Consider the following 72,089-nt stretch of genomic DNA (forward strand, 5'->3'; position numbering starts at 1 on the left):
AATACAGCGCAAACATCATTTCCAAAAGATAAAATCAGTAAAAAGGTATATTGCATTTATAAATATGTTAATTTTATTTTATCTATTTATTATTGTCATAACCAATTATTGTTAATGTGTTAGTGCTAATAAAGTTATTGTATAAAAACTGTTTTAAGTGTAAAACAATCTTTGGATGTTTGGGTGGTGATAAGTAACGTACATTTTATTTGTCTTTTTAATTCTATTGACTGTTTGACTTTACAACTCTTTACACTACATTTCAAAGTAGTCTTATCGAACAAAAGTTTTCCTATTTAGTATAATGGTCGTTTGATAAATCAAAATGCTGCAACTCATTTTAAGTTTTCTTCTCTAATTAAAAAAGGCATATATGCTAGATATACATACTATAGGTTACACTTTGTAAATATAGATTTTTGAACTACTTTTGTTTGAAGGTATTGCTTACCAATGGACTTAAACTATTATGTTTTACAAGTCAATTTCCTAACGATGTAAGCACAAAGGTAAAAATTTGATACACAACTTCTTGATATACGAAATAAACACAATTCTAACACGTATTGTCAACATCGCGTCTTCTAGTTTGTTTATAGAGAGGTGTTTCAAAATGTGGATTGTAAGTCCTGTGTTATATTATTTCGATGATGCAAAATTGCATAGAAATGTTGAATGATCAGGCTTGTTAAAAGTCTGATACGGAATGTCACATCTTTTGTTGATGTCTGATCTATTGTCGTACGTATTGTAGCCTTCATTTCGTTTCACCGGCTTATTCCATTTGTCAATTTACAATTCAGATCATCGTTACTGCAGGAGATGATGTATAATTGCCAATGAAACAACTATTCACTAAAGTTCAAATATAGTTGATGACAGCAATTAAAGGCAACCGTATGGCCTTTATAATGACAGGGGAAAAAGTACCGTATAGTCGGCCTTCAAAAGTCCCGAGATTGAGCAATATGAACAATCCAATTGAACAAATTAACAAACTTATCTATAACAAAACTATAAACGAAAATAAATTATGGTTGACTGAACTACACGCTCCTTTTAAGGGACAAGCACAATAAGAATGTGGCGTGATTTGATGTGTTTGTCAGTGCTCAATCTTAACCCTAACCTTAGACGGTCATGTACAAACACAGTAAAACAACAAACAATACACATATGTCAAAAAAACGTACAGTTAAATACAGAGTAAAAAAACATAAAACATAAAAAGGGACTGGATGCGGCAGAATTTTTATCAATCCCTCACCCCTTATCAACAAAAAGAGCACAAAAAACAGATCTGAGAGTACTCGCAGTTACTGACAGATAGATAAATGTCATTAACAACTAAGAAAAAAAGCATGTATCTTAGACTGAAATATCAACCAGCACAGATCTTACACTCTATGTATTTTAGTTTACTGATAATGAAATCAATATGTATACGAATTAAAATAATAATCGAAGATCGAATTACAGTGTTGAAATATGAAACTTTTCGGATAAGTTTATTTTATGGATTAAGTGAACCTTGATCGTATATAATGTCCGAGGAATCAAGAATGTGCTATTACGAGGTGCAGTCAAACTTGAAGACAAACTTCTGTATCTTTGAAAGAATTTAGTAAAGGAAACATCGGAGACTTTTTTTAATTTTTACAATTAACTTTTGATGACCAAATCACTATGGTGATAATTTGTCAACATTCATGTATGGAGTGTGAAATGTTGGATATAAATGATCTTTGTATGGAATCAGAAAAATATGTTTTGAAATGGTTATAAAAAATTATCAGTTTAATAAACTATTTCAATTATTAAAGTTTCACTCTGTTTTGAAAGTTATTTATTCATATTTATCATATCAATAGATACATATACACATTTAATGGTTATGTCTCACAGTAAAACAAGCGTCAGTCTTAAAACCTGTCGAGAACGTTAAAAACTCGTTTACATTCCATAATGACGATATAAATAATACAGCTGCCAACAACGTCCACAAACACTATCACGAATATCACAAGTCCAACGATTCCAAGAGTCTGGCCCTTGTCTTGTCCTTTGAGTCCTATATATAAATATGGTTTATTTAAGTATTGTACAATGTACATGTATTACTGATATGTATCATGTTTATCATACATTCTAATGCAACAACGTTTGTAACGTTCATTTTGATTGAATAACGTCACTGATTTACATGGCATCAATTGACAATTGATGCTATGGTTACGTACGCGCAAGCGTAGACGGCACATGACAGATAAACTAATTCGCCAGTAAACTTAATTTGCGACATCAAATCCCCAACTGATTCCGTCGGAGCTTTAAATACAATACAGTTATCTCCTTAATCTTCTTAACCTTCATTCTTTTAGTACATGTTTGACTAACAATGCTATGACAGCACTATGTTCTGGTAATTGTTACATCAGCCAGTGAAACGTCAACCTATATAAAGTTTTATAATTATGATAAAACCAGAAGACCACATATTAAACAGAACGTAGAACAGGGCGTTATTATATCACTGAAAGGCATGCGTAAAACATGATTAAGATTTAATCTGAGCAATAAACAGCTATATAAGAGAGGGACGAAAGATACCAACGGGACAGTCAAACTCATAAATCGAAAATAAACTGACAACGCCATGGCTAAAAATTAAAAAGACAAACAGACAAACAATAGTACACATGACACAACATAGAAAACTAAAGAATAAACAACACGAACCCCACCAAAAACTAGGGGGGGTCTCAGGTGCTCCGGAAGGGTAAGCAGATCCTGCTCCACATGTGGCACCCGTAGTGTTGCTTATGTGATAACAAATCAGGTAAATAGTCTAATTAGGTATGTCACATTCATGAAAGGGAAAGGGATTGTAGTTACGACGTAAGGAACATATCCGATATCACTTGTGAAACAGTTATTCCATAACGGTCAACCAACTCGTGATGGCGTCCCTAAAATTTACGAAGGGATGATTTCAATTTCACCATTTGGATCTCTTCGTTTAATAGCTTCCTTGTGATCAGCAACCCTCTATCAAGAAAATCATGATAGGAAATGCAAGCATGGGAATATCGTATCAATTGGGAGATATATACCCCGTATGCAGGTGCTGCTGGAATATTGCTACTTAGTTCACGATTGGGAAGCTGAAATCATCTCTTTTGTCATACAGTTTTGTTTTCAAACGACCCTCATTGTCAATTTCTAGATGTAAGTCAAGATATGAGGCTGACTTAACTGTATCTGTAGTATCATTTATCTCTAGTTTGATGGGATAGATGCGTTCCACATAGTCACCAAATTTTGAATTATTTAGTGAAAGAATTTCATCGATATAGCGGAAAGTAGAGTTAAAGGATATCGCTAACTTCTTATCTTTCTTCCTAAGAAGTTCCTGCATGAAGTCAGCCTCATATTAATAAATAAACAAGTCGGCAAGTAGAGGGCACACTTTGTTCCTGTTGGAATGCCGACAGTCTGTTGAAAAACACGTCCTCCGAACGTAACAAATATGTTGTCAATCAAGAAATCAATCATCTTCATAATATCAGTTTCAGCGAATTTTTTGTTTGAATCAGAGGGATCCTTTACAAAGTCGGATTTATTTTCCCACGAACGTAAATATCCTCTGCAACACTTTCGTTGAGAATATTGAGGAGAAAACATGAAGGCCGCATATATTTGTAAAAAATCACTAAACATGATATAAAAACAAAAGTATTCCTGTATTAATGAATGTTGGAATAAACAAGGAATGAACCTTATTGTTAAACGTTTTCTTCCTAAAAATTCTGAAATGCTTAGGCGGCTACGGCTTGCACTGACGACAACCCTAGATACTATCGGTAAAACGTGACATCGTAACTTCCCGCTGTTCTTTTCAAAATCCTCCAATTCCGTAGTTGCTTTTATAAATTCGGCGTATAATAATGACGCTTGCGGTAAATTAGTTTGTTCAAGGCTCATTTTTATAAATTTCCTGTTTATAAAACTTTGAATTTTACGAAAAACTAAGGATTTTCTTATCCCAGGCATAGATTACCTTAGCCGTATTTGGCACCACTTTTTGGAATTTTGGATCCTCAATGCTCTTCAACTTTGTTCTTGTTTGGCTTTATAAATATTTTGATATGAGCGTCACTGATGAGTCTGATGTAGACGAAACGCACGTCTGGCGTACTAAATTATAATCCTGGTACCTTTGATAACTATTTACACCACTGGGTCGATGCCACTGCTGGTGGACGTTTCGTCCCCGAGGGTATCACCAGCCCAGTAGTCAACATTTCGGTGTTGACATGAATATCAATAATGTGGTCATTTTTATAAATTTCCTGTTTACAAAACTTTAAATTTTACGAAAAACTAAGGATTTTCTTATCCCAGGCATAGATTACCTTAGCCGTATTTGGCACCACTTTTTGGAATTTTGGATCCTCAATGCTCTTCAGCTTTGTTCTTGTTTGGCTTTATAAATATTTTGATATGAGCGTCACTGATGAGTCTGGTGTAGAAGAAACGCGCGTCTGGCGTACTAAATTATAGTCCTGGTACCTATAACTATCAATAGTTGGAAATAATTGACCGGTCAAATAGTCCAACGCTTGTAATTGAAAAAAAAAATATTGTGTACTTTTATATATACTAGTCAACAAAAGAAACGATACACGACTTTTTTTGCAAATTTAGGATGAAGTATTCCGTTTATAGGACCAATATTGAAGGTAGTAATACTTAATAACCATGGAAATAAATCCGTTTGAAAAAAACTTTGATTTAAGGACGTCATTTTTCGAAATAATATTTGTTTTGACAAAATTAACATAAAACGACAATTTTAAAAACAGAAGTTCCAACTAATGTTGCCAACCTCTCATTTAAAGGTAAAGACAATGTTTGCCATCAATTCTTTTTTTTTTTTATCATTCAGTTGTTTGGTTTATTTGTAAAGCAAAGTCCGGCCCCACAAGAAATTTGTTAAAATGTATACATTATCAATTGATTTACTATAGACAGTATGTGTAAAGTGACATTCAAAAGACACGGTAACAATCTAAAAACTAATCAGAAAGGTTCCAAATTCTAAGTGTGTTCTTTTCATATCTAAAGCATTGATTTGAGACTAAAACTGTTTTTTTTGCATTTGTTGAGATTTTAAAAAACACTTTTTTTTACCAAAAATTTAAAAAAAAAACAGTATTTTAACCCATTGGTTACATTATGAACATAACTTGATTATCATATTGAATATTTTAAAACAAATTTGAAAATTCATTTAGTACTTAGAAAATTGTGTGTCAATTTTTTATCCAACTTTCCGCAAAAACATTATTCGCAGCTATGATCGTTTACACGGAATTTAGTAACTTTCCGACAGGTTTTGATTTTCATTGTCATATGTGCATATATTGCAAATGAAAGCTTTTAAAATAGTGTTTCTCATTTTGTTTTATGTTTAATACTTTTTGATAAATTTTATTCTGAAGTCGTGTATCGTTTCGTTTGTTGACTAGTAAAGAATATGATAATTGAGTGATGATAATGATCTATATTGGAAATCATCGAAAAGGTCATTTTGCGTCACGTTTGAAGTATTTTAATGACTAATTAATTATCAACCTTTGTTAACAATTTACATCCCCTTTATGTTTTTCATTGTTTTTGTTGTTGCATGTTTTTGATACATAACATGTACATGGATTACCTTGAGTGTGTTTTAATGTGTAATGCAGACAATCTGCATAAGCTGGTTTCAGGGTGTTGACTATTATTCTTGTTCCCATATTACACTTGACTTTGAGTGTTTTATGACACTTTGATTTGATAGCTGTTACTGGAAGATACATTCTGAAAGCTTGATTCCGTGAATCGGATGTTGATTGAAGTTCTTTTGAATAGTCTGCTTGCTGAAAAAGTTAAGATAGTGTATAGCATATATCAGCTGATGTACAATTACACAGACATATTTGCGTTCAGATTCTGTTCGAATCATGAGTTTTTAATGTTTCCTAAGTATCTAGTTCCTGTTAGGTTTTTTTACAAAATATCAAAAAAGAATGGATTGACTGAAACCTTACATGTGTATTTATTTGGACTGAACTCCTGTCACGTTATGTTGTCAGCTTCACATTCCTAACATGGTCAGTTACCCGGTAGATTGGGCTAGCCATTAAACCAGGTTGAACCAAGCATTCCTCTTAAAATGTCCTGTAACAAGTTAGGACGATGGCAGAAATAACATGGTGTTTTTTTTCTGATAACAATTTATCGGTTCATAGATAAGTATGACGGCTAAACCCAATATCAAACAAACAAGAACAGTGCCTTTTAATTCAATGGAAACATTCGTTTAGCCTGCTGAAGTGTTATAATCATGTATCTCTCATAAACCTTGTATATGGGCGTCTTTTGTCATTTGTTTCTAGAAGCATTTGATATTAATCGTTGGTTGGGAATCTCCGAAGGTTTCTGTTTAACTATTTTTTGTATACACTTGGCACAATTGTCAGAGCGTTACTTACAAATGATTGCATCGACATATGAATAGAGTTTAAGTTCGTATCTGGTTTTTGTTGTTTGTGACTTTGAATTCATGGCTGTTCATTAAGGTAAACAAATGTTTTTGGAGTCGTCCGTTTTTTTGGATTATTAAATACTAGTAGCAGAACGCAATAGGCAAATACTTTTAACTAATAAATCAATTTTGATATAGGAGTGCAATTGACTACTAACAATTTTGATTTTAATGAGCAAATTTATTTTATTAATTTCATCGTTACTTAGGGTTTTACAGAAGGGGATTATTTTTTCTTAGTTTCATTATGTTAATCTATATACAATGTGTAGCTTTGCAGAATGGTTTTGGTGACCTATGATTATCATTTTATTACAAAAATATCTCATTTTAAAAAGTTATGAAAATTGTATACAATATTTATGTATACTAGTACTTCAATACCTCCTTAACGAAGTAATTCTAAAAATGTTTCATTTATCAAAAAACGTTTAAAGGCATTGCAATCTGTTTGCAGAAAAAAATGTAAAATGATACAAATAAAAAACAATATTGAATCTTTACCCCATAAACTACTGAACACTGTGGAATCTGTGTATAATTTCTAAATGTAATCGAAAACAGATCTTCTTCATGGTTGACTAACTGGTGGACTTTATTGGCATTGTCGATATCTGAAAGAGATGCAGATAAAGGTTTGATATAAATGAGCAAACATAACGAAAACTATATAAATTTCCATAAATGAAAAATTAACAATAAACAAAAGTAACTACCTCCGAAGAAATTATCGAGCCACGTCCAATGGATATCGCCAAAATTAAACTAAGCAGTAAAATTATGTTTTACCAAGACAGATGAAAGAATACTATCACACATTATTTTGTTTATGTATTTATTTTGGTTTGTTTAAATTTAATGAATTTTATCATTTAACGAAGCTTAAGAAAAACTAAAATTATAGCTGATACTGTAATACATTTATTTGTTCTATTTTTTGTTAACTTACACTCATATGATTCAATTGTCATATTCAGTACATGCCCATATTTTGTGTTACCATGGCCACACTCGTACTGGACATTGTCTCCATCGTTATTGTAAACAGAAGTAGTTAATTTATACATGCGCTGAAATGTATGCCTAATTGATTTATATCGTTTACAGGTTCACCGTCTACAACATTAATGTTTGTACTACCATCTATGTTTGATTGGTTGTTCTCTTCCCTCCCCGTGGAAGAAATTAAACAAGTCAGATGAAAAAAATTACCGAAAAAAAATGGATTTGAAGAAAACCTCCATGCTGGTAAACCTGAAAGTAAATAGTACGCTTTAATACATGTAAATGGAACATATTCACTTAAATCTTTGTCAATATTTTGCTTATTATATCATTGTTAATAAATGTGACATCTCTCAACGCGATTAATATGTATCAATCGGTAATCCTCGACAGATTCCAGTATGCTACATCAAAGTTATTTTGTATAATGTGTCGAAGTGTGCCAAATGGCAAACGGAATACTAGTTGCAAAATACAACAAATTCAACACATTCACTGATGTATAATGACAGTGTAGTTCTTTCTTATGATGGTATATGTGCATTTTGTGTTATTTGTCATTCGATATGAAGTAGGTTTTTTTTCTCTGCGATTGTATTGTTTTCTTTTTTTTTCTTCAAAGGTTCTGACAAATGTATTTACTTTATGTAAAAGAGTACATTTCATATTAAAACATGAAGAAATCGATCTATTACATTTTTAAAATTGCCAAAACAGAAAGTAAGCTGGTAACCATGTGACCTTTATGTGAATTATTTTGCACTCCAAAACCTACGCAGTCGTCATTCCTATATATCCAATTAATTGGAAGTACTATGAATGTTTTTATTTCTAAGTAGATTTATCATTTGATTCTCCCTAGTCTTTTTCATTGCATGAGTGTATCTATGCTTTAACTACCCTTCTAGCTCACGCTTTTACTAAGTAAGGCCAGAGAAACGTTCTTATGAAAGGGGACTGAAGCAAACAGTACAGCCGCAGGAAATATTTTCTTTCTCATCATTAATAATACAAATACTACTTTCACAATCCAAGGATTTCTGCCAGGTTGTCATGGATACTCGTGTTCCCATTCTTTCAATTCAATTTTTGTCAACACACCAACATGCTCTAACGTGACACTGAATTTCTTCGTATTCACCATCATCTGTATAGCTTGGTTTAGATGCTCCTAATAAACTGCTGCTGATCTTTAATAGCTCAAATTTATTTCTTGAAAAGAAAATGCAATTCAAAATTTTAAATCATGTTACAAATAATAAACACATGCACATGTTCAGCATGAAACTAGGAATTTTGATGTTTTCTGTCATTGGTTATTGTTGTAGTTTTGATAAAGATAAGGTTACAGATACGGAAACATATTTTCTGATTCTTTTTGACGATCTAAAAAGGAAACTATTCATCAAAAATGCAGCAAATCAATTTTATTTATCGGATGTTTCATTGACAGTAAAAAGAAGGTAATATTAATAAATCTTTCTCGGCTATCATAATTGAATTTTATGAGTTTTCTCTACAAAAACTAAAAACCCACACAATGAGTCAAAAATTGAATAGAGACAGGTTCACTGCATATCACACGAACCGTTTCTTTAAAACGAAACAAAAAAACACTAGTATGTATGCATCAAATCTGTCACAAACATAATAATAGTGTACATGGTATAGCGCTCAAATTCTAAAAACAATGACAGATCTCCCACCTGCATCACAATCTGGAACTTCAGGTTCCATCATTTGTGAACTTTGTATTTCTCTTCCCTTTGGATCAACACACCAACATCTTTTAGACCCTACTTTCCCTACACACTGTCGTTTTTCATATTCACCAGTTATCGTACACTCAGGAATATAGAAATCGGAAAAGAAAGTTTTCGTTGATGATCGTAGTTTTTGACAGGCTGTCATCTTCGTTTTTGATGGTTCTTTTGTTGTGAAGACATCGAATATGAAAAATATACCCGTGTTTCATGAAAAAGTAAATTTGTTAAGCAAAATTTAGGAATTTTAAATCAGTGAAATATGTTACACTTTGAAGATGTTTCCTTCTAATGAATATATATTGTTCGAATATATGGACTGTTGCTCACCTTTAACATAACAGGTTTTATCACTGTAGTGATTTATAGTGTGTTTAAACAATTTTTTGGATAAATGACTATGTATATCAAAAGACTCCAGCTTTGCAAATGATTATATGAAATTGAAGAAAAGTATTTGCACTGTTCCTCAAATTAAGGACAATATTATGTGGAGTGGGTGTATAATATAGTCTGACAGCTTCAGGTCCAGACATATTATATTTTGACCTTTTTCAAACTGGACAAGATCACTTATTTCCATGCACATAAAGATTGTTATAAACTCGTTATACATGAAGTTCACCTCCATATTACTATATTATGCATAAAATTTCAGGTAATAAATTTGAAAGGTGTATGAAAAAAATGTTGCAAATGTCGTGTTCCTCGTGTTATTACAAACCAAGTGAATAGTTAAGTTCTGCAGGCTACATACGTGAAAACGGGACGGGATTGTAATTACATTACATTAGGAACATATCCGATATCATCTGTGAGACGGAATATCAAAACGGTCAATCCTTGTGATGAAAATGCCTGACAAATATATTTTCTGCTTCTTTGTTAACATATCTGTTTGTTTTTCAGTGATTAAGGATCATAACACAATATTGTCTGATGTTCCCCTATTTTTTACATTTTACCTTTGATGTTTGTTTTGTTCAAACATCATTTTCAATCTAATGGTAATTAATATACACCTGGCATATAAGTAATAGCTAGCTATACAATAAGGTTTAATGCACCATTTTCTACATACATGAATTACTGTTAGTGCTAAGTCAGGAATTTGCAATTATTATCTAATAGTTTGATGTGTTTGACCTTTTTATTTTGCCATTTGATTGGGGACTTCCGGCTTTGAATTTTTTACAGAGTTGTTTTTTTTTTGTTACTGTGAAATAATTGTTTTTCGTGGGTATCAATTGTCGTGCACTGAGAAAAACTTTTGTGAATATTTGATTTGATGGGTTTGTCAATCTCTTCATACAAAGCCTAATAAAATATGTTCTTTGTTAAACATTTGAATTCATGGTTCACTACTAAACCCATGAAAAATTTCATCCAACGAATGATAATGAGTCCACAGTAATTTACTTTTTGCAATTGTCTTCAGCTTTTTTTCTTTGTTTCTGGTATTGCATGTTTGCTACATAGATTGTTTATGCTTAACTTAAGTAGCCAATTTAAGTTTGTAAAATGAAAAATGTATAACTTCTTTTTTTTTTTTAACAATTTCAAGCGGTTTATCATTGTTCATATTGTACTTGTTGTTGCATGTTTATGATTAATAGATCATGCAATATGTAGCGGCCAATCAGTCAGACAATTGACGTACCAATATTCCACTGTTTCTTGCCAATCGATTGGATATACGAATTTGTAGTTGGTTCAAATATTGTTGCATGGTGTGTTTTTTTTGGGTTTCTTTTTGTATATAATTTGTGCAAATATTACCTTGAGTGTGTTTTAATGCTGACAATCCACATTAACTAGTCATAGATTGTTTACTATTCTTCTTTCTCCTATATCACACGTGACTTTCAGCGCTTTCGGGCACTCGGATTTGATTAATGTTACTGGACGATGTATTCTGTAAGTTTGACTTGTTCAATCTGATGTTGAATTTAGTTGTTTTGAATGGTCTGCTTATTTCAGATATAACATATATCAGCTGACTTAGCATTACGCGTCGAAATGATATCAGTTTTTCGTATTACTCATTGAATGTCTCCTACTTATATTTTTCACAAAATAACAAAAATGAAGGATTTGACTGAAACCTTACCAGTGCATTAAAAATATCATAGACAAATAAGAAAAAAAAATTAACCTGGATTTTTTTTTAATTTAAAATTATTGTTTGATTGATAAGTATTACTACAAGCAATGTCAATGTATAAGAATGAACATACAGTAAAAATAGGCACCTTTACAAAAGAATAAGAGTAATTACAAAAATGTTTCATTGTAAACAGAAAAACGTTTTAAGACATTGCAATCTGTTTGCAGAAGAAAAAAAATAGTGAATCGTTACCCCATAAACCACTGTACAATTTGGAATCTGTGTATAATCTCTAAATGTTATCGAAAACAGATCTTCTTTATTGTTGACTTTTTATAAATAAATGCGGTTCCTTCAACCAACATACGTAATAAATCTCAAGACTTTACACCGTTTTTTTAAATTTCATTTAATGAAAGCTAGTTGCCTATAATTAAAATAATAACTAACAGTGTTTCGGGATTTTTTGCTTATACTATTAAAGCATGGGTCCCTTTTCAAAAGTCTCCCGACTATTTTCTTGATTTAGCAAGGTATTCATTGATATTTTTGTTACGTTTATACGCTATGATAGGCACCTGGGTGAAGATTTCACTACATTGTTTGTCTTTTTGTAGAGTGCTCCAATGTTTTCTTATAACCTTACTAAAGTTTTTTACCATTGGATTATATTTAGTAATGAGAGTGAGTGGGACATTCTTTGTCCTATCGGCCTTCAATAAGGTTGTTTTTCTGCTTGTGGTATCTTTAACGTTTCTAATAACATTCTCTGTTTTATTTTTACAATATCCTCTTTCAACTAACTTATCTTGTAAGTTAGTTAAATGTCTATCTAACTCATTGATGTCACTATTATTTCTAATATGACGTATAGATTCACACACTGTAATACTTGTGAATGTGTGTTTCGGATGTGCACTAGTGATTGGTAAATATTGATACGTTTCAGTTTTTTTAATATGTGATTTAACATCAAGGATGTTATTATTATGGAATCTTTCACCTTCGTACACTTCGGTATCTAAATAGGTCATACTAGAACTAGACACCTCAAATGTGAATTTAAGTAGAGGGTCAATTTTGTTCGCTTTGTTAAAGAAATCTTCAACCTGTTTTAATGTGCCTGTAAAGACCATAAAACCGTCATCTCTGTATTGACAGTGTAATTTTATGTTTTCTCTCCATTGGAACTTATCTAAAATATTTATTAATAGTACAGACAGATGTAAATCTGTGCATGTCGGAGAAAATATGCCACCCATAGGCGCTCCTATAATTTGTGTGTATAATTGTCCATTGAATTCAAATTCATTGTTTCTTAGTACTAATTTAACAAATGCCGTTAAATCGTTTTTGTTGGGAATTTTTAAAGTATATTATTGTGCGTCAATTGATTCTAATGCATTGATAATTGTTTCTTATAAGTTATCAATGTTCATATTTGTGTACATGGACGTTACATCATAGGCAATAAGAATGCAATCTTTCTTGACCTCATGTGAGTCAATTCTATTAATGAAGTCTTTTGTATCTTGAATGTAAAAGTTATGCCTCTTCAATAATGGTTTTAAAATTAGATCCAGTAATCTTTCAATGCCTCTCGTGGGAGAGTTACACTTATTGATGATTGGTCGGTAAGGAATGTTTATGTTTCCAACTATTTGACCATTTCGAAATGCCTCATTAATTTATTTCCAGATTGATTTTATGTATTTTTGGAAGAAGGTACATGTGTCCATGTTTTATTCGTTATTACTCTTCAAGAAATTATAAGTTTGTGAATCTATTTTTTTTTTCCTATATAGATTTTCAACAATATCTTTTATAGATTTTACAACAACGTTAGTAGTTGGTTCATTTATTTTCAAGTAATGATTACTGTTAAGGTGACTTGTTCCTGCTTTGATGTAATCGATCTTATTTACAATCACTGTTGTGTTATTTTTATCGGCTTTAGATATATAAATGATATCATTATGTTTAAGTTCTACTAGAGCTTTGCGTTCTAATTTTGACAAATTGTCTCTAAACCGTTTTACCTCCAGTTTTGATATATCTAGTTTTGTGTCAATTAAGTAATTTTCTAGGGCAACATTTCCTCTGGGTGGTATATGCCCCGATTGTAAATATAATGGATGAATATGTTTGTTGTTGTTTTTTCCTGAGTAATGGAATTTACATCTCATTTTTCTAGTTAGCTCGTTAAAATCCATTAATATTTGTTTTCGTATATTATTACGTTTTGGATTAGGGATAAATTTCATTCCCTTTCTTAATAGGAGGATTTCATTATTCGTCAATGACTTTGTTGACAAGTTTAGAACGAATTTTCTACAAGACTCAGCTCGAGTCGCTTTTTTGTTTTTTATTTGGGATCTTAATTTGTCCCGTTTTCTGCATTTTTTCTTTTTATCAGATTTTTTAAACGATCTGTTCGCCATGCTCTCACCAAGAAAATGAGAACATGTCGACCAGACAGATTAAGGGAGGAGTTACCTGTAATGTACATGCGCAAAAGATTACACCTTACCAATAGAAAAAAGGAGAACACACCTAGTAGCTAAATGATTTAATAAATCCAAGATAGTATAAGAAAATGTTCCATAACGATAAAAAATATACACAAAAAGATATTAAAGTTTTGGAAAAAACAGTAAAGCTTGCATTTAACGTTCACTAAAACTAAGTTAAATGTATGTGTCTCACTCACGTAGATATAGACTAATCCAGTAGTGGATAACAAGAAGACGGACGGGTATTAGAGCTAAAAGCTGGTAAATAAATCTCACTACTGGAATAATACTAAACTTAAATTTCCTTTTGAATTTGTCCTTAGGTTTGTATGCACTTTGAGCTGGTTTTCGGTTTAATGTTTCTTTGTAGCGTCTGAGCTTCTCTTTATATTCTTCAATCAGCTCCTCGACAATCTTAAAAAATTCTCGGCGCTCTGTGTAACGCTCTGCCTTCACTAATTCCTCGTCTAACTCTCGCATCTTTGAGTCCAGCTCTTTGGACACTTCTAAAATGTGTTTTGAAATCATCCCTGAGAGTTTAGATAATGCCAGCTGACGTAACTCCAAGTTAATAGAACGTATCTCGTCCTTAACAGCTTCCTTTGTTGGATGCTCTAACATCCTCGGGGTGAATGAAAGTTCAAGCCTAAAGTAAGGTGGAAGTTCACGGGTCCCTTTGGCTAAATTTAGTCCTTCTTGTATAGTATTAAAATTATATTTCACATTACTCAGTCTTCTAAGTTCTTCAACTGTTTTAGCAATAGTTGGACTCTGTTCTACTGGTTTGTTTTCAGTGCTTTGTTCCTCGCTAAAGCTTGGTCGCACCATTTCCTGTTGTGCACTCTGTATTTCTTCGCTACTACTGTCATCAGATTTTTTTGTTGTATCCATTTTGCTAGATTTGTTAGAGAGTTTCAGTTTGAGCATTGACTTCTTCGAATTCATTAGACGTTTTGAAGTATTCTGACACCGATTCACATATACCTATGTGTGTGTGGTGGTCTGTTTAACTTTAAACTGTCAAAGACATTGTTAATTGTATCTGGTATTTCGATTTGGAACTTTTTATGGTTCCTAAACCATCATCGAGAAGGACATAATCTGTCAACGGTGGTATTTTTCTTTGGTACGTATGGATCTCTGTGAGAAAATCACTTTGATACACTCGGGAAGGACTCCGGTGTGGCTTCGCCACGTGTTACCAATTATAAATAAATGCGGTTCCTTCAACCAACATACGTAATAAATCTCAAGACTTTACACCATTTTTTTAAATTTCATTTAACGAAAGCTAGTTGCCTATAATTAAAATAATAACTAACAGTGTTTCGGGATTTTTTGCTTATACTATTAAAGCATGGGTCCCTTTTCAAAAGTCTCCCAACTATTTCCTTGATTTAGCAAGGTATTCTTTGATATTTTTGTTACGTTTATACGCTATGATAGGCACCTGGGTGAAGATTTCACTACATTGTTTGTCTTTTTGTAGAGTGCTCCAATGTTTTTTTATAACCTTACTAAGGTTTTTTACCATTGGATTATATTTAGTAATGAGAGAGTGTGGGACATTATTTGTCCTATCGGCCTTCAATAAGGTTGTTTTTCTGCTTGTGGTATCTTTAACGTTTCTAATAACATTCTCTGTTTTATTTTTACAATATCCTCTTTCAACTAACTTATCTTGTAAGTTAGTTAAATGTCTATCTAACTCATTGATGTCACTATTATTTCTAATATGACGTATAGATTCACACACTGTAATACTTGTGAATGTGTGTTTCGGATGTGCACTAGTGATTGGTAAATATTGATACGTTTCAGTTTTTTTAATATGTGATTTAACATCAAGGATGTTATTATTATGGAATGTGTTTGACCTTTTTATTTTGTCATTTGATTGGGGACTTCCGGCTTTGAATTTTTTACAGAGTTGTTTTTTTTTTTTTTTTGTTACTGTAAAATAATTGTTTCTCGTGGGTATCAATTGTCGTGCACTGAGAAAAACTTTGGTGAATATTTGATTTGATGGGTTTGTCAATCTCTTCATACAAAGCCTAATAAAATATGTTCTTTGTTAAACATTTGAATTCATGGTTCACTACTAAACCCATGAAAAATTTCATCCAACGAATGATAATGAGTCCACAGTAATTTACTTTTTGCAATTGTCTTCAGCTTTTTTTCTTTGTTTCTGGTATTGCATGTTTGCTACATAGATTGTTTATGCTTAACTTAAGGTCAAGGATCAGTAAATAAACTAGTCCATAGATTTTTTTTAAATTTAGAATTCTATTAGATATTGAAAATATACATCAGAAAATGTAAAAAAAAGCATATGTCACCGACTTCGTTTTCAAGAAAAATCCAGTTTTAAAATGGTCCCAGAGGGTACTAAATTACATTGAATATATAGGGTAAATCTATATTTTCCTTCTACAATTTTCGGTTTCTGGTATAAGTCACGAGAACCGCTCCATAGAATTTTTTTTTAAATCAGTACTTTTTTCTTCTTTGTCTTACGAATTAGATGATATTAAAAAAAAACATGGTCACCGACTTCGTTTTCCCTGTAGAAGAGACGCAAACACAACATTTTTGCAAAAAAAACCATCAAAATTCGTGACGTCGTAATTTTCATTACATAACGTCAAGTTATCATGCTTATAATTTCCAACGTTCTTCGTGTTGATTATGCACGATGATTATGTGTTTCGTATTGATAGATTCTTTTTATCATAAGAGTCTGGATAATTATCTTAAATTTTTATTTAGTATTACCAATATTCTTTATTCTTTATATTTTAGCACCCCATTATACATTTTTTTTCTTTTTTGCATTTTATTCTGCAATTTTTGCCCATTATTCTGTATTCCGGAAACCCCTCTTTTATGGAACATGTTAAAAAGAAATTATACGTTGGAAAAAAATATGGTACATGTATGTTCATTATTAATATACATACCTAAAACAATTACTAATTCAGACAAAAATAAGTTGTAAGTACATGAACGCAAAAATGGTAAAAAATTAAAAATAGAAATCATCAGGGTTAGCCTACTAAACTAAGATATAATTGAAGCTATATTTTTTTATGCCCCCTTCAACTACCCCTGTACGTCTGACCGCCCGTCCTTCCGTCCGTCCGCCCCCTTTATAGTTATTCCGCAAAACATCTACAGTTTGAATCATGGAACGTACTTTGCTGTCTGTTTGCATGTGGTCAAGGTTTTGATCTTTTTTAATATTTGCTCTAATGAGAGACAGTTGAACTTTGTCATTTTTGGGTAACGAATTCATAAATCTCTTAGACTATCTTGTAAGTCATCTGTTTACACTTTTTATCCGTTCCGATAATGATTTGGCCACTTTTGAAAAAAAAACGGATATTTTAGCAGCGGAACATGTAATAGCTTGTGTTTTGGTACTTTATCAGTACAGAACGTGATTTGTCCATATACTGCTGCTTAATATCGCATATATAAACAAACATTATATCAATGATTCTACAAATTCTTGAAAGAGTGTCGTGTAGTTATTAATACATCTTCAAGTTAACAAGTAAAACACGCAGACAAACTGTCATCTTTGTTATAATCTTTTTGTTCTGTATCAAATTTATTGTATACAAGTCTACAAAAACGTTTTAAAAAGTTTACTAAATGGTTATTGTTCCATAAGTGTACATATGTATGCTCGAAGTATATATAGAATCAGTACATGATACGCAACATGCGACAAATAAAGTGGGGTAGTAATGACAGGAAACTAAATTAAACTAAGGCTTTGATGGATGTAAACTTTAATAAAACTGGAAGTTACATAAGGGGAACAGGAAAATTAAAATATATTGCATCACTTACAACAACCTTTAAATTGACCAGTGATTTTTTATTCATTACTGACCAGTAACACCGAGATAATCCAACGATTTGTAAGGGTCCATATGAAGTGTGTACCTAAATTTTCTTTATCTTTTAATAATTATTTTATTTTCCGTTGTTATTCTTTATAATTTTGCAAACTTTTTTGTTCAATTTTTGACATTCGCCAGTATCCGTTATTCTGCAACTCCCTTTGAGATCTAATTATATGTGACAATAAATTAATGTGCTTCTCTCTCTGAATTTCGCTTTCTCTCAAGACATTGCACGGTCTTTGTAGTACAGTGTATTTTCCAGAAAATACATCGTGTAAAAACAAATATACGGAGGTTGAGATATGACCTAAAAACAGATGTACATATTTATGTTTAATATGCCTACAAAAATATCCCCCCCCCCCAAAAAAACCGAAAAAAAAACCAAGAAAAAAATAATCGCACACAGGCTGAGACATGACTGGTAATATTGTGTTTTGTTATTTAGTCAATCTACACAAATGAGGGGACCTTAAACGGGACTCCGGGATCGGGTGTTTTTAAGCACAGGATTTCGGGATTGATCCTTTCTGGATCCGGCTATTCTTTTTTCGAATTTCGGAATGGCGGGATTGAAATTTCTATAAACTCAGAACCTCGGGATTTCATGTTTTAAAGTCCGAGATTTCGGGATCATGAAACCCCCCTCCCCCCTCCGACAAATGCATATCATACGATGTCTTTTCCTTTTTAATTTTCGTTTGGTCTTGCGTTGTTGTCTGGTTGCTGTCTTATTGAAGTACTGACTACTTACGGGATTTACATTGAACTTCAGGTACTGAAAGTCTGTGACACTGTGCATATTTTTCAGTCGGTATATATAGTAGTACTATGATATAGAGGTGATCGATATAATCTCGTTCTCAACCTTCAAGTTTTCTGAGTGAAATAGAATTGACAACAGTTCTATAGTATATTTGAGATGCTACTTTCAGCTAGGGTACATTTTTTTTATTCGGTTAATTTTTACCCAAATATATATATAATAATTCCTTTGAGAAGACAACCATACGAATCAATACTATTAGGATACTAAGCCATGATCAGCCATGTATAAATCTTCAAACCATATACTATTTATACATGTATCTATTTAAAGATTTGTGTTCTATTTTTAACATCGAAATTGCGGACGTGAAAGAAAACACCATTTTTTTACAACAACAAAAAAACAACGTTCGAATACAAAATGTATCGATGGATTAATGATCGTGAAACATCATTTTTGTTTATTTTTAATTTGTTATAGTCTAAAAACTGTGTATGAATATTAAACTATTGTTCCAGCCGTGAACAAGGTTAATTAATTTAAGTGTATTATAGTTTAGTGCCATCTATGACTGAGTGAACGTGAGCAGCGGCGAATTTATGACCAGTATTAGTTTATGTGGTTCATTTCCTTTTCTCTAATTTGAAAATATTTTTACATGTTCCGACTGGTGTGATAATTTTCAAAATATGGGATAAATATCGTACAATACTAAGTTTTTGAATCTTTAGTATTATTAATGTCCCAAACTTGCACCCCTTCTGCTTATTTTCTGCTAGACGATGTCTTTTCCCAGTGAATATAGGGTTTTTACAAGGACAGTTTTGACATACAACATAAAGAATACTTCCGAGACCACACTGTTTTTTCTCATCACAATTATGTAGAAATAGTAGTGAGCAACAGTTTTCACACTTGTTTTAACATGTTTAACTGGTCGGCAGATATACAAACTCTACCACCCTACGTCCTGATTTTCATTTTGAAGATCGTCTTCAGGACTGTTTTCATATTCATTTTCAATTTTTAATTTTAGAAAAACAAGTTCATTCTCATAGAAGTTGCATACTTTCCGTCAAAATCGTTGACGTTGTCTCATCGAAAAGTCGCCGGGTGCAAATTTTACATTGCAAAATCTGGTCAAAGGGACGTAATTCGTACAAAACGTCGCAATATTTCGCGGAATCCGCTAGACGGCGTTCATTTACTGTTACTTGACCTTAAGTAGCCAATTTAAGTTTGTAAATGAAAAATGTATAACTTCTTTTTTTTTTTTAACAATTTCAAGCGGTTTATCATTGTTCATATTGTACTTGTTGTTGCATGTTTATGATTAATAGATCATGCAATATGTAGCGGCCAATCAGTCAGACAATTGACGTACCAATATTCCACTGTTTCTTGCAAATCGATTGGATATACGAATTTGTAGTTGGTTCAAATATTGTTGCATGGTGTGTTTTTTTTGGGTTTCTTTTTGTATATAATTTGTGCAAATATTACCTTCAGTGTGTTTTAATGCTGACAATCCACATTAACTAGTCGTAGATTGTTTACTATTCTTCTTTCTCCTATATCACACGTGACTTTCAGCGCTTTCGGGCACTCGGATTTGATTAATGTTACTGGACGATGTATTCTGTAAGTTTGACTTGTTCAATCTGATGTTGAATTTAGTTGTTTTGAATGGTCTGCTTATTTCAGATATAACATATATCAGCTGACTTAGCATTACACGTCGAAATGATATCAGTTTTTCGTATTACTCATTGAATGTCTCCTACTTATATTTTTCACAAAATAACAAAAATGAAGGATTTGACTGAAACCTTACCAGTGCATTAAAAATATCATAGACAAATAAGAAAAAAAAATTAACCTGGATTTTTTTTTAATTTAAAATTATTGTTTGATTGATAAGTATTACTACAAGCAATGTCAATGTATAAGAATGAACATACAGTAAAAATAGGCACCTTTACAAAAGAATAAGAGTAAATACAAAAATGTTTCATTGTAAACAGAAAAACGTTTTAAGACATTGCAATCTGTTTGCAGAAGAAAAAAAATAGTGAATCGTTACCCCATAAACCACTGTACAATTTGGAATCTGTGTACAAAATCTAAATGTTATCGAAAACAGATCTTCTTTATTGTTGACTAACTGGTGGAAATTGCTGGTATTGTCGGTATCTGAAAGAGATGAAATTTGTGGCATTATCTATAACATAATTCCAATATATATTTGTTGTTGCTAATCAAATTTTGTGTTGCTATGCTCAATACAGAACTTTTTGAAATGAGTTCGCTGCATTGAAGACCTGTTGGTGACTTTCTGCTGTTGTTTGTTCTATGGTAGGGTTGTTGTCTCTTTGACACATCCCCCCATTTTTATTCTCAATTGTATTGATGACAAAGATAGAATAAGGCAACATCAGGAGCAAAATCTTAAGCAGAATCTAAATCATACTTCAGACGGAAACAAATTTACTAGTTTTAGAGCCGTTGGTAGTCAATATTGCTGTTGCTACGGGGTTTTTTACCATCTGGTGTAATGGACTTTTCATTTTTAGTTACAATGTCGTTTTATACAAACAATATTATTCCGAATTAATCTAAATAAATCATTTTGATATAGGAAAATTCTGATATTTAATAATATCCGTTGCTAGGCAACCGTCCCTTCACCAGAGCACAATAGAGTAGTTTATTAATCTTTGTTTCCCAATTGTTTGACAAATTTTATCTTTAAATATCACCTTGTCCCTTCAGAAAATTTTAACCATTTACAATGTATCGAAATGTTATCAAAAGCTAAACAAAATAGGATTTACATTTTTAAATGTTTTAACCTATCTACGTCTTTACTTTTTTTTTTTTGATGCACCAACAGAGTTATGTGTGGAAAAATCGACACTAAGTAAAGTTTCACTGTCTTTATCACCAATAGCCTGTCTGATACGATGTTCTGTTGTCTCCATCACCAATGGCATGACTGATACGATGTTCTGTTGTCTCAATCACCAACAGCCTGACTGATACGATGTTTTGTTGTCTCCATCACCAATAGCCTGACTGATACGATGTTCTGTTGCCTCCATCACCAATAGCCTGACTGATACGATGTCTGTTGTCTCCTTCTCAAACAGCCTGATTGATACGATGTTCTGTTGTCTCCACCACCAATAGCCTGACTGATACGATGTTCTGTTGTCTCCATCACCAAAAGCCTGACTGATACGATGTTCTGTTAACGTTGTCTCCATCACCAATAGCCTGACTGATACGATGTTCTGTTGTCTCAATCACCAACAGCCTGACTGATACGATGTTCTGTTGTCTACATCACCAATAGCCTGACTGATACGATGTTCTGTTGTCTCCATCACCAATAGCCTGACTGATACGATGTTCTGGTGTCTCCATCACCAATAGCCTGACTGCTACGATGTTCTGTTGTCTCCATCACCAATAGCCTGACTGATACGACATTCTGTTGTCTCCATCACCAATAGCCTGACTGATACGATGTTCTGTTGTCTCCATCACCAATAGCCTGACTGATACGATGTTATGTTGTCTCCATCACCAATAGCCTGACTGATACGATGTTCTGTTGTCTCCATCACCAATAGCCTGACTGATACGATGTTCTGTTGTCTACATCACCAATAGCCTGACTGATACGATGTTCTGTTGTCTCCATCACCAATAGCCTGACTGATACGATGTTCTGTTGTCTCCATCACTTATAGCCGGACTGCTACGATGTTCTGTTGTCTCCATCACCAATAGCCTGACTGATACGATGTTCTGTTGTCTCCATCACCAATAGCCTCACTGATACGATGTTCTGTTGTCTCAACTCACTAGCGGTGTTTTTCTTGTCTGATTTTGAACTAAGGATACCTATCATTTTAGCGACTGTTTTTATATCATCGATTGTAACATTGTGATTGAGTTTGAATTTCCTTTGTGGGTGATGTTTATCCTGTCTACAATCCTGGTCTTGCTAGTTAGGATCACAAGACATTCCTAATTGTTTGATTTACATTGATTAGACGATATAAACATCGTTATATATCGCCTTTAATTACTACTTACAATGTTGTTACGAATACTATAATATCTACTTTAAAAATGCTCAGACATTGTCATATGCATATCTGATGAAAAATCAAAATAAAACTTACTTTTCCAGATATATTCAAAAAAAGAGATAGAGGCAAGACAACTGTCCGAACGATTGAAACAAGAAGAAATTAGTCACAAACAGATGAGAAAAGACATGCTTGAAGAAAGGCAAAGATTGAACGTATGTATAAAAATATTTTGCAAACAAAAGATTTCTGTCTTCAGCACTCTATATAACTTGTCAAATAATTGTATTTTAAATGTTTTTTCTACAACTTTCAAAACTAAATTGGCTTCGCTACAGATAACGGGTTATGACTTATTGATTTATGACTATTGAAAAGTGATATATCACTACTGCTTAAAGTTTTGGACTTTTTTCAATTCAAAATAAAGACAATCAAGTATGACAACTTTCCAAACGAATGAAACAAAGAAATCAACCAAAAATATGAAATATTACGGTTTTGATAAAAGAGGTGCGAAAGATACCAGAGGGACAGTCAATCTCATAAATCGAAAATAAACTAACAACGCCATGGCTAAATGAAAAAGATAAACAGACAGATAATAGTACATATAACACAGCATAGAAAACTAAATAATAAGCAACACGAACTCCACCAAAAACTGGGGGTGATCTCAGGTGCTCTGGAAAGGTAAACAGACCCTGTTCCAGTGGCACCCGTCGTGTTGCTCATGTTATAACAAATTCAGTAAAAAGTCTAATTCGGTAGGTTACATTCGTAAATGTTACCAAGTTATTGATGAAAAATGTCAACAATTTTATAGTGCATAAAAATACCTATGTCATATATCTTTCTACGGTAGGGTCAAACAGAATTACGATGAAAACCAACTTAAATCGACAAAATGTAAGATACACTGTCACCATCGCGTATATATGATATGTTGGTTTGGTTTTCACCTTAAAAGCGATATGTTTTTTCGAGGATCTAGATCAGGTTTTTAATCGATATATATATATATATATTTACGATTGTAACATTTTGATTGAGTTTGAATTGACAGGGTGTGGAATGTCACGAAATTCATTCAGTCTTTAGATGTAAAAAGATTTTGTATTAGTGCCAATGAAACTCGTCATCGAATTGGAAATTTGTAAAACAAAACATTATAGGTATAACTAAATAACAAACAAAAAAACTACAAATTATTTTATAAACACAAAGGACGATCTTAGATTAATCACACTTACTGAAAGCTAGTTAAAAGCCAAAATCAATTAATGATACAAGCACATCATACATCAGAGACTTAAATGAACTAAATAAAGGCAACAGTAGTATACTGCTGTTCGGAAAACATCAATCGATTGAGAGAAACTTATACGGGTTATAACCTAAAACCGTGGGGGGAAACTATACGAGGAAAACGACAAAACAACAGAAACACTGAAGTGTAACAAAAACAAGCGACAATGCAACACACACACAGAAACGAACTATAAGGTAGCAACAGCCGTTTTACTGACTTGGTACCATACATTTAAAGAACAAATGATGGGTTAAACCTGGTTATGTGGCTAAGCAAATTTCGCGCTTGTAAGGAACTGTTAAATATAACAAATAAATGATAACATTACATGACAGGACTACAGTACAAAGAAATGCAAGAACATTCAGAATAGAAAAATACACAAATAAGCAATACAATAGTACATTTCGACACGCTAATGATTATCAAAGGAATAATGCTTATCAATGTATCATTTAATACACAAAACACATCTGTTTTAGTGTATTAACGTCATGGGCAGTCAATGTAGACATAACTTGTGTAATGCCAAAAAAAGTAACTGTAGGATAGTAGAGGTTATAATTAAAAATCGGTAACTGTCGCATTTAATTATGATTTATTTGAGACTGTATTTGTGAATGCATTCAACTAAATACTCAAATGCAAATCTGAAGGAGAAACTAAATAATTCAAACACTTCCTAAGAATTTTTTATATGTAGATTGTTGTTGGAAACTGACAACCAAAATGTAAATCGAAATAATCTTTTTTTCCATGAACAAGATTATTTCATTAATATTTCAGATTATACTATTTCGTTTAAATCTAACATTTCTAATAAAATGAATCTGTCACAGAAATGGTTTGCTCTTTAATCAAGTCTTAGACCGAACAGCAATGGAGTTAAGTTTCTTTTAGACTGTTCAAAAGTCGTGAATCGGTTTCGAGACGAAAGTCGGGAATACAAATTAAACCAAGGGAAACTCAACAATTATAACAAGAAAACATAAACATGATAAAAGGGACTTCGAAACATTATCCACCATTCCTTCCGTATTTACTGGACAAAATGAATAAAACGTGAAAAACGTTGATACAAAATCATGTGATTCTTTTCTTTTAAATTTAGTACTGAACATAGTTGACATTCATATAAACATTAAAAAAAAACAACTGCAAAAGCCATATTTTTTCGTATCAAATATAAATTGTCCCGACTGAAAAGATTGCCGATAAAACCACTATTGTTTGACTTAAATTTAAAATTAAGGTTATGCAAAAATTTAACGAATTAACCAATATTCAACTGACTCCATTTTCGGGAAATGACATCTGTAACAAATATAAACGTTTTATCTACCCCTGTACAAGCAGAACAGAATAACATGAAAGTTCAAAATATGTACAAACTCCGAAGCTGCACCCTCAGAACTGTCAATAGATTATTCAAATAAAGCGTTTCAAAACAGTCGAATTAAGTATTTTTGAAAGGTCAATATACATCTTAAGTACTTGATAGATTTTATGCTCATTTTGGTGATTTCGAATCTATTCTAGTATTATTTTTCTGTCCTGTAAATCTTTTTAGCCAATAATTGAATTATAAACAAAATCAAACACATAATTGTATGGGTATATTAAAAACCAGAAGGCGAATATATATAACAAAAATAAGGACTATGTAAATTCGACCTGCTTTGATCCGATAACTGTACTTGAATTTGTACGAAATAAATATTATGTTCGCTGTGGAGATTCCGTATGTCAGAATTTGAATGAAAACTAAACGTGCACCTTTCGTTGCTGACCTGTTTCTGTATTTTTACGACTTTTTAAAAAGTAGTCTAACGAAAGTTTTGAAAAAGTTAAAATAAAATCAGATACTATTTTCCAAACTGTTTAGTAAAAGCATACATTCATGTCAATTTGACCTGAAGACACAAATTACTAACACATGACTGCATGGTGTTAATCTGGAACTCCTGAGACAGTGCACCATAAGCGACAATTAATTATTCATATATGAAGTTTTATGCATATTTGTAAACGGAATCAACCAAAAGTACACAAAATTTGATTCTACTCTTTTGCAGATCAATTCAAAGTAAAAACTTTCAAGTGGAAAATATCTCCAAACGATTGAGACAAGAAGAAATAAGCCACAATCAGTTTAAAGAAGAAATTATTGCAGAAAGACAAAAGTTAAAAACGTATGTAGAAACACAAACGAGTATCTTTTAGTCCAAAGTATGTATATTCCGTCTGGAATTTTGCTGCGTTAATATGTTCATCCCGTCTACATGTAATGCTTGGTCTACACCTAACTGTATCTTCACGCAAAAATACACGCATATTAAAAGAAAACACGACAAAGTTCTTGTACTAGGGTTGTGTAATATTTCAGTTTTAATATGAGGGTTGTTTTTAAAGATATTGGACAGCTGACGGTAACATAGTTAATCTTCACAGGTAGATGATTGATCAAAGACAGAACAAATCTTTAATCTTTTCACACAATGTGTTTCTTCATTTGAACAAAATTACAACGGTAGAACAAATGACGTTTACACAAAAACATTTTATTAAGGTCACCTTCTAATACAATTATTTCGGTACTCATCAAGACTATTTCTTAAGAAAAAAATATCAAACGGTTTTTAACTCAGCAATCGTCAATACTTATTCTACGGCTATTACTGTAAACCAACTTATTTTCGCTGATACTCTATTTCGCGTTTAGCCCTTTCGATTCTATTTCGCGGTAACTTATTTTCGCGATTTTCTAACTAACTTGGTGTAGTTAAATAAGGAAAGATGCAAGTTTTACATATTCGCGACGATTTAAATTCGCGTTATTTTTCTACTCGCGAAAGTCGCGAAAATAAATCGCTCGCGAAATTTAGTTGGTTTACAGTATTTAATTCACATTTTTTTTTATTCCTTTAAGCATCAATCATAACCCTGTCGCCTTGTTCGCGATAATAAAAACATCGCAATAATTTCTGAGTTTTCGTTAAGCAAAGGTCTGTCCTATTGGTTCTTTTTGAATTGCAAACAAAGATAAAGAACTGGATGTTCCATCAATGTATAGGATACCTAAACTGCAATGGTATATTGCTTTATCTTCAAAGTATTCCACGAAAGCTCTTTCAATATTATTAACATCAATTAGATCAGTAAACCAAAGCTATTGTTAAACTGCCTATAATAGAGGTGGCGTGCATCCAATGTGAATACTAAAAAAATCTATAGATCTGTAAGAGTACATCCAATTGAAGACTCTCTCATCTTGCAATAGTATTAAAACATTTGACTTTTCTATACTTTACATAAGGATTCCCCATTCCAAACTTAAAGAAAAATTAAAAGAGTTTGTCTTGCTTTGTTTCCAACCAATTGGCTCCTCTTCTTTCCGACTTTTTCCTTTATGCTTATGCGGCTAACTTCATTTATGAACTTCTAAGGAAGAAAGATGAAAAGTAAGCAATATCATTTTACTTTACTTCCGCTATATATATGATGTTCTCTTACTTAATGATTTAAAATTTGGTGACTATGCAGTGCTTTCAATTATGATTTCCTTAAAAGAGTTTTCTATTATTTGTCTGTTTGTCTGGTTTTTTTTAGCCATAGCATTGTCAGTTTATCTTCGATCTATGAGTTTGACCTTCTCTCAGTTATCTTTCGCCCCTCTTTTGCTGATCATAATAAATCTATTAAACCACGTGTTTCGAACTATAAAGTTGAAATCATCTCTTCATCATGTTCATCACTTTTACGGACGAAATCACGAGTAAGTTGACAGTCATGGATTATCCGTTTCATAGATGATATCAGATATGTTCCTTATGTCGTAACTACAATCACGTTCCCTTTTCACCGAATAATATTATATACCGGGTTTGTACTAACATGAGCAACACGACGGGTGCCGCACGTGAAACATACCCTTTTGGAGCACCTTATATATACACATGCAATACTTTGTTTTGAAAGAAAGCGTAATTTTCAAAGGAAAAAATACAGGCGAAGGATTCCAAATGGACATTCAACTTTAAGTTCGAACATAAAAATAAAACAAATAAGGGACAGCAATATGCAAGAGCGAAACGAATATTGAAGAAAAAAAACCAGAAACGAGGGGAATATGTATATATTCTCATGTAAGAAAACTCATAGTCTTGGTCAAGTTTGGATATCGATTTATCTATCACCAAAGACTGCATGGCATTGGATATCATAACTGAATTAATGATTTTTACTAATAAAAGATATAATATTTGGACCATAATTGTCTAAATATTTATTGAAATGTTATAAGATGGGAACTTCTGATGAACAACAAAATAATTTAATTATTTCCATGCTTGTTATCCTTTCGTGTGTGCTCATATATTATATTTATAGTGTTGTACTTGAAGAAAAAAAACTCAACTGCGGTGCACTGGATATTATGTTTTATCATTCGCCTCATTAGAAATAAAACTCCAGAAAAAACCAATAAGCAGTATGAGAGGACAGCATTTTTAAAATATGTAGATGGTTAAAAACTTGCCATTTATTACTGATATAACAATATCAGGAATATCATCAGTGTTGTCCGCACTCAAATAGGATATATCTGAATACAAATTTGATGTAATCCTGTGTTTGAAACAGCACAATCACTATATATATGACATCAATATCATTGTTTATGCATTGGGAATATACTTTAAGCATCTGTAAATATTTTGAGACACCAAACGCATGTGAAGGTTTCGTGGCAAATATCCAATTTAGTCCTCGTACACGCAAAACGTATGATGCACATTCACTATGTCTTCGTGTAAGCATAGCTATATATGTTGTTTCCCTTCGGTTGTACATTAATTTTGTCTATTTTTTAAGTTGAGACACTGTTTAAAGATACTAACTGTAGGATAATGTTAATAGAGTTTATCCAAATAAATAACAGTTAACACACTTGATGAAAATAAATCCAACAAAAGCTTTTTTTCACTTTTTTATGTGAAACAATGTTTAAAGTAAGATATAATCATCAGAATGGACTGGTTATATCCTTGACTTAGTTGCGTCTTGGGGATTACTGTTTGACTTTTCGTCGTTAGTCGCCGTGGCGTTGACAGTTTCTCCTCAAGTTACGAGTTTCCCTCTGGTATAGTCCATTCTCTTTTCATGTCATTCAAGTGTGTGTGGCACGTAACATACATAAAAGAATAAACACACGTTATTTTTATTTTCCATAAGGCGGAGTTCAAGAAATAATGTCCACAAAACAAAAGTTAAATAAATGCTAATAATAATTACAGTGGAAATATCAGACTCATTCGTAACCCTAACAGAGAGTTGGCTCAAATTTGCTTTTAATGGTTAGAATTTACATCATTACAAACTTAATCTCAAAATCATTTTCATTTTTAGAAATTTACCTCTGATGTCACTTTCTATGGCTTTGATTAATTCGTGTGAAACACATTTATAATTCAGGTATTCTGTATTTGTGATCTGTCGTAAATCAATTTTAGGTCTGTGTTGTTTTATTGTTGTTTTAAACAACATCGAGCATTATTAACCAAATTGATGCTTAAAGGAATTAAACGGAATTTGATGAGACTGTCATCAAAGTGAGAGGGTTAGCGCTATAAAACCAGGTGCAATCCACCATTTTCTACATTTGAAAATGCCTGTACCAAGACAGGAATATGACAGTTCTTGTTCATTCGTTTTTGATGTGTTTTGTTATTTGATTTAGACATGTGAGTATGGACTTTCCGATTGGATTTTCCTCTAAGTTCAGTATTTTTTGTGATTTTACTTTTTTCATGTTGAAATATTTTATCATAATATTTATATATGTATGTCTCTATCATGAGTGTTCTTGCATATATTTGTATAACTTTATAATCGGTATGTGTGGCTACCATTTTTTCTTAAATTATTAATTTTACCAAATCAGGACTTTGGCAGTTGTTACATTTGTATCTCATAGTATGTTTCTATGAATATTGGCTTGTATGGGGTTTTTTTTGTTGTAACAGTTCAGGGTTTCTGTTGTTCTGGGTTTTTTTTTCCTATTATAGCCGATGTTTTTCCCTCAACTTTGTTTTGTGAGTAAATTTTGACCCAGATTTGTTTTAGTTAAATATTTTATGATTAAGGAATAGCAGTATAAAGTAAAATCACAAAAAAGCAAATTTTGAGGAAAATTCAAACGAAAAGTCCCTAATCACATGGCAAAATAAAATGTTCAAACACATAAAACGAATGGATAACAACGGTAATATTCCTGACTTGGTACTGGCATTTTCTTATGTAGAAAATGGTTGATTAAACCTGGTTTTATAACTAGCTAAACCTCTAACTTGCATGACAGTCGCATAGATTTCAATTATATTATAACGATGTGTGAACAAAACAAACATAGAAAATAGGTATAATGTTAAATATAGGTGTACAGCAGTAACCATTGTGTTATGAAAAGGCATATACAAATCAAAATAACAAAAATGGAAGACATGAATACAAAAATTTACCAGATCACAATAACACAATGACGGGATGTATCATTCAACATTGTTCATTAAATTATGATAGGAAATGAAAGGCCATGCATATCTATCAACTTTAAGATATATTTCAATTTGAAAACATGAATAATGTCCTCGTCATAAACCCTTGTTCTAATTCGAGCCCCTTAATTTATAATTTAAAGATATAAGGTAGACTAGGTTCAATTCTCCATACATTGTATGTGTAAGGAGCATTCATATATCACTACACAAGTGTGACGTTAATAATTGTATATCTTTTTTTTTTAAACCTTCAAATGCTTCTACAGGTCGGGAACTCTAGATTTTCTAATGTTAGCATACATTTGCATAGAAGTTTCCCAAATAAAAGTTAATCATGGCCTTGAAAAACTGACATATCAAGTCAATGAACTACTATGCATTGTGGGCTACATTGTGTACTTAAAACACGTGGAATGAGTAGTCCATGAAATATCAGAAAAAAACCTGCACAATGTGGTTTAAGCTTGAAATTTGGTATATAAGCTCCTAACACCATTCTCAGCAAAATAAGATATGGAACTTACCTGAAAAAAAATCAACTTCCGGTTTTTTCCAACATGGCGGTCAAAATTGCAAGAATTCTGAATATCCAAAAACCGTACATAAGGTGTTTAAACAATGAAACTTTGTATATAATCTCATTAGACCGTTCTTAACAAATAAAAATATGAAAGCTATCAACTTCCGTTTTTTCCGAGCTGACAGCCCAAAAAACAAAAATGATAAAAACAAGTCAATACAAGGGGGGGAATCTACGTCATCACGCAGGGTGTCGGCGATTGAAATTGGACCACCATTTTGTCGCTTCAAGGTAAGAATTTGACTTATTATGCCAGTTATATGAGGGTTATGATTATACAAAATAGTCCACCAAAGACTGTATAAAGTAGGAAAATAAATGAGCCATCGCTCAATATTATTGGTTATCTCAATTTTGCAAACACTTCGATACCAGTTTTAGGAATTGGGTCAACATGCAGGATATCGGCAAAATTTTTCATAACAACATCTTGATTATCAAGAACCGTCTACTTTATCTTGACTTACATCTAGAAATTGACAATGAGAGTCGGTTGAAAACAAAACTTTACGACAAAAGAGATGATTTCAGCTTTCCAATTGTGAACTTTCCATTTCTAAGTAGCAACATTCCAGCAGCACCTGCATACGGGGTATATATCTCCCAATTGATACAATATTCCCGTGCTTGCATTTCCTATCATGATTTTCTTGATAGAGGGTTACTGCTCACAAGGAAGCTATTAAACCAAGAGTTCCAAATGGTGAAGTTGAAATCATCCCTTCGTAAATTTTACGGACGCCATCACGAGTTGGTTGACCGTTATGGAATAACTGTTTCACAAATGATATCGGATATGTTCCTTACGTCGTAACTACAATCCCCTTCCCTTTCCTGAATGTGACCTACCGAATTAGACTATTTACCGGATTTGTTATCACATAAGCAACACGACGGATGCCACATGTGGAGCAGGATCTGCTTACCCTTCCGGAGGACCTGAGATCACCCCTAGTTTTTGGTGGGGTTCGTGTTGTTTATGTTTTAGTTTTCTATGTTGTGTCATGTGTACTATTGTTTTTCTGTTTGTCTTTGTTATTTTTAGCCATGGCGTTGTCAGTTTGTTTTAGATTTATGAGTTTGACTGTCCCTTTGGTATCTTTCGTCCCTCTTTTATCAACAAGTGAACATGTCCGAATTCTTTATTGTACTCGGGAAAATACTTGTTACTCACAAATATCCGTCATTATGGTCGAAAAACGTCTTATTTTTAAAAAATTGAAAAAGGATGTCGGCAACACATCGAATATCGAAGGATGTCGGGGACACACTAATATATACTTTTTTTAACACATATGTTATTCAACATGTGACTAGATCTAATTTAAAACTAATGGTCATGACAAGCCGCAAATCAAATTTAAACTTGTGCAGGCGGAAACGATCGCGAATACAATCTGATGTTGAACAGCCGACCAGATCTCCCACTAAATCGCCAACCCGTAAAAAAATCAAAACCATGCAAGTCCTCATTTGTCATGAAAATAAAAACGCCTGGCAAAAATGTTAAGTTTCCCCAATGCCAATTACTGAAGAAATTTCACCAAAACCGACAGTAGACTTGATCAAATGTCACGACAGAGGACCAACAGGGCCATGCATACGATTGTTTTCAGATCAACTTCAAAACGACATGTTACATGAAATAGAACATGAAATAAAGTATCCCCCAAAAAATGACAAACTGCAGGAATTGATAGCACTTGCTCCTGCAGTTCTTCCGCATTATAATGTGTGGTTGAACAACGTGTAGTTATATAAGATTGTTTTTTAAATCTGGTGTCTGGGATGATATTGCATAATTGTCTGGGTTGAATGCCTTTACCAGCATAGTTTCCCATGAGATCTTTTTGTACTGTAGAGACATGAAAGTTCGATTAAAAAGCTAAATTAACTACGGTATCATATGCAAGTAAAAATGTAACGAAACGCACGTCTGGCGTATAAAATTTTAAACCTGATACTTTTTGTTAGCTATTATTAGTGTATTTCTCTCTCCTATATATTTTTTCCCATTTTTTTGTAATGTAATCCTGTCAGGTAATATTGTAATTTTAATGTTAAATTTATTATTGTCATTAAAGTGGAAGGTTTGGCATGTCACAAAACCAGGTTCAATCCCCAATTTTTTCTTTCTAAATTGCCATTGTTATATAATAGTTCGTTTCTGTGTTTGTTACATTTGAATGTTGTATTTCTGTTGTGTCGTAGTTTTCCTCTTATATTTGATGCGTTTCCCTAAGTTATAATTTGTAACCCGGATTTGTTTTTATTTCTCGATTTATGAATTTCTAACTGCGGTATACTACTGTTGCCTTAACTAAAAACCCGGTAGATGTAGGGCCAGATGAAATGTCATATATATATATATATATATATAGTATAAAATGAACTCATCATAGATACCAGGACTAAATTTTATATATACGTCAGACGCGCATTTCGTCTACAAAAGACTCATCAGTGACGCTCGAATCCAAAAAAGTTTTAAAAAAGCCAAATAAAGTACGAAGTTGAAGAGCATTGAGATCCAAAATTCTTAAAAGTGTTGCCAAATACAGCTAAGGTAATCTATGCTTGAGGTAGAAAACCCTTAGCATTTCAAAAAATTAAAAATTTTGTAAACAGTTAATTTATAAATAAAAAGACTTGGTCCAATAATTGACCCCTGTGGGACCCCTGGCTTAACTGAAACGAAATCTGACTTTCATCTTCTAAAACTTTTTTTCTCTCGATTATTTACAAAATTTGAATCCTGAAATTGAGTGCATGAAATGGAAGCAAGCAAGGAACACTAATCCTGGTTTTTTTTTCGTATCTTTATTATGGTTGATATAATCAAAGGACACTTACATTGTTAATAGATTAGTGTGTCCCCGACATCCTTCGATATTCGATGTGTTGCCGACATCCTTTTTCAATTTTTTTTTTAAATAAGACGTTTTTCGACCATAATGACGGATATTTGTGAGTAACAAGTATTTTCCCGAGTACAATAAAGAATTCGGACATGTTCATTTGTTGATAAAGTAGGCGGTTCTTGATAATCAAGATGTTGCTATGAAAAATATTGCCGATATCCTGCATGTTGACCCAATTCCTAAAACTGGTATCGAAGTGTTTGCAAAATTGAGATAACCAATAATATTGAGCGATGGCTCATTTATTTTCCTACTTTATATAGTCTTTGGTGGACTATTTTGTATAATCATAACCCTCATGTAACTGGCATGATAAGTCAAATTCTTACCTTGAAGCGACAAGATGGTGGTCCTATTTCAATCGCCGACATCCTGCGTGATGACGTAGATTCCCCCCTTGCAATAGGACGTTGCAATATTTACAAAAAAAATATATCAGATGAGTTCAATTGAAAGAAATATTTATACAGTAGCTGTTATATGCAATCAGACGTTCATTCATCCTGTTTGTGTCGGTAAACCATTTCCTCTGCAGTCCATCAGGCACAATCTCCACCACACTTGCATAAAGCTGTACACGGAAGGGCGGATTTGAGACATTTGCAACCACAGTGAACAAGCACCTGTAGTTAATAGGCTGCCTCTGACAATCTGTCCAGAACGGGTTCCTTCTTTTCCCAACCATACAAGTCTGGAGATGAACGAACATGCTGTAAGGCTAACACTGAATTCAAATCATCTAGCTTGGTACACAGAACGTTTGGTATGTTGGTGGAGTGCCTCTCTTGTTGGTTGTACAGACTCGATTGATATACCGTTATGTGCAAAGACTACTTTTCTAGCTTCATTTAAAATATACAAAATAAGCTGTGGTATGATTGCCAATGAGAAAACTATTCAAAAAGGCCAAAATGACCATGATAATATAATAAGTAGACAGCTCTCTCACAAGCAAAAAAACCCTAACTGTAAAAATATACACTTGTCCGATGAACAAAAGAACAACATATCGCTCCATCAATAGTAAAAAATGTCTCTTTCGTAAATAAACAGTTACATGTGCGAAGACATTAGTATGATGATTTATGCATGGCATTAAAGGTAGTGTTCCCGACTTGTTCTTCTTATTTATGCAATCCTAACTTTGCAATTTTCTGATGAACAGATACTAGAAAAGGAATTTGGATACAACATATATTTTCATTGATGAAATTAATTGATCATTTATAACAGGTAATGTTTAACTTGTGATTGAATACGGCATTTTCGACTTTACTTTGTTCTTCAAAAGTATACTGTATCTACTATTTTTTTCATTCGTTTGTTGTTTTGAGCTTTACCTTTTGTACTCTGGTAAAAAAAAATTGTTTTGAATTTTTCTTGGAATTCGTTATTTTGTTATTTTACTTTTTTACAGGTATTTTACGATTGCCTTGGTTGGAATATGTGGGGCTGGTATAAGTGCAACAGTTAATACATTACTTGGAAAAGACGTTTTCAAATCGAAAAATTGTTTTGCTCATGTTACATAGTATATTGAAAAACATGCAGTTATCTTTTGGAAAAAATATTGACATATTTGATACACCAGGATTTGATTATAATTATTGACCCAACGTCGAAATTCAGTGCACAAATACTCTTAACAGTATCGATAAACTTATTAACAGACAAGAATCAAACGTGATTTTCGTTTATAATTTCACAGATGGAGGAGCTAATCAAAATACATTAGGCCCTTTCGAATGCTTTCTTTCGTCCTGTATGAAGAGAAATGAAAAAATTGTAATATCGACATAAAACCATATTAGAGAAATGGAATCCATGCGAAGACAAAGGCGATGAAGCAAAATGCTATCAATGGCTGAACAACGTTACCCAACTGTGTCAAATGCAGTTCATCAAAATGATGTAAGATGTATGTTTATCGAAAATCAATGTTGCTGGGAATCAAGGGAGAAGTACCGACAAGAGTTTTTTAATATTTGTGGCATACAAGAAGTATGAGTGTAAAGTATCATATTGACATGTCATTGATATCACGACGTACACATATCGTTTAGATTAATCTGCCATCTTTTATCCTGCTGAAGACCTTTTTAATCACATAAAATGTTTGTTGAATAATTTTTGTTTTTATAAAAAGTAATTACTTTACCTTTATTCATAGACCTTCCAATGATTAAAGTAATAATGTATATGTGTGTGCCTCATTATGAATAGTGTTATTCAAATATCAATTCGTTGTTGGTTTTAATACTATAGTTGATATTTATATTTCTGTGATATTTCCAAAGCGACACAAGGAATGCAATTGACATTCTTTTATTCAACAAGATTTTAGTAAGGGAAATATAATTTACAAGCTATACATGTAGTGTATTCTTTAGTATTATTAGCGTTATACTCTTAGTCATAGTCAATTTGAAAGTGTGAGGACTAATGATGGTTGAAGTACATAGAGGTATTTAGAGATGTTGTGAATAAAAATGTAAGGTTGATCCAAATTGAAAAGACACGTACAGATTGGTGCAGTCATAACCTGAACAGATAGTTAACTTTATGACTAGACTTTATGAATGGTGAAAATAAACTTGGGGCAGTATTTCTCCCTGCTCCTTCCTGTCCAATAACATAAAATATGTTAACTTACAAAACAGAATTGGTCTAGGACTGTTTTTATGAAAGCACACAAAATTTATTTGATGAAAGCTACAACATTAATGATAAACCTGAACAGTTTTCTGATTTATTTATTTTATCGTTGACTTTCCTTTTTGGATGGTGATGTTCATTTGGCACCTTCTTACGATGTTTATATATCCCAACTCGTTCGCTATGGTCGTGCGTGTAGTGATTCTTTGGATTTCTATTAGCGTTCTTCCATAATATAGAAGATTTGGTTTTGAAATTTGGTTGCATCTGGTCACCTGCCGAAACCGAAGGAAACTATAACTGTAAGAAAATATCAACGGAATAACAGAAACACTGAACTGCTACAAACTATTTGATAATCCTTAATGTTACGTTATTTCAAATGGTGAACTCTTCAACACTGTAATTAAATCTTTGAGTATTACTTTTTATAGGTACAATAGTGATTTTGTTTATTTTTTATTGACTTTAAAATGTATCTGTTATTTCGGGACCTTTTATAGCTGAGTATGTGCTATTGGGCTTTGTTCATTGTTGAAGGTAGTACGATGCCCTATAGTTGTTAATTTCTGTGTAATTTGGTCTCTTGTGGAGAGTTTTCACATTGGCAATCATACCACATAATAACATCTTATTTGTTATATTTGTCATCACTAGACCTGTACAACAAAAATATCTTTTTATCATATCTTCCTTGATAAGCAGTAATTGATCTGGACTATTCTTTCACACCAGATCTGTTGTAGGAAAAGTAAACATTGGTCTGATCTGCTTCGTGATACAGTTAACACGATCCGAGATTAACTCCTTAATATTCCAACGATATATAAGATTTAAATTTAAACTGTGCTCTAGAGAGGGACTTAAAAAAGCTTCCATTTTAGTAAAAAAAAATGTTGTTAATGCTAAAAAAATATTTTAATTCACTGCTTACTGTATATTTATTTAAATAAAACTCAGAAAAAGTTTGTCTTTAAAGTGAAGAAAGTAGAAAAGTAAGAAACAGCTCTACTTACGTTCATTGTAGGGCACAATATCGAGGCAATGTTCTCATAAAATGTGTCTTTGAGAGTCAATCAAATCAGAATATTTCATTATTCGAATATTTCACAAAGCAAGACATTAAAAAAATTAAGAATACACACCAGGTGAAAGGCATATATAATGCTTCGCATAATACGTGTAATACCACATATTTGTTTTTCTTTTTAGTTTTTATAAAATTTGCAATTTTCAAAAAAAATGCACTGAATTTGTCTTTCTTTCAAACAAAGAAATGCTAGGCATGAGTAACATTTTATCCTGTCCAGGACTATATAAAAAAAATACATAACATTTCATTGAATGTAAGAAAATATATATCACTGGAAGTTAAACATTTGTTAAAACATGAATATTTACTTATACACTTTTTTCTGTGTATTAACTTTAGTAACCCGTTTTTTTGGTCATTTCGTCTGTTTGTCTATCCCTCTCTCATTCTGACTGTAATAATAGTGCATCAACTAAATCGATACGCATTATTAAATTGTTAACACATATCAAAACAAATGAGAGCTTTTGTTTTTAAATATACTAATTTTCTTTACTGTCTTCGACAATGATTTGTTTTGTCGATGGTAGTGATAATAAAAACACTTGTCGACTAATGTTATGCTTTCGTTTAAATTGTACTACTCACAAGCCAATGTAGTTTCGCTCGATTGAATAGCGCAATTTATAATAAAATATATCATATTATTGAAATATTACCATACTTTCCAAAATAAAGCATATCAAAAGCACTTAATTATTTCACATTTCACATGTCCAATGATATAAGAACAAAACTAATTATTAGAAACACTATCAGAAATAGGTTAAAACAGAATTCTTAATTGCAGAAATAGTTTTATATTGCAAAAAGTCCGAAAATGCGAAATCGGTATTCAGTGAGATTTTAAAAAACCAAACTATTTCTGTTTTCAAATACTCGTTCAAAATCATAATAGTTTTAACAAAGTGTAATATTTAAAAGTTAAAACACATTGTATATCATAGGTGTTTTTTGTTTTGTATATATTTATAATGTTTATAAAATGTCGAATTATTCAAGACACTAATGTTTTATCTACCTAATACATATATTACATTAGCCTTGTTTTCCACAAACGTCGGCACTTAAGGTTGAAATGCTAAGTTCAAGTTTGAATAACAAGATTGCTTATATAGATCGTCAAGTCTTAATTTTGACAGATTTATATTGATTGATGATCAGATCTTCAACGGTTTTATAAGGTTTTAGTACTCCTGACAAGTTAGCTATTGTAGAGGTAAAATGAGTTGTTGACAAGTACCATACTACCAATATTCATTTATCGTCATAAGACTCAATAGCGACGATCGAAAAAAAAACGTATATGGTGCTCTTTGTAAATACACCTGTTTCTCAAACCACGCCTCTTTTTGGGAGATATATCATATTTATATATATTTCGTTTTGTTTACCTTCTGGTTCCTAGATATGATCTCAATGATTCGTCGCATAGAGACATAAATAAGAATGGTTGCCAGCATAAATTTACTTTCGCAGATTTGAAATTCCATTCACACAGTGGTTTACGAAACCTCGTCAAACCTCAGATATCAGTCGTATAATTGTGTTCGCCACACGCACATTTCGTCTTGCGAAGACTCAACATTGAAGCTCAAGAAAACAATTTAAAAGTACGCCGACAAGTTTTTCCAATATATATTTGGTGATTTGGTAGGCTTATGGTAGCTGATTTATCTGAAGATAGATTTTTCTTAGACTTCTGAAAATAGTTGTAGGTCCATAAATTATTTTTTTTTTTATATCAAATCATCGGGTTGCGGTACATGTAAAGGTATACTTGTACATTGCAATTAATGATATCACAGTTATTGATATGTGTAATAGCTGTATAAGGGAAATTTCCTTTTTCCTTTCAAGGAAACCTTAGAAGATAAAATAGATTAGTATTTTATTAAAGAAATTGCTTTCGTCGAATACTCCGGAAAATCATTTAGTAATATTGGGTCACTTGCCTTATATTCTTGAAAATCCCTCAAATATAAAAACAATTAAAGAATTTATCTGTAATCTTAGTTTTCTGTGTATAATTCGGAGTCTAGTATGACGTCCATTATCACTGAACTAATATGCATATTTGTTTAGGGGCCAGCTGAAGGACGCATCCGGGTGCGTGAGTTTCTCGCTACATTGAAGACCCATCGGTGGCCTTCCTCTGTTGTCTGCTTTATCATGTCTATGGTCGGATTGTTGTCGCTTTGACACATTCCCCATTTCCTTTCTCAATTTTACACATGACGACACTTATTTTTTGTATTATTTTATCTTTAAATTTCAAGTTTAAAATGTTTCTTTTGTATATTAAATGAAACCTGATAAGAAATTTTTCAATCAACAAAGAGCTTTTGCGACGTACATATTATGCATATGTGAATATAACATTTGCAAAAAGTGAATCCCTTGTGTATAATATATTGTAATGGCGTGGAAGTCATTGAAATTAACTTTCCATCCGTTCCATTTGATGATAACGTTTGGTTTGTTCGTATTTATGAACATCTGCTTTTGATATTTTTATTTGAGTTCGTTGTTTTTGTTCAAAACAATTTCTAGTTTAAAAAAAACAGATAAAATTTCTGCATCGCATAACAAGCTAAATAAGTATTAGAATTCATTTTCTGATATTTTTAATCAATATGACACAGCTAATCAAATAATACAATAAACCTATCCGGGCAATTTTAGTACAATAAAATCTTCTAAAATGTTAAATGATTATAATATTATCTGCAAACAAAACTTTTGTAAAATTGTCTGAACTTATAGTGCTAATTGGCTTCATACTTACAAGTATGTCACTGGACATTGCCGTTTTGTCGTATATAGTAATAGAGGTGGTGTATTAAATCCAATCTGAATATCGATTAACTACTAAAGTCATACCGTTTAGAAGGTTAAATACCTTTCTTTTGTTGAAAAGTTAGCTAAACGAAAATAATAAGATATATCAATATATCAATCATAACAATTATTAATATTTTTTTGTAACGTGTATTCAAGAGGGGGAAAGATACCAGAGAGAAAGTCTATTTCATAGATCGTAAATACACTGACAACGCCATAGCTGAAAAGGAAACAAACAAACAGACAAATAATAGAACACAAGATACAACATAAAAAACTAAAGGCTAAGCAACACGAACCCAACCAAAGAGGCCATAGCTAAAAAGTTAAAAGACAAACCGATAAATAATAATACTCAAAACACAACATAGAAAAATAAAGACTATGCAACACGAACTCCACCAAATACTTGTGGATATCTCAGGTGCTCCGGAAGGGTAAGCAGATCCTGCACCAGATATGGCACCCGTCGTGTTGCTCATGTTATTACAAATCTGGTACATAGTCTAATTCGGTAGGTCAAATTCATGAAAATGGAAGAGAATTGAAGTTCAGACGCAAGAAACATATCCGATATTATCTGTGAAACGGTTATTCCATAACGATCAACTCGTGATGGCATTTGTAACATTTACAAAGGGATGATTTTAACTTCACCATTTGGTTTAAGAGCTTCCTTGTGAGCAACAACCCTCTATCAAGGAAATCCTAATAAAAATTGCGAACACGGAAATATCGTAGTAGTCGCTGCTGGAATGTTGCAACATAGAAATGGATGGTTCACAATTGAGAAGCTAAAATCATCTCTTTTGTTTGAAAATTTTGTTTTCAATCGACCCTTATTGTCAAGTTTTAGATATAAGTCAATATACGAGGCAGACTTAACTGTATAAATTGTTTCCTTTATCTCTAGCTATAGGTCGATTGGGTAGATGCGTTCAACATAGTCACCAAGTTTTGTACTATTTAATGAGAGAACATCATATATTTAGCGGAAAGTAAACTTGAAGGAAATAGCCTGCTTCTTATCTTTCCTTTTAAGATATTCCTGAATGAATTCAGACTCCTAATAATTCAGAAACAAGTCGGCAAGGAGAAGGGCGCAATTGGTTTCACTTGGAATGCCGGAAAACCACGTATTCCAATATGCATATGTAACTAGGAAACGGTGTATGCGCTTAAGCGATACTAGAACTCTATTCCGCACAGTTCTTGTAATTGGAAAGTGGTGATCGATGTCAGATGTGATGGTAAACATTGTCATTACGAACTTTCATTCTGTGTATTGTTTTCGGCTCACGTTGTAATGCACGAACCACATTGTTACTGTTTTTGAAAAAGTGTGTCAAATACTGTGTGTTTAAGACACCTTTTAGTGTACATTTGAGTTTTCAGAAAAGTTTAATATTTTGATATTATTGGAATTATATATTTTAATAACAAAAATCGACACCACAGTTTTGCCCCCCACCCCCACCCTTTTCCCTTCATTCTGAAGTCAATAGGATACAAAAAAATGCACCCGTAAGGACAAAAAACTTGGTTCAAAACACTGAACAAAAATTTGGGACACAATTTACCATCAGGAATGTATCATTTAACATGTATCATAACTTTTCAGGGAACCAGAAATTTTGCTAGAAATATAAGGTTGACTTGAAGAAAACAAATATACTCAGCAATGTTAAGGATGTTTTCCTTTGCCTTCAAAATTCAGGATGATCGGATTTGTCCTTTTATAAACGCATACAGAAGTTCTTCCGTCAGTCTACTTATTGTCAGTTTATACCAGGGAGTCACGATAAACATTCATGTTGATTTATTACAACAATATTTATATAACATGATCACTTTATTTTACTGGCAATCTCTGTAATGATTGCAACTGAACATTTGTTAATTAAATAATTTTTCTTATTTATTCAATGTAAATTTCATATATGTGCACACATATTTTCTTCAAGAACGGTAAGCAGTAAAAAATAATTTTCTGTTTAATTAGAAGAAACCTATTGTATTTTATTAGCATCATGTATATATTTTAATTATCAAATGCAATGTTTGCCAGTTATCAGATTTAACAGCTGATTATAATGTGAATTTTAAATTCCAAATACAAAATTTTCCAATTAAGAACACGAGTTAAAAAGTAAAAATTGATTATCTTTTTTATGTTATTCTCAGGTGACTTTTAATTTATGAACATTTTTCAATTGAACTTATTAAACTTTACTATTAAATTTTAATATAAATTCTGTAAATCATTTAGATTGTTTTACTTCGTATGTGATGCTTCGAACAGAAAGGATCGAGGTAAAATGTCAATTGACTGTACGTTTTCCTTTTGTCTTTCTAAAATATCTATGATTTGTGGAGTCTACATTTGTTTCTTCGTAGTACTGTTATGCAGCACTTGTACGATGGGGGAAATTGAAACACACGTAACAACGAAACCAGACGTAATGAGCGTGATAAGTCACATTGGACCAACGATGTGTACCAATAAGTGTAAATGTTTATCCGGGTGTAATGGTGTGAATTTTGATCGTCATCATCTGACGTGTGAGTTATTACGAATACACCCGACAACAGACGAAATGTCTAGTAAAAATGGATCCAGGATTGCTGCTTTGTCTTCTTTGCAACCGGTAGGTTACAGAATAAAATGCAGATTTATTTTATCAAAATTGTTTTAAGTTCTTCTACATTATTATATATTAACCAAAGTAAATATAGAATTTAGAGAACCACTTTTCAAGTAATTTATTAAGCAATACACAAAAGATAGTGTTTTTATTTTCATTTTTTTAATTGAGATTTTTTTTTCATTGACCCTTTGATATATCACATTTTGATCATATTTAAGTCATATAAAACATCAAATTAAAAACTTTTTATAACTAAATGGTTAAATTTATGAACATATACTTTTTTCTGAAGATTTTTTTTTAATGTGTCCACATTTAGAAGTTTACTTTATTTTAATTACTTGATTCCAGGAAGCAATTCGCCGACATATTTTCCGTTTATGCAAGTGACCTTAGCGTGACCCTCCTCGCAAAAATCCGGTGATCACAATACGCGTGGAACTGTCAATTGAATACACTATTATCTGATTGTATATGTTATTCACGTGCTCAATATCCATGCTTCGTTGTTGATTGATTACTATAAACATGATAAAGTGACAATCGGTAAACTTAGGCTTTCAAATACGGCAATTAATGATCTGCCATATTTGTTTAATCATAACAGTCAGAGAGATAAAAGTTTGACGATTATACAATATCTTTGCTGAAAAAATGATAAAATCGTGCACAGAAGACTAAGTTGATGATATATACATGCATTGGTTCAGGAATTGGATAAACATTATTTTTTTTACCAGTCACTCGTTTCATATGACTTTAAACAAATTTATATTAATTTGTTAAAAGAATTGAAGTACAATTTTTAAAAACTGAACTTCTTGGATTTCCATAACAAATTGAAGCTTGGTGCAATTCATGATGAATTAAACGAGAGAAAAGTAAAATTACAAAAATTCTTAACTCCGAGGAAAATGAAAAACGTTCCTACTCAAATTCATGGCAAAAACAAAAGTTCAAATAAATCAAACGGATGGGTACCAACTGTCATATTACTGGCTTGGTACATGCATTTCCTCATGTAGAAAATGGTAGACCTGGTGTCATAGCTATCTTAACATATCACTTGTATTTTGAAGTGTTAACTTCAAACACATAATATTTCCAATATCATTGTCACAGCCATGTCATATAATACATTTACAGGTTTGATTACTAGTAATTAATTGATGTGTAAAAAGGAATAATTTTAATTTCACACTTTCAGATAAATGATCCATGCTGGCCGAATCCTTGCTCTAAAAACAACAAGTGTATTGTTTCCATTCAGAACAAACCATTTTGTATAACAACAACTGACCATGGTGAGTTATAAATATAATTTCAAAGCATATTAAAAAGTAAACAAATATTTCGTGGTAAACATTTCTTCATGTGTTTTTTTTTTAACTTTTGTCTACTTCTTATTTTCTACATTCTATTGAAATATTGCATGCATATACATAAGGAATTCAGTTTATATATTTATAAGATCTGTTAAATTGTGTGCTATTAACTTTTCATGGCTAGACGGTATGTGAATGATAAAATGCTTTTTTACATAAATTAGGCCGTTAGTTTTCTCGTTTGAATTGTTTTACACTGTCATTTCGGGGCCTTTTATAGCTGACTATGCGGAGTGGGCTTTGTTGAATGTCTGGAATTTGTTGAATGTCTGGAAGTACCTATCAGCCACGTCTGCCTATTCTCCAGGACCCAACACATCGTGTTTCTGCAGTACAGAATAGGACAAACTCTATAATATTCCGTGGCTCATATGAAGGGTAAGTGCTTCATCAGAGGTCCTGACCCCAATCCTTCCTATTGTACTAAGCTTTGACTACCGATCTAGTCAGTATTTCTTTTAAGTTCCGATGTCTACTATACGCCACCATTGGTGGTTTTGAAAATAGCTCCCTAAATTTCGCATTGCGTTACTCTTTATTTATATTTCATAACGAGAAGTGATATTTAGTTACAAATACTAGTGGTATCTGCTTGTCATATTTTTGATTAAAGCGGAGTAACTCTGGTCGTTCGATATTGAGAGCCGATTCATAGTTACGAAGTATTTGATGGTCCTTATATCCCCTTTGCTAGAGATGACCTTTGAATTTACAAAGTGTATCTTTTAAATTTTGCGTGTTGCTGTTGTTTCGGTGGTGGCGAATAGCTTCCCCTTTTATAAATCCGGAGAGGACTGTTGGGTTATGCATAGACGTCCTATCTAAATATTGAAACGTATTAGTAGGTTTGGTGTAGCTTTTTATATCAAGGATACCGCGACCCTTTATGTACGACTGTATCGAGAGAAAAAAATTTCTTCGTTTGAAATTTCATAAGTAAACTTTAATAAAGGGGGATGATCATTTGCTATTTTAAAAAACTCCTCAACCTCTTCGAGTGACGAATGAGCTATTATAAACGCATCATCTCTATACCTTCCGTTAAATAAGATCTTAATATTTGTATACTTATATTTTTCAATAATTGATAACTTCGAATGCTCTTATATCACAAATTTCTAGGTTGCAGTTACTTCCCATACTAGCGCCTATTTTCTGTAAAAAGTATCGGTCATTAAATTCAAAATAATTGTTTTTCAACACTGTGGCTACTAACGATTAAATTGTTTCACAGCTAGGTAATTTTATCGGATAATCTTCTTTAACTGCACTGTTATAAGCCCGTCCAACAGAAAGAATGATTTCATTGAACTCCATGTTTGTATACATGCTGGTGCAGTCAAATGAAACTAAAAGGCAATCCCGATCAGGCCTTAAATTTTCTATTTTATTTATGAAATCCCTACTGACTCTAATGTAACTGTTCTGTCTTTTAACTAAAGGTATCAAAAAGTAGTCAATAAATTTGCTAACCCTTTCGGTGACAGAGTTACATTGAGAAATAATTGGTCTGCATGGGGGTAATTATTTACTTTCATCGGTTTTTTTTTATCCCTTGAATAACAAGTTCACTTAATTAGTGAGGTTTAGGAAGGAGAAAAAGACGACCCACCTGGGTCCCTCTTTTGATGAGCCTCGGAGAAAATCAAGAGTTATCCCATCAGTCTCACCATTGTCAAACATCTTGCTGATTTGTGTTTGTATATTATTTTTAATCAGTAATTGATTAGGTTCTTGTATTTCCGTGTAATGGATAGAGTTTAACTGTCTCAACCCTTCTTTAATGTAGTGTGTCTTTTTAGATATTACAATTGCGCCTTCCTTGTCGCTTTTATAGAAAATGATATCCTGCATGTTTTTCAAAGATCGTAATCCTAGCTGTTTTTCTTTAGTGAAATTGTAGTAGTTATTTCGTAAATCAAGATTAGATAATTCAAACTTTGTTAGATCTAGATAATCTTCAAGTTTAAAGCAAGCAGGTGTTGGTTCATAAAATGATTTCTGTTGGAACGGATGCATTCCCCGACTTTCTGTATTGCCAAAATGAAAACAACAACTAAGTTATCTGGCAAATTCATTGAAGTCTGCCATTACAGTTCTGCCTATATTACACTTCTTAGGCATAGGTATAAATTTTAAACCTTTACCTAGAACTATGTATTGCTTGTCTGTCAATTGACAGTTGGCTAAGTTATACACGTATTGTTTAGCTTTATATACCTGTGCTTTATTTTGTCTTTTCTTTTTAGAAACCCGATCGAGTTTTCTTATTTTTTGTTTTAACAGTTTTTACTTTCTTTTTAAATCTGCGAGCCATTCTTAATATTGACGATTGCCAATCTGATAGTTGTAAATGCGATCACCATTATAACTTTTAAGCCTAAAACAAACCACAATGGGAAAACCAGCTGTTTGCAGTCACAGACAAATGGAAACTGAATGCACACATTTTATCGTAAATCTACTTAATGATAAATCATGATGTTGATCTCAGCTGTCCCAATATGTCAGTGGTTGGAAAGTAAACATATGTTTTCAAATATATAGATACCTTAATTAACATGCATAACTCTACTAATCTATAATGAGGAGTGGTAGAAGTGCTACTAAAAACATTAAAATCCAATTAAGATGACAGATTAACACAAGTTTTATTAAACAAGAAATAGAAAAATCCAATGACAACATAACAAATTTCCATAGTATTATAATTAATTATTATATGAATTGTTCCTGTATCTTTTCCTTATGTCATGTGGCCCATTGTGTTTTTCGGGTTGTTTTTAACGGATTGCTGCTTTGAATTCTGCTAGCTTACTGTCATTAAGGTCCTTTAGTTCTCCTAATTTTTGGTAAATAATTGATCTTGCTGTACTTGCACTTTTACTTGTAGTTCAAACTTTCGCCTGTCTTCTTATAGTTGTTATTGTTTCCTTTTTTTCCTCTAGGAAACCGTCTAATGTTCGGATAATTCTGTCCGTAAAGGTATTTATAGTCTCTTCCGTGATGTTCTTCATTTGATCCCTAAACAAATTCTCATTTCAACATTGCCGAGATCAGGGGTGCATCACATATTGAGATGACAGGAGGGCGGGATATTACTTTACGTTTTGCCGTACATCATTCCTTCTCTGGCTTTCGTTATGCCTAATCTTTGGCTCATAACCTCCTCTATTGTGTTAACGGCTTCAAAGGCAATATCAATAGGTGGTGGTACGATACTGTCGCTTAGTTCTGTTAGGTACAAATCATCGAAGCTACCAGAGTTCTTTTACCTCTTGTTTTTCCAAACTCATAAATAAACACATGTCAGTAAAATTTAATAATGGCGAGACTTAAGAATGCCTTGCAAAACACTTATCAAGTGTGAGTCCCTGAGAACAGGAAATACGGATCGACATCAATCACAATTGAAACGATACAAGGGAAGGTACTAAAAAGGACAATGTCCTATAATCAACATGTTGAATGTCTGGAAGTACCTTTCAGCCACGTTTCCCTATTCTCCAGGACCCAACACAACGTGTTTTTGCAATAAAGAATATGACAAACTCTGTAATAATCCGTGGCTCATATGAAGGGTGGGTGCTTCATCAGGGGTCCTGACCCAATCCTTCATATTGTACTAAGCTTTGACTACCGATCTAGGCAGTATTTCTTTTAAGTTCCAATGTCTACTATACGCCACTATTGGTGGTTTTGGAAATAACTCCCTACATTTCGAATTGCGAACTGAACTAGTTTTTTATAATGTTTTCGTAACGCTTTATTCATATTTCCTAACGAGAAGTGATATTTAGTTACAAATACTAGTGGTATGCTTGTCAGACTCTTGGTTAAAGCGGGGTAACTCTGGTCGTTCGATATTCAGAGCCAATTCACAGTTACGAAGTATTTCATGGTCCTTATGTCCCCTTTGCTTAAGATGACCTTTGTATTTACAAAGTGTATCTTTTAAATTTTGCGTGTGACCTAAAGTTGTTAATTTCTGTGTTATTGTGGTCTCTTGTGGAGAGTTGTCTCATGGGCAATTATACCACATCTTCTTTTTTTTTTTATATTAGACACATCTTTATTCCAAAACCTAAGATTACCCTATAGATGTAGTTTACTTTTTAGTGTTGTTTCCTTGTCTGATAGACTTGTACTTGAACATAATATTTTAAGACTTGGAACGAATATCTAATTATAAATGAAACGGAATCTAGTCATACGACTATGCATCTGCACCGATATGTCAAATTCGTGGGGAAACTCTATCATTCAAATGTGAGTGAAAAAAATAGTTTCTTAATTATTAACATTAAAGGCAGACATATAACGGAAGCGAATAGAATGATACAGGATATCATAAAATATATTGATGATGAAGATGAAGAGGGTATAATTGTTTTTTTAGACCAACAAAAGGCCTTTGATAGGATGGAATGGGGATGGCTAGATTTCGTTATGAAGGAATTCAATTTTGGGGATAATTTCGTGGTTGGGTTCAAATGCTATTAAAAAGTGCAAAGACGTGTATTAAAACAAATGGCTACGTCTCAAAATATTTTTCAATTTCTAGATCAGCCAGGCAGGGGTGTCCTATAGCCCCCTTTTTATATATATTACAGGCAGAGCCCTTGGCCTGTGCAATAAGGGCAGAAAAGGAAATTCAAGGCATTATATTGCCTGGGGAAGAAAATGGGGAGCGAATAGAAACCAAATTAAATATGTTTGCAGACGACACGCAATTATTTAATAAAAATGAAAGTTCTGTCAAAAAATCTTTTGAAATATTAGACAAATATGAAAAGGCATCGGGTTCTAAAATTAATTACGAAAAGACTAAGGGAATAAATATTGGCGCAAATAAACGCAGACGACCTACTTTTAAAAAGATAAGTTGGACAACAGATAACATAAAAACACTAGGTATTCACCATGGTTATAACATTGACAATGACAAAATTTGGAAATTAATATTAGAAAAAGTACAAAATTGTGTACACGTCTGGAAAAGTCGAAAATTGACTTACTCTGGAAAAGTCCTTATTATTAAAAATTTAATTATATCAGTGTGTGGATATGAGTTAGAAATAAGAGGTATACCCAAAAAATACAAAAAAGAATTGAATAAGATAATATGGAATTTTATTTGGGATGGGAAAGTGAATCAAGTAGACCGGAAGGTTTGTTGTTTAGATGTTAAAAAGGGGGGCATGGGGATGGTAAATTTAGATAGTTGGATAGAAAGTAAATATATCAAATCTTTATATTCGATATTACATAAGCCATTATCTAGTTGGAATGCAATAGGTAAATTTTGGTTAAAAAAATGTGATAAGAAATTTGAGGATGAACTTTTTCTGTGTAAATGTTCTGACCTTTCAGGTCTTGAGATAAAAAACCTACCATATTATTACAAAAGCGCTTTACAATCGTGGTCAAAATTGACAAAGATCACACAGGGTATATTTAACGAAATGGAAGTAAAGAAACAGCGATTATTTGGAAACTCAAATATTTTATTTCAGGGCAAATCTTTATTTTATTCTTCCTTTTCAAAAAGTCATATCAAAACTATTGGTGATATATGGGACGATAATACCAAAGATTTTAAATCGTGCAATGAAATATATAGACAATTAATAGATAAACGTAATTGTATTTCGGAATATTCACGAATTAAAAGTTCCATACCACAAACATTCATGCAGATTTTAAAAAATAACGATGATCAACCTGCTTTAAAAAGCAACAAAATAAAAATGTCTGAAAACCTTGAATTTTTAAATCCAGACAATAAAATTATTAAAATCAAGGATTTGACATTAAAATATGTTCAATTAAACATTAACATAACTGAGACCCCTAAGTGTCAAACAAAATGGGAAAATTTGTATAGGGAGTATATAAATTGGGAAAAAATTTGGCTAAATCTAAGTAAAATGGATATTAATAGAAAAGTTAAAGAATTTCAATGGAAATGTATACACAGGATTATATATACTGAAAACAGACTGAAAATAATGCACATGTCAAATGGAAAATGTCACTTGGAAAATGTCACTTATGTGATGAAATTAATAATATTGAAACTCTTGAGCATTTATTTTATCAATGTATCAATGTTAAACCATTAATAGAAACGATTGTTAGAAATTTACAACTTTGTAACCTTATAAGCGACGAGGTTCTCGTTGAAAAAGATATTTTATTAGGAACTTGTACAGAGAATTCGAATAATTCCATTGTTAATGCAATAATACTTTATTTCAAATGGGCTATTTGGAAAATACGTAATAAATGCAAATTCGATAAAATTAAACTGAATGTACAGTCTATATAGGCTTTGCTAAAACTGCACATGAAAAACGAATTAAAATTTATTCTGCTACGCTCGGATATAAAGTATATATGCAAAACGAAAATTAAACTCTTTATCGAAAAATTTTAGGAAGATGTACTTAGTTCTACTGCTCTAAACGAAAGGTGTGTTCGATTCCCTATATATATACTTATCTTATTGTATCTTGTGTATAAAGTAGTGAACAATATGTTATTATAACAGAAAGAAAAAACAATATTTTGTATTGCAATTATTATTTAAATCTATGTCTGTGCATATTAGTTACATTAGTAAATTACCATATATATTATGCTTCGTAATACATTTGTACTCACCACATGTGCTTTATCCTTTTTTTATAATCCATAAATATATATTAAAGAATACTTTCAAATTCTGTTCAATCACATCAAAATTCTTCAAGTCAAACAATAACTTATTTTCGCAATCAAATTTTAAAGTTTTTCCAGTTTAAATCAACACATGTTTGTTCAGTGAACCGGATATACGATAGTGATTTTATACAGTGATGCTTATCAGGTGTGAAAATCAATTGTATTGGTTATTTAAATATAATTATGTATGTAAAACTATTGTATAAACTCATTTGATATTTTCCCTGGTCAAGTGAGGCTGTTAAAATACAGGGGCCCCTAAGTATGCGACCTGGGCTACTTAGGTATTTATATAGCAGGAAATGATTGAATAAAATATTTGTTATCGTTAAAAAAAAAAAAAAAAAACATTAAAGTCATCCAACCAGTTATGGATATCTACATGTCAAAGTACATTGTTGATCAATGAACACAATGACTACAATGTGTATTGTATATATTAACAAAACGGATTCATGTGTTTCCTGCTATGTGAGAGGTTAAGCTAGCTATAAAACCAGGTTCAATATACCATTGTCAACATGAGCAAATGCCTGTTCCAAGTTAGGAATATGATATTTGTTATTCATTCATTTCAGTCCGGAATATGACAGATTCGTTTGATGTGTTTTATCTTTTGATTTTGCCATTTGATAAGGGACTTTCCGTTTTGAATTTTCCTCGAAGTACAGTATTTTTGTTATTTTACTTATTCATTTGTTTGAGTTTTTGGTTCGGCCTTTGATTTATGACTTTATGTTTTAAAATTTCTTTTGGTCAGAGTATACTAGTTTATTTACTTTACACTTCTTTAAACAATCTCTTCTTTTATAATAATTTTGTCTCTCAAAGCAAACCGGATACTCCTCCAGGAAATAGGTGTAGGTGACCATACCGATTAAAAAAAAAAGATAATGCCTTAATCGTATCAGAGTAAAATAGTTATACTAAACCATTTATATTTTCAGAAACTTTCATGGAAACTATACATTCAACAAATTACCCAGCAGAATATCCAAACAACGATTTTAAGAGTTGGTCTTTCACTGTCGAAATTAACTTCCAACTGGTTCTGAAATTTACAGCATTTAATCTTGAGACAAATTGCGATTTTCTTAAGGTAATATGAAATAAGAAATATAATAATTATCTTACTTAATGAATAAAGCTATGAGTATCATCATATATGATAAAATTGAGAATGGAAAAGGGAAATGTGTCAAAGAGACGACAATCCGACCGTAGAGCAGACAACAGCGGAATTTTATGAACAGGTTTCGTAGCTTTAAACTCTACAACAAACGATAGTACTGAAGTTTGATGTAGACGAGAAACATTTTTTTTTATATTAAAAGACCCATGCTGATCTGACCATAACTTGTTTCATAGGTAACGTCAATAACAAACGCTTATGTCTTCACACTTCTCCTTCTACAAAACTGACGATTTATCACAAAAAATCGAAAATCAATAAAGCAAAATGTTAAAAAAAACAACTTTTTTACCTCAAATTTCATTTTTTTTTTTAAATTTGTTATAAAACTTAAGACTCTGTTTTTCTAGTATCGACTACACAAATGAAATATATCTTTTTAACCGGGTTTAATCCTATCAAAAACATGCTTTTTGTCATTAACAGGTTAAGTTAGTTGCAATCTTTTTTTATCCCAGGCATAGATTACCTTAACCGTATCTGGCACAATTTTTTGGAATTTTGGATCCTCAATACTCTTCAACTTTGTATTGTTTGGTTTTATAAATATTTTGATATGAGCGTCACTGATGAGTCTTTTGTAGACGCAACGCGCGTCTAGAGTACTCAATTATAATCCTGGTACCTTTGATAACTATTTACGGCTTAGCTATTTCGCAAACCGGTGTTTTAGTGATTGAGTCGATGTTGAACAGTTTGTAGAATTTGCTACTATGCTATTAAAATTCTTTCTATGTATACATTTTTAGATTTATGACAAACAAGGTGGCACAGAGCTGTATAGTTTGACTGGAAATTATCTTCCAGATGATGTTTGGTCAACAGACAGTACTTTCTTCATCCAATTCACGACTGATCACTCATATACTTTCAATATGGTTTCTCAATTGATGTATATAAAACCTCGTGATCAACAATGAACACCGTCTAATGATCAAATATGTGCAATAACACTGCTCAAACATTCCCTGTAATGTAGTTTTAGTGGGTTATTTTATTGCAAATTCAGTTTTATAGTAATTTTCTTAGATTTTTTTTGTTGGTTTTCTTTTCTTTTTATTTATAAATATTTGTTTAGATACCATTGCTTAACCTTACTTCTAATTGATCCTGCATTTTATGTCTGTTTAATATGTTTCGAATACATTGCTTTACCTTAATTCTAATTGCTCTGTCAGATCTATGTAAACTTAGTCGCCGGGATACAGACTATTCTCGCTAATGCGGCAAACATTGATGAAATATTCATATTGCTTAATATTGTTAAGTGTGTTTTCTAGAAAAAAATGAAGTTCATTAAAAATAACTTTCTTTTAAGGATTTCATTTCAATTATCAATGACAAATAATAACGCCGTGATAATTCGTGTGCAACGAATCTTGTTTCTCGAACCCAAAATATATGAAAGCCGTGAAAGTGCAAATGTATACATATCTATAAACAGTATTGTAACATTTCAACATCAAGACACCATAAAATAGACATAATAATAGCTCAACTCAATCAAAGAAACGAATTAACAACAGCAAGTAAACAAACACCGAACAAATAGATTTCGATCTATCACACAATAAACTGACAAGGCTTTAAAAAACACCACCAGGCACACAATAGTACACACAACACAACAGGGAAAACTAAAGTATCAGCAATTTAAACTATAAGTCATATTCGTAAAGAAGCTTTAACCAGAATATCATTTTAGATGTTAATTGTTTTCTTTTCTTAACTGGAAAAGTTTGCTGTTAAAGGATGGAAGTCCATGTATGTCGTTTGTTTAAACCATTTACACCAATAAAAGAGAGAAAAAAACTTGTATTAAATGAATAACCAAATAACTTTTTAACACAATTTTGTTCATCTGGAATCAAATTTTAATGTATCAAAATCAGTTAACTCCCTATCCGTTATTGTTTCAATACTTGCAATAAGTCGTTACGATAACGTAACTTAGATAAGAGAAACAAATTATCAGATAAGACATTATTAGTCACGTAGTCACTGTGATCTCATCCTGTGAAACAAGTTAAGAATACAACCCTGTATGTTGGTGTAAAATAAACCAATAACAGTGAAAAAGAAGTACAATGTATGACAAATTAACAAGTTTAATTTATAATTGTAAGTTGGAATTCAGTTAACCAAATGAATGTTTTAATAAAGTATGCAATACAATTGAAAGAATTTAGGAAAAAGATCCGTGTACGTTACGTTTTTTGTTATCCTATTACAATAACGTTTATTTATGGATTTTACTTTCAATTGTTCACATTTCTTCCTAAAGATATATTATCGTAAGAAGGATAATGTTTAATGTCATGATAGCAAATAATTGAAATCAAAATATTTATGTATATGTTTCTCGTTTTTCGATTTTTTCTAAGTTGCATTAATAAGGGTTTTTTTGTTTAAAAAAAAAGCTTAAGATGTATTTTGTACAGTTACTAAGATGAACTAAAAATTAAGAGACTCATGTAACGTCGAAAATGTGGAATCATGTAAATACCATTATAATGACAACTTTACATGACAGGAATACAGTTCAATTAAATGCAGGTGTAAGATTTCAGTCAATTCGTTCATTTATTTTATATATATATATATATATATATATATATATATATATATATATATATATATATATATATTGTACACAGATACGTAAGAGCTATTCACAACTCATGAGTCAAACAGTTACTGAACAAGATTCAAGAGAGAATGTCGGCTTCTGTGTTTGCTGATTTGTCCTCTGAAACTATAGTTCATGTTCTGGATTTATTTCGAGCGATGATTTAATTCTTTTTATTTTTCTATCTTTTTACAGACAAAGAGGAATATTTTTGGCAAAGTTTATTATATGATATGAGTTTTGCTTTAAGATAATAAATGGTAACAAAGTAATGCAAAACTGGACAATATATCTTCAAACTTCTTTTGAAAACTAAGTTAGACCTTAAACTGCCAAAATCGATTAATACTACAACCGCATTAGTTGTACAAAAACATAGGTTAAAAATATAAAACTTGCTAAAATGTCGATTTCAGAGGCGCTTATTCTTAAACGTGTTGGGTTTTTTTTCCTTTAAAAGCTATATAGGACATAGACCCTGGCCTGCAAATAATGTAATTGGCACACCTACCACATCATCTAATGTATATCATGTATGTTCAAGCTGTAGATCTATGTCAACAATTTTATTTAACCCTTCAGTTGCTATGTGTGTTGATATATCAAGAATAATTTGAAATACAGATTTCGTAAGAAACATGAAAGGACAGTTTTGTAATAATGTCATTATCTAAATCTGTCGAGTATATCTCTTAAAAACTCGTTTACATTCCATGATGACGATATAACCAATACAGCTGCCAACAACGGCTACAAAGAATATCATGAATATCACAAGTCCAACGATTCCAAGAGTCTGGTCCTTGTCTTGTCCCTGGAATCCTAAACATAAATATGGTTTATTAGAGTATTGTACAATGCACATGTATTAGTGATATTTATCAGCATTCATTCTTTGAGTTGATGTTAGACTTACAATGCTATGACAGCACTATGTTCTTGTATTTATTACATCAGCCAGTGAACCTCAACTTAGCTATATAAAGTGTTTATAATTGTGATAAAAATAGAACACCACATATTTTTAACTTAGAACGGGGTGTTGTCAAGTCACTGAAAGCCACGCGTGAAAATATGATTAAGATTTAATCATACTCAGCAATAAACAGCTATATACGATATGATACATTAATTGCAAGAGCAATATTTTCCCACGAACATATATTTCCTCTGCAACACTTTCGTTGAGAATATTAAAGATAAAACATGAAGGGTGTATATATTAGTAAAAAATCACTAAACATGATATAAAAACAAAATTATTCCTGCATTAAAGGTTGTTAAAAACAACAAAGAGATAAACGTTATTGTAACATTTTCTTCATAAATATTTCTGAAATGCATAGGATACGGCGTGCACTGACGTCAATCCTAGATACTATCGGTAAAACGTGACGTCGTAACTCCTGCAGTTTTTTCAAAATCCCCAATTCCGTAGCTGTTTATAACATTCGGCGGAATATAATGACGCTTGCGGTAAAATAGTTTGATCAAGTTTCAATAGTCGGAAATAATTGACCGGTCAAATAGTCCAACGCTTGCAATTGAAAAAAAATCAAAAGATTGTGTTCTTTTATATAGAATGTGATAATTCCGTTATATAAATGATTTTGCGTAATGTTTGACGTACTATTGACTTATCAATTATCAACTTGTGTTTACAATTTCAATCGCCTTTATGTTTTTCATGGTTTTTGTTGTTGCGTGTTTTTGGTACATAACTTGAACATGGTTTACCTTGCTTTTGTTTTAATGTAGCATGCAGACAATCTGCGTTATCTGGTTGCAGGGTGTTGACTATTCTTTTTGTTCCCATTTTACACGTGACTATCAGTGTTTTCGGGCACTCTGATTGGACAGCTGTTACTGGAAGATCTATTCTGTAAGCTTGATTCCGTGAATCGGATGTTGATTGAAGTTCTTTTGAATAGTCTGCTTGCTGAAAAAGTTAAGATATTGTATAACATTTCTCAGCTGATAAACCATTACACAAACTTATTTGCTTTTAGGTTCTATTCAGATCATGAGTTTTGAAGGTCTCCTACGTACTTAGTTCCTGGTTGGTTTTTTTTTTAACAAAATATAAAAAAGAATGGATTGCCTGAAACCTTACACGTGTATTTATTTGGATTGAATTATTGTCACGTTATGTTATCATTTTAACATTACCAACATGGTCATTTACCTGGGAGATTGGGCTACCCATAAATCTAGGTTGAACCAAGCAGTCCTCTTAAAATGTCCTGTACCAATTCAGGAATAACATGGGTTTTTTTCTGATAACAACTCATTGGTTCATAGATAAATAATTATGACGACTAAACCCAATATTGAACAAACAAGAACAGTGCCTTTTAATTCATTGGAAACATTCGATGTAGTGGTATAATCATGTGCTCTCTCGTGAACCTTGTATATGAGCGTCTTTTGTCATTCGTTTCTAGAAGCATTTGATATTAATCATTGGTTAGGAATCTCCCAAGGTTTCTGTTTAACTATTTGCTTTGTACACTTGGGACAATTTTTGGAGCGTTACTCACAAATGATTGTATTGACACATGAATAGAGTTCAACTACGTGTCTTGTTTCTGTTGTTTGTGACGTGAGTTGATAGCCTATATTATTTATAATTAATGTTACTAAATGTATAATGGGAGTCTCCGCCTTTTTTTTTATTATTAAATAGCAGAACACAATAGACATATAATTTCAATTAATCCATCATTTTTGATACAGGAATGCATTTATCCACCAACAATTTTGATTTGAATGAGCATGTCTATGTTATCAATATCATCTTTACTCAGAGTTTTACTGAAGTGGATTATTTGTTTTTTTGGTTCCATTATTTTAATCAATATAACATATGATCTTGTGTAGTTTTGCAGAATGGTTTCGGTGACCTATGATTATTATTTTATAACCAAAATATCTCAATATATACTTCATTTTGAAAAGTTATGAAAATTGTATACCATGTTTGTGTATACTTGTACTACAATACCTCCTTAACGAAGTTATTCTAAATATGTTTCATTATTTAAAGGCATTGCTATCTGTTTGCAGAAAAAAACATATGGAACAGGATCTGCTTAACCTTCCGGAGCACCTGACATCGGGATTCGTGTTGCTTATTCTTTAGTTTTCTATGTTGGGTAATGAGTACTATTGCTTTTGATCTTTTTCATTTTTAGCCATGGCGTTGTCAGTTTAATTTAGATTGATGAGTTTGACTGTCACTCTGGTATCTTTCGTCCCTCTTTTAATTGGCGTACTAAATTATAATCCTGGTACCTTTGATAACTATTAATATGATACAAATAAAAAAAACAATATTAAATCTTTACCCCATAAACCACTGAACAATGTGGAATCTTTGTATAATTTCTAAATGTCATCGAAAACAGATCTTCTTCGTGGTTGACTAACTGGTGAAAATTATTGGCATTGTCGATATCTGAAAAGATGCAGATTAAGGTTTAACTATAAATGAGAAAACATAACGAAAACTGCATTAATTTACTATAATGTAAAATAACAAAAAGAACTACCTCCGACGAAATTCTAAACGAATAGTCCCTAAGAAAGGCAAACTCCAAAGCTCAAACAAATAAAACAAACGAATAACAAATGGTTTATTTCTGACTTGGGACAGTCATTTAATTTCTTATGTAGAAAAAGGAATATAAAACCTGGCTAAAAAAACACTGCCTTTCATGACAGCCCAAGAAAATTCCATTACCTTTACAACGATATGTGAACAAAACAAACAGACACAATAGATTAAAATACCAAAAAAGTGGATTTAAAGCAGTCAACAATGTGCTAGAATCTGTATCACTATAAAAACAAGTAAATATGTCAACAAAGATAAACAAATAGGCACATAGACATTAGAAAAAACGAAAGATTACAAAAGTATTGAGCAACGTCAAATGGATATCGCCAAAATTATACTAAGCAGTAAAATGATATTTTACCAAGACAGATGAACGAATACTATTGCACGCAATTTTGTTTTATGTATTTATTTTGTTTTGTTTAAATTTAATGAATTTTATCATTTAACGAAGCTTAAGAAAAATTAAAATTATAGCTGATACTGTAATATTTGTTCTATTTTTTGTTAACTTACACTCATATGATTCAATTGTCATATTCAGTACATGTCCATATCTTGTGTTACCATGGCCACACTCATACTCGACGTTGACTCCATCGTTATCGTAAACGGAAGTGGTTAATATATACATTCGCTTAAACGTATGCCGCTTTTCTAATTGGTTTATATCGTTTACAGGTTCACCGTCTAAAACATTAATGTCGATACTACAATCTTCTTTTGATTGAATGTTACCTTTCCACCCCGTGGCAGACAGTGAACAAGTCAGATTAAAATTTTTACCGAAAATTTTTGGATTTGACGAAAGACTCCATGAAGGAAAACCTGAAAGAATAAAAAAAATATTGAAAATATTGAATAAGGCTTCTGTTGACTTTAATAATGGCTTATACATTATCGAACATTTATTTGTTGATATTTTGCGAAAATATATCAATGCCATAAAAAGTGCGATATTCAACACAATGCAATGGAATCAATCGGCAAAACTCGACATATTCAGGTATTCTATGCCATAGTTAGATTATATTATATATCGAAGTGTACCGAATGAAAACGAAATTAGAAGTTGCAAAGAACAACACAGACAACATATTAACTACACTATACTGGCATTTTAGTTCTTCCATAACAAGTATACATGTTCATTTTATGTAGTTAATATTTTCAGTGGATATCAAGTAGATTTTTTTGAGCGTGGTAATGGTTTTACTCTAATTGATTCAGCAAATTATTTACACTATATTAGAAGTAACTCTTTCAAAATTAGGATACAAGTGCCTTTAATGTCGGTTACTGTTTCAGTGTACAAAAACTATGTTTGTTTTCGCGATAATATTGGTTTTAACTGAATACTTTTTTGCCATAATATACATCATAAAAATAAGAATATGTGGTATGCAAGTACACCCCAAAGTTAATTAGTAATGTATGTATGTATAATATATGTACCAAACATATTGGGAGTATACATGGCGAAGCAATCAAATATTACAAAAAATTGGAGATCCCCTACCTCCAGCACAATTTGGAACTTCAGGATCCATCATTTGTGATCCTGGTATTTGTCTTCCGTTTGGATCAACACACCAACAGGTTTTAAACCTCCTTCCTTCACACTGTCGTGTCTTATATTCCCCAGTTGGGGTACATTCGGGAACATGAGAAGAGAAATCTATCGACGACAATCGTAACTGTTGACATGCTGTCTTATTCTTCGGTGTTGATTCTTTTGTTGTGTTAGGATCGACTACAAAATATTTAATTTTGTTTAATTTACTAAACATATTGAAATTTCAATTACTGCAAACTATCATTTAACTTTATCCTTTTTGTATAAAAATTCAAAATCAAAACTTAACAAAGCAATGCCTCATAACATATATACTTGCTATCTACCTTTTGATTTAAATAAAAAAAAAAGATGGGTTAGGTAGGTAAAATGAGTGTGTTTGAATATTTCAAATTGACTAAACAATTAAATTATGCCAAGATTTTTCAGCAGGTAACCCACACTTTCCTTTCATTAACAGTGTTAAGATAGGAATGAGAATTTATGATATGTGGGAAGGCAGAAGCATGACTGTATTCTGGAGGACTACATCTAATAAAAGTTGTTTTGACTTCCAAATACATTTTTTTTTAAATGGAATATTGTCTTAGTGTAAAAAGAAAGCAAATGTTTGTCAAAATATTTTTCAAAACAAATTTTTATGTACATTAAAGAGACAAAATATAATTAAACAATGAAATGAATAAATCAAATAAGTCACTGATATAGGTCTTACAATCACATGTTTCATAACATTTTATAACAAGCTATCATTATTTAAAATGATTATCACCCAGTTATTGATCGAATAAAAACAAATCCTTTAACAATATTTAAAGAGCTAAATCATTAAGTTCAAGTATGACAAGATCATAGATTGTCAACATTTGAATCTAGATAATTTATCGTTTACACATGATCTTATTTACTACTCCTTTGAAAATTTAATAAGGTACTTATTCAAACTATGCCAAAATTGTAAAATTTAGGTATCAATTGTATGAGAAATGTTGGCACATATTTTATAAAATATTACAGATCAAGTTTTATAAAAACAGAAAGTTAACGTTAAACTAGTTTAAACTTATTGTTTAAGTGTAGTCAAGTTTATTGGTAGTACATGTAATAATGGGGTTTATTTTATGTACTCCTGATATTTTGTTTTAACATAATAATACAATGAACATTTAATATTGTTGCTATTCTATCAAAACAATAATTATCCATTTATGAAAATAAATATATCAGTTTTATTTGTCCAATTATCATAGATATAATAAAATATACTTTTAGGTTAACTTTATGTTTTTATAAAACTTGATCTGTAATATTTTATCAAGTCTGTGCCAACATTTCTCATACAATTGATACCTAAATTTTACAATTTTCGCATAGATTGAATTAGGTACAACTAAATCCAGAACATGAAAAAAACTTTAAAAATAATACTATCTAAAATATGATTCACATTGAAAAGTGAATTCCATATTTCCATATATCCATGAATTTCGAATAAACTCAAACATGTAAAACATATATTCAATAAATAATATGAGTTCAATAAAGTATCAGATCATCACAAATGCATTACATCGGTATATACATGTATATGTGTTATATTCATTAATATAATTAAATAGAGATTCGTACGTTCTTAGCAATATTGTTATTCTCTGTTTATTCAGTACATTGTCTGATCCACTTCTATGAGAGAGAAACAGGCGTGTATACTAGTGTTTGTTTAATTATTGTCAAATTCAGCAGTGGGTTATGTTTATACTTCGTAGCTTGAACAATCAGCAACATGTCATAAGTAAATAGTTTGTGTATACATAGAAATTCACAAATAAAACCTTCATTTTAATTAAGATTTTTTAAAGATTGTTTGCTTGTTTTATTTCTCATTGCATACTTAAAATATATTTTTGCAAGTATTAAGAGTTTTGTTGTATTATTTTCGAAATTTTATATTTTCAGCTACATGCTTTCGTTAGTACTTTTATTTTATCATTGTTTATGGATATTTCTGATTCTAAAGAAGGCAATTTTTAAAAGCTTAAAATTACCTACTGTATTTTACCTGTAATGAATATTATAATTACACCTTTTGTAGTTTTTGTTTTAATATAGATAGGATATTTTTTTAAATGATTACATTTTTTGAAGAACTAAATGTGTATTAACCATGTTCATCGCACTTTAAAAGTGATAAACGGGTTAGGGCTAATCCTAATTTGGCGTGGATATTAAGTTTGACGGGTCTAAACCAAGTCTTAAATTACTTTGAATGAACGCAAAGGAATATATTTGAAACAGATTAATATTGTTTAAAATCTATCAAATCAGTTTTGATATAATTTGCCTTTTTGTCAGGTTTTTCAATTTCTTTTAAAATATTTCAAATAGGCTTTATAACGTTTTGGTCATTCCTTCTAATTTCTTGTTTTCAGTAGTTACACGTAATATTCCTGGATATTAAACACAATTTTCTTTTTTTATATAAAAGGATGATGTGGTATGATAGCCAATGTGGAAAATCTCAACAACAGACCAAATGATACAGAAATTAACAACTATAGGTCACCGTAAGGTCTAAACAATGAGCAAAGCCCATACAGCATAGTCAGCTATAGCAGGCCCAGAAATTACAATGTAAAAAGAATTTATACTTACAGACGAAAACGTCCTCTTCCTGTAAATATTTTCTTTCGCCTATAGTTGAGTTATATATACAGGAATACCAAACATTAAGATCATTAGAAGTCAGATTTTGAATCACTAAGGTAAAGCCATCTTTCAACAGTTTTCCACCATACTTTTTAGAAAGATAGCCTGATTTGATATCAATCAGAAGTTTATCATGTTTTGTTATCCACTTATACCAACTAGAAGTTTCTGGACAGCAATTAGGAACATTGCAAAATAATGACACATTTTGTCCATAATCTGTTACCTTTCCAACAATTCTCCAATCCCGAATACCTAAAACAATGTAAGTTGATTTCCTCTTTGAATTAATAGTTCAAACGATTGCGTTCTTATGTAGCAAACTATAAACAACCGTAACAGTTATAATATTATGAACTATGAACAACTGTTATACAAGTGGGATGTTGAGATAGCTATAAAACCAGGTTAAACAAACCAATTTTCGAAACGTAACTGTTCTAAGTCATGAGACTGTTTCTCTTTAAATTTACTTTGAATTTCAGTATTTTTGTTTTACAAAGATTGTATTGATACAAACAATATCTAGCCTCGAACTAATAATAGGAGAATACAGTTTTCCTCTATTCATTGTAAATGATAATCAGTGTTTGATAGGTTATTTAACATAATTAATTGAAAAACAATATCTTCAAACGACTTCTCTTAAATTCAAATGTAGCATTCATTTCATACATCAAGTTGAGTTGATGTATTGCTATTAGTATCTTAGGAATAGGCATGATCACACAAAAAATCAATGTTTATCGATGACCTTTAGAATACGTTAAATAAAGTTTACCAATTGCTTATTCATGTTATTATATCTTCGAAACAGACGAAACGATAAAGATTCCTGACCACGTTATTTATCTTTGATAATTTATCCATGAACAAAATGATGAAGTGGGATCGAATAAGGTATGTACTATCATTATATATACCAAATACAATTGTTCTATAGCTAATTATATCTGAGAATTTTTATTTTATCACGGACAATTAATGTTGACCAATGACTTATTGAATAAAGTCGAGGTCAAGTGCACTCTGTCTGACTTACATTTATACATTGCACTAATGATGTTGCTCACACTACTTGTAATGCCAGAGACAATCACAGGATATGAAACCATAAACATGTTTATATAAAAGCTAAAAAATTACACTAAAGTGAAGGATAATGTAAGTTTGTCTATATGGAAACTTTATAACCTAGACATTGTACTTTGAACTATAGTGGTTTGTCTTTTACAAATTGTGACTTGAATAGAGAGATGTCTCATTGACATTCATACCACTCTTCTTATATTCATTTTTGACAAAATATTGAAATGCACCAGTGAACAGAATATCAACTCTAACAACTGACCATGTACACTTATATGTGACATATGACTCTGGTTAGCTACTGACCAACGAGAAACATAATAGCAGATACAGGTAGACTTGTAAACGCACTGCTTCTATCTTCAAAAACTTTTTCGAATATCAAAATACACTCTCAGATATATTGACATACATACCATGGAAAGGGAGCCAAGACCCGTTGAGGCAAAAAAACAGAAAAAAATATATTATTTAAGAGGAAATTGTGTTTTTAACCTTTATTTCATAATATACAGTAATAATTGAATTACCTTGTATGATAAGACAGTTGAAGAGAATCAGTATTGGTATCAAATATTGCATATCTAGTAAATAACTGAAAAATGAATAATATCAATATAGAATAAGAAATAAGACATATAATTAAACTATTTTTAGATATAGGAAAATGAATTAATCAATATGAATTTTTCACCTTTTATTTTTTGGATAACTGTATAAATTCATATAAGTGCCAACCGCTATTAGAGTAAATATTTCACAGTTGAAACAATATGCAACAGCTTGTTTTTCTATAATTCCAAATACACTAATTACATCTCAAACAAACCAAGACTATGATATGATTCAGGTTGCTTAATATTTTTTTATGTTATAACCTATGAACTGTTTAAGTCATTTTGTCTTTGGCTGTTGATATTGATTTAATTTGTCCTTACCTTTTATGTTAATAAAAGTTTGGTTGCTTGATCTCAATACGTATGAGATAATGAGAAACGATGTGAGTAATGGATACAGTGCTCATGGTTTTTTTAACACTACATTTCTATGACGTAAACTGATTGATGACTTGGAAAACATGGGTAATGTTTTAAGTCTTCTTAGATCGGTATTTTGCGTTAACCCTTTTCTTGTGGTATTGTTTGCTTTGACAATTTCTTTTTCAAATGATCTTTTTTTTTAAATTTGATTGAACATTGTACTTTTTGCCTTTATACCATTCTCCTATATAAGGTAGTAAATGATCGAGTTCGCAATGATAGATTGATGAACAGCACATTAGGCATGTGCATACCAAACGCAAAGAGTTTATAATGAGGTGATGGTGTTTTTTTCGCTGTTTGCTATAATAATTTCTATTTTGCGTGCATTATTTTGGTGTTTTTTTACATAGCTCCAGGTGTTTGTTTTCTCGTCTTCTTTGAATGATTAACGTGTTAGAAGTTCACCTAACAGTTTTGAAATTGTCTGTTGTTGGAGACCCTTAAATTGCTTAGATCTAATTCTTTTTGTATATTATGGAAAGTTGTCTCATAGCAATCATACCATATATTCTTATATTTTGATAATCATTATAAATATGTAATGACAAACTTATCTCATTCAAACAGCATTGAAACAATGTGTGATCAATAGAAGTATAAACACTGAAAACACTTGCCAGATATCAGACATTTTCAATGCTAGCATTTATTGAGTTCTTTGCAATTCTATTTTAATTTTCATTCCAAATAGATTTATGCTGATAAATAGTTAGATAAGCTACAACAAGAATAACGTTCAATTTTTTAGAAAATCTAAAATGCCTTAATTTCTTACTTCTGATCCTTTTGATATACAGCTTCAGTTCCAATAGAACCTTTCAAATTAAATCGTTAGTTTGATATAATACGCATTAACTAATAAACTGTTGACACGGAAATATGCCCGATCTGTATTCCATTTAAAACTATAATGCAAAACATGAAATGTAAATGACAATCAACTATTTAACATAATCTAATTGAATGATGTTACAAATTCACATCTGAGAGTTGAGACCAAATAAATCGTCATGGAAATGAAATATGACAATGTTACAGTGTTCGTATACATAATATTACGAACCTTCCATTCGTGATCCCTCTCCACCTTAAAAGGACAATAACTTAGATGCGTATATAACTGAATACTAAATGCCATTGAACAAATATCAATGTATTTCTAGAGAAGTCGATCTTTATAAACATGATAAAGTGTTGATACCGCTGTCTCTGAAAACAACTTTTCCTGATTCTTCAGCATGTTCTTAACACTTTAATACTTCACTTATAGGCGAGTGACATTCAGACCTTAAAATATTTTTGATGCACCTATCTAACACACAGCTATATTATATATCATTCAAAAGGAAAACATGTGTAGATTCCATTTTTTTCCCGGTCGTAAAAGTGGAATATGGTGCATTTTTTTTTAAATTGGGGTCAAAGGTCATTCATAAAAAAATTGAAAGAATAACACTTTTGTAGTATTATTGTCTTATTTGAAACAGCTGGTAATATAGTTAATTCAAATTTTACTTTACACGATACTATTATAAAGTCTCTCTGATTCTAAGTTGCATATCGTTCATGGTTTGGCGATAATTTACGTCATTTTGACGTTTTCACTCTGCTATATGTAAAACGGTACTTTCTACAAAAACGACGTATAATAACAAATATTTGACCTTAAATGTGTTAATATTTACTATAATTGATGGTGTGCCATGCAAAATAAAAAAGATATGATGAAATATTTGTAAGTTGGACGAGTAAAAGGGAGAGAAAACAACGCAATAAAGAGAGTAAAAAGTAGACGTCTTTGTCACATCAACAGTGACAATAGTCTCCTGTTTGTTAACCGCCTGCAAATCGTGTCAAGATCGGAAATCACTATCGTACATGTTTAATACAACCACAAGCAAAGTTAAAGAGGATAAATGAAACACATTTTAAGTCTGTCCGTCCGTCAGTCCCCACTTGTTTGTGGTCTGTGTCGAATCAAATCAGGTAACTTATGCATGTATACAGATATACAGTTCATCCAAAAACCAAATATAAAATGCATTGCTTTGAACTATATAACTGATTTTAAACACACTTAGTTCAGAGATATATTATGGGATGGCACTTGGTTCTTCATAAATTAAATCAGTTCATTTTGACATTGGCATTGACATTTGAGCCGTCAAGTTTTCAAACATCAATGTCTAGAATACAACGGAGTGTCAGGTCATCGTTGACCCTCTGACATTAGTCCTCTTAAATTGTTAATCCGTATTTAGAATAAGAAGCCTGACGATATCATATTATAAGCCCGGTACCTTTGATAAGTATGATTAAAAGGACACTATGATATTTGTATACCAGACTAAATGCTTTGAGGTAAACTACTATAGCTTATCGTATGGCCTAAATCAAGAAGCAATGGCCAACACTGTATAATAAGCTATAAAGGTTCTAAAACAATTTTAATTAGATACCCAAAAGCTTGATTCATGCTCAAAACTACAAACAAAAGCAAAAATCATAAAAAGCAACTAACGGCAACCATAATCAATAACAAATCAATTTGAAAGATATCCGGCATATGATCGATTGTTTACGTTAGACACGGGTTTCGTCTACATAAGACTCGTCGGTGACGCTCGAACCAAGTAAAACTTCAAAGAATATTTAAAAACACGTAATCCTATGTAAAATACGGCTTAGGTAATATATACGCCTGAGGTAGAACATTTGTTGTATTTCAAATATCTACGAAGAATTAAAAATTTGTCAACTGAATAAATAGATATCCCCATATATTAAAGTATTTATAGCATATCAACATACAGGCTTTTGACGTGGCCCTAGCACATACACTATGCTTCCTCTAAAATACTGACCAAATTTGCATCATCAATAACTTGAATAAGTCTACCGTATGCGATGGTTAAAACGGTAGGAAATTTAAAAGGTGGACATATCTCACGTTCAAGTTCATGGTGAAAATATCAGATTTGACACATTTTTGCGTACTTTTAGTTGCAAAACTAAAATGTGCATTGATCAATTGAGAAAGAAGTATTTTTCAATAGTTATTCATAATCACTGCCTTTTGTAAGTGCAAATTGACTAAGAATAATAAGATATTGGTTTTCTACCAAGACTAAAAAAAAACGTTGACATCTCAGCTCCTATGGTCCTTCTATTTTTTTAATACTTTGCGCAATATTTGAACCAAAAAATTGCCTTCATGGTTATTCATACTCTTTTTCGAAGCGTTTAGGTCCGTTAACTTGAGGGGAACTTACCGAGAAAGCGATTTCGGAAATTTGATTGAAAAGGGGGAGTGTGTAAAAGTGTATAAAATCCAGAAAATTACAGTGATAACAATATTTATTAAACGAGTAATGAACTTTAGAATAATACGAACATCATTAATTTGGGTTTTAAACCGAACATATCTACGAAATAAAGAAAAATATGAAAATTGGCACCATTTTTATAAAAAAAAGCCAAAAATGTTACAAAAATCTTTATTTTTCTCGCAAAAATTACTAAAAAAATTTATACATTGACATGTTAAACGTACATAATTTTTGCATTGTGACAACAGATAATAAAGCTACATGTTAATTTTTCACGCTTCAACACTGTTGGTCATTTTTCAATTTGGAATTATTTCTCGATTTTAATTCAATTTTTACAAAAATTGCACCGTACGATTTTTTTACGACCGACCAAAAAAGGAAGTTCAGATATTATACTATAACATATATAAATTTTAGCTGTGTATTAGGTGGGTGCATTAAAGTCACTAACTAAGCGTCTTTTCTGAAAATGTCACTCGCCTATTACGCAAACACTTTTATATTTACCAGAAATATCAAATCATGAATAATAGTGATATATCTATTTTGAAATGTTCCTTACTTGAAATGGTACTTGATAGTCTCTGGAGTTTTTCTAATATATGTTTAATGCAATTATCATTATCTAGAGTTAGTAGTGTATACAAAAGTGTATGAACTAGTATAAATGGGCCATTTTACCATGTTTTAAAAACTAAAGTTTAAATTCCCTATATAATCACTGACCTAACACGGGTGCGATAGATCCAGTTTATTCTATTTTTTCTACGTGGATCAATTGTATTTAATGTTTTTGACTTAACGTAATTATAGTCTGAATCGTACCCATGCCATGCACACTGAAATCGCTATCAAATGTTTCATCATGTTATGTCTATTATGAATTGGCAACCATACAGCAAAACAATAAGATCCATTTAAAAATTATACCTTACTGATGACCTTCAATGACAAAAGATTTAACTAACAAGCAATGCTTAAACGTAATTTTAGTTTTACCTTTGAACTCAGATGCATGATATAAACATATATATATAGTCAGAATCAATAAACAGCAAATACGGCAACCCAAGTACAGACAAATTCCGTTGAGCGAACATTTAGACATTTGTGCGGAAGGAAATAAAATGTTTCCCGTTCTTCAAATGTACGGAACCAACAGGAGAATACCGTAAAGAACTAGAAAGAATGTTCATTAAAGTGTTTGACGCCAAGCTTAATGCTTAGTTGTACATGAACAATAACGTTGCGTCATGATACTATGTTACGAACAATGACGTTACGTCATAATACTAATGTGTTCCCCATAACGGCGTTTATAGTTTTAAAAAGTCCCAAGATGGATGAAAGCGCTAGACTATGCTGCTTTTAAAACTCTTTTTGTGTATTTAACTTTCAATATATATAGTGTCTAAAAATAGCAACAATCAACATTCAATCTATCTAGGTGTGGATCAGTTTGTAAATAAACTGATGCAGTTACTAAATTAAATTATATAAGTGTCTAAGAATGTAACTTTAACACACTAATGAGTGTTATAAAATTAGTTGTTATATTTTATATATTATTCAATATTAATTTTCAATATATATATATATATATGCTTGATAGCAATCCAAAATGAAACAATAAACAAGGAAAAGTGAAAGATAAGTTTAAGTAGAAAGCTTAAAAGCAAATGAGAAGATTGATAAACGTGGATATTGTATAAAAAAAAAACACAGAGTATTTAGTAAAAACATCGCGGAGAGCAAGTTGCTCAATGACGATGACCATGACGATGCTGATGACCACGGCTGCGTCTTGGTCGAGTAGCAAATAAAAATATATCCATTATTATAACCGACCTACTGGAAGGACTAGGTATAATGTAAATACCTTCAATTTTATCAATGCAACCATTAGATGTCACAGTTTCTAATTCCGATTTGAGGTGTGTTCATTTTGATTACCTAGAGATGATAAAAGATTAGGATTGTAAGTCTTATGGTAGATGTGAACTCGTATAAAAAGGATCGAATTGTCATATTGATAAAAATTCTGAAAAATAATGTCATTTGCATCGTTTGTAATGTCTGATATATGGCCGCACTTACGTTTATTTAGCCTTTTGTTTTGTCTTGCCATTTTATATCCATATATTTTTGTTGAATCACAAGAGGGTATTAAGAGTATTCGTACAAAAGGATTAAAACCAATAGCGATATGGACTCTCTATAATTATGATTTTACAACTATGTGTGCTGTGCTTTAGACGAGATTTGTTAATCTATGTTTTTGTCATATCTGCTATTTAGGAAAGGAACACCTGGTATTCAAGATGATTCAAAAACACAAGCATTATGAATTGGTTTGCATCTTGAAATATCTAATTTACAATAATAAAATATGATATTAAGCTATACACATGGAAAAAAGTATTGCAACACCAAATTGAAATTCAAATTAAAAAAAACACTTCTTTTTTTGTTATATAATTTGTTGAAATAGAACTAGTTAAACATTATTTAATTATCACCTGAGTTTAATCAATAAATATCGACTCCATAAGTTCTTATCTGCACATGCAGCTACTGTACAAGTAAATAATAAAACAGATATTTTTATCCTCATTGTTTTCCACATTTTAAATAACCAAGTTAATAAAAGTTATGTGATTGACACCTTGTAATTGGTCATCCACAACTTATAACTGCAGCAATATGGCAGATAATCAGCCTGAGAGAAGCAGGTATGTCGCTGTGACAATTGCCGTATTGTTGGTCATCACCATTTCACTATAAGTCGTTTTTAGAATAAAAATCAGGCAACAAACGATGTTAAAGACCTTCCGAGATCAAGAAGACCCCCTATAACATCTGCTAGGTAAAATCAAGCATATAACGATCAACCATGATGTGAAAATCATCTAAAGATTAATTTTGAAATGTCTGACATTGTAAAGTTCGAATTACAGATAAAGCTGAAAAATGATTTTTTTTGTACAAAAAAAACACTTCTTTTTGTTATAAAAATATCGGTTACATAAAATGTTTTTTCAATACATTTTTTGTTCGTGTTAATGCCAATTTTATCATTAACTACTTTTCAATATTATTTTACAAATATTTTATCATATTCCATCAAAAATAAGAGGCTGATTTTTCAAGTTTTAAAAAATCAAGGTGTTGCAATACTTTTTTTCCATGTGTATATAATAAGATAGCATTTATGGCTCTCTTTTGACACCATTTACGAGTATGTCTTTAGAAACAATGATAGTCCGTCGGAATGAAACGATAAATGGCTGGTCCGTCTAAAGAGAGCAATATATCTTGCACATAAATTGTACCTTTCAAAAAAGAGTAGGCTAATGGCGCTACAAGGTAGAAATCCAAACAGTAAAGTTGTAAAGGATTGATATCAGTTGCAAAAA

General features: G+C 31.6%; 2 protein-coding genes across 2 annotated transcripts; one reads left to right on the forward strand and one right to left on the reverse strand.

Moving 5' to 3' along the window:
* The first annotated feature begins 42,998 nt into the window (after positions 1-42,998).
* On the forward strand, positions 42,999-53,985 carry LOC139499591 (uncharacterized). The gene is made up of 4 exons (XM_071288343.1): positions 42,999-43,376; positions 44,584-44,680; positions 52,435-52,586; positions 53,429-53,985. The coding sequence occupies exons 1-4, from the start codon at positions 43,047-43,049 to the stop codon at positions 53,597-53,599; spliced, it is 750 nt and encodes a 249-aa protein (XP_071144444.1). The 5' UTR covers positions 42,999-43,046; the 3' UTR covers positions 53,600-53,985.
* A 1,253-nt stretch (positions 53,986-55,238) lies between these two features.
* Positions 55,239-64,887, reverse strand: LOC139499590 (uncharacterized). The gene is made up of 7 exons (XM_071288342.1): positions 64,829-64,887; positions 63,156-63,464; positions 60,447-60,680; positions 59,444-59,755; positions 58,656-58,765; positions 57,046-57,247; positions 55,239-56,130 (listed from the first exon to the last, which is right to left on the reverse strand). Exons 1-7 carry the CDS (start codon positions 64,878-64,880, stop codon positions 55,979-55,981), a joined length of 1,371 nt encoding a protein of 456 aa, XP_071144443.1. The 5' UTR covers positions 64,881-64,887; the 3' UTR covers positions 55,239-55,978.
* Positions 64,888-72,089: the final 7,202 nt, after the last annotated feature.

The sequence above is a fragment of the Mytilus edulis genome, chromosome 12 (assembly GCF_963676685.1).
Source record: "Mytilus edulis chromosome 12, xbMytEdul2.2, whole genome shotgun sequence".
Classification (NCBI taxonomy): Eukaryota; Metazoa; Mollusca; class Bivalvia; order Mytilida; family Mytilidae; genus Mytilus; species Mytilus edulis.

What these genes read in the sequence shown, in the direction of transcription:
- LOC139499591 (XM_071288343.1), top strand. Translation starts at nt 43,047, where the DNA reads ATGTCAATTGACTGTACGTTTTCCTTTTGTCTTTCTAAAATATCTATG. An exon ending in TATAACAACAACTGACCATG is followed by an intron (nt 44,681 to 52,434) that starts GTGAGTTATAAA and finishes TTATATTTTCAG; the next exon opens with AAACTTTCATGGAAACTATA. An exon ending in CAAATTGCGATTTTCTTAAG is followed by an intron (nt 52,587 to 53,428) that starts GTAATATGAAAT and finishes ATACATTTTTAG; the next exon opens with ATTTATGACAAACAAGGTGG.
- LOC139499590 (XM_071288342.1), bottom strand. Translation starts at nt 64,880, where the DNA reads ATGCAATATTTGATACCAATACTGATTCTCTTCAACTGTCTTATCATA. An exon ending in GGAAGAGGACGTTTTCGTCT is followed by an intron (nt 60,681 to 63,155) that starts GTAAGTATAAAT and finishes AATATTTTGTAG; the next exon opens with TCGATCCTAACACAACAAAA. An exon ending in TACATTAAAACAAAAGCAAG is followed by an intron (nt 56,131 to 57,045) that starts GTAAACCATGTT and finishes ATTTATGTTTAG; the next exon opens with GATTCCAGGGACAAGACAAG.